The 72,089-nt window shown below is 40.7% G+C and overlaps 1 protein-coding gene across 2 annotated transcripts; it reads left to right on the forward strand.

Moving 5' to 3' along the window:
• Nucleotides 1–30,773: 30,773 nt before the first annotated feature.
• Nucleotides 30,774–36,678, forward strand: LOC117507564 (lymphoid enhancer-binding factor 1-like). Of its 2 annotated transcripts, none has more exons than XM_034167426.1 (6): nt 30,774–31,735; nt 32,179–32,977; nt 34,059–34,220; nt 34,305–34,397; nt 36,341–36,383; nt 36,578–36,678. In XM_034167426.1, the coding sequence occupies exons 2-6, from the start codon at nt 32,906–32,908 to the stop codon at nt 36,595–36,597; spliced, it is 390 nt and encodes a 129-aa protein (XP_034023317.1). In that variant the 5' UTR covers nt 30,774–31,735; nt 32,179–32,905; the 3' UTR covers nt 36,598–36,678. The 2 variants fall into 2 exon arrangements, with proteins under 2 accessions (XP_034023317.1, XP_034023318.1); XM_034167427.1 differs by having other exon boundaries at nt 30,774–31,416; nt 31,551–32,977.
• Nucleotides 36,679–72,089: the final 35,411 nt, after the last annotated feature.

The following is a 72,089-nucleotide window of genomic DNA, read 5'->3' on the forward strand; positions in this document are numbered from 1 at the left end:
CCAAAAGATGTGTAGCAGCGGGTTGTTCTAACTATCCCAGTGACACATTGAGTCTGCACATTTTTCCAAAAGATGAGAAACTGCGAAAGGAGTGGAGGAAACAGGTCCAAAGGACCAGAGCGGAATGGCATCCAACCCCAAGTTTGCATGTTTGTAGCCAGCATTTCACCAACGACTGCTTCGAGGCAAGGCCATCCCTGAAAGAATCCTTTGGCTTTAAAGTGCACTCGAAATACATTCTGAAACCAAATGCGGTTGTACCATATTCAAAAGGAAAGCAGAGGCTCCAGCAGGCCAACATGAGACCGAGGTCCCCAAGCAAAAAGAGTGCAAGTCATCAGCTGTTGTGAACTTGACCCATCATAGGGTGAGTGTGTGACTTATAAACTGATTAAAAAAAAAAAAAAAAAAAAACCTTGAGCAGTATGTGAATTTTATGGTTTCTGAAGAACCACCAGATGTGATTTATTCTGGATGTATATTAACTATATGAAAGCCCAATTATTATGTACATCAATAACATATGTAGCATTTATCAGGTTTATCCTGAAAGGACTATTTTTATAATTATTATGTGCCAGGGTTCTGTTGGTTTTACTTGTGTATATAGCATAGTTATGTAGCTTTATTAGGCTTACATTTGTTAGTTATTTTTTTTATATAATAAAAGCAATATATGGATGAAAAAAGTAATTATCCATAGTCACATTCCTTTTTAAATTGCACGAGATTGCAGATATTCTATCACAAGGTGTTACAACATCAGGTACAAGTGAGATGGAAACAGAGCAACCTGCTGAAGCCTCTAGCCTGGCACCTGATGACACCCCTGTGGTAAGTGAATCTAAGACACATGTACCTGGCCTGTAACTTCTCTGCTTTAAATATGGCTCACTGATGGTAACAGAATAACAACAGAAATTTGGATAAACAAGCCATAATTCCTAATAATTGTTCCAAATAGTTTTTTTTTTTTACTGAATGTTTAGTGTACCTATGTAGAACAAAATTCCTCAAGTGTTGACATAATTTTAATACAGATTCTATTGTCACTGTTGTTTTGGTTTTTTTTGTTTTTTTTTTTCCCTAGATGACAACTATTTGATTTGATTTGATCATTTATTTAGTCCCCATGGGGGCAATTCAGGTGCAGTCAGCAGTAAAAATTACATTCATAAAACCACATCATACAAATTCATAAAAAACATAAAAACACAGCAGAATAAATATATAAAACAAGAGCCCAGAAATAAGGTGCGAGTCAGTATAGACTTAAGTGCAACAGTGAGTCCTTAGGTGTTATTTAGGAGAGCAGTGGCTGTGGGAATAAAAGAGTTTTTTAGTCTGTTGATTTTGCATCTGGGCATTACCAGGCGTCTGCCCGAGGGCACTACGACCTGACTACTACGACCTGTCGTACACAGACACAGCCAGAACTTAGATGCTCAGGTCGTGTTCAGGTTAATTTATGAGCAAAGACGAGCAGAAGAACAAAAGGTAAATTAATTGTTGTATGCACTGGTATTCTACTTCAACATATTGTAATTTTTAAAGTTTATGATGCCTAACAGATTTCACAATAAGTATAATTATTGAACTTGTTTCCCTGTAGGTATTCAGACAACAACTCAATGTCATGACAGCGCTACACAAACTGACCCTGAACTGTTCAGCCAAGCAGTCACGTAACCTGATAAAGCACAGCATGATGACTCCACCAGCAGCAGTCCTGCAGCTCCAGAAGAAGACAGTGACCACATTCCCTCGTCAACTCCAGCTGACCACATTCCCTCGTCAACTCCAGCTGACAGCTCATCAGAGAGAGACAGAGAGAGAGCAGCCACGAAGATCACACGCTAGACATGGACATGTACGTTATTGTGTCCTAGGCCAGTTTATTCATGCTGCTAAGGCTGATGTCATGTACAACGTGCAATGACCAGAACCTGGAATACATCAGGCACATCCAAGGTACATACCTTCAAGTAACCACCAAGTGCCCCTCCAGTAATGAAGAAAGAAGGTGGAACAGCCAATGCTCTAGCTACACAGGTGCTTCAGGTGTTTGAGCACATGAAGCTGACGATATCCATCAGAACGTTTTTTTTTTTTGTTTTTTTTTTTTAACTTTTTATTTATGATTTTTTTTTTTTTTTCAAACCAGAACATTCCCTGAGACAAGTACTAAGACTATACAATAATAATTAAATAACATCAAATAAAAATTGAAATAAAAGTACACTGTATATAATCATTGCTACATATGGTACAAAGGCACATACGTGCATCAATAGATACATATTATATAGTGCAATAATAAAGATAACACCCCCCCCCCCCACACACACACACACACACACACACTTACAAAAAAAGAAAAAAAATACCAAGGAGACAGGAGAGAACAGATTAACTTCATGTCAGAATCAGTTCCCAAAACTTTTTCCACCTCTATACTTTAATGACGAAAATACTCTTTGACCATATACCATCTCCGGTTAAAAAGATCCATTTTCATTTGTAGTGATGCAGTCATTTTTTTCCATCATATATACTTGTTTTAACCTGTATTTCCGTTCAGTTACCATTGGTGACTTCACATTTTTCCAATTAACAGTAATGATTTTCTTGGCAATCAACAGCAAAATGCGTAAAATATATCTTTGGTCAGCAGTGAAAGTGTCAACCGATGTAACACAGAATTAAAAAAAAAAAAAAAACAGTATCAGAGGGAACTTCTCTTTGAACAATTTTCGCAATCTCTTCTTTAATATTTTTCCAGTACTCAAAGATCAAGTCAGTCAAACTCCAGCCACTGCTGACCATTGATTCCCTTATGACAGCTGTCACAAATTTTATCCAACATTACGTCTTCTGTTATCATATTAGATTCTAATTCCCATTTTCCCTTGACATTGTACGTGTTTTGAAATAAATCTGTTGAAAGTCTTTTATAAAGATGGGAAATATATTTGTTTACCGGAAGATTTTTTTCTAGAATTGTTATAAAATATTGCTCTATACCATTTGGGATTTTGCCAATTCTCTTTCTTTATGATTTGTAACGTAGTGCCTAATTTGCAAATATCTATAGAAATCCTTTGAGGGGAGGTTGAACTGTTCTTGAAGTTGTGTGAAATACTTTAAATGTGCTTCTTCAAATAATTGATTAAAGATAATTAGACCTTTAGCTGCCCATCTCTGAAAACCATAATCCCACATTGAAGGTGGAAAATCTACTTTGCCCACTCTGGGCATAGCTCGAGAAATTGATCCATTGTCCTTTAACATTCTTTTCACTTCCGTCCAAACCTTTATAGTGTTTTTTATCCATTCATTTCCAATTTTCATTTTGTTGATATGTTTTATATCCATAAAGGGTAGGGTGGATAACTGTACGTACACCTTTAACTTCACCCTGTTGTATTTGAACCCATTTTGCCTCCTCATTTCCGCTAATCCAAGTCACAATTGCTGCTAACTGAGCTGCCCAATAATACAATTTGACATTGGGTAGGGCCAAACCTTTATTTTTAGTCAAATGAAGTGTTTTAGCTTTAATTCTGGGTCTCTTGTGTTGCCATATAAATTGAGAGATTAATTTATTTAGCATGTTAAAAATGGAAATTGGAACTCTTACGGGAAGCGACTGGAATAAAAACAGGAGATGAGGAAGCAAATTCATCCTTATTGTTTCAACTTTGCCCAACACAGATAAGGGGAGAACTTCCCAGCAAGTTAAATCACTCCTTATTTGTTTAATTAACGTATAGTTTGCCTCAAAACGTTTTGTAGTTTCAGGTGTTATAATAATTCCTAAATACCTAAATACCCATTTAGCCCAGTGAAATGACACCATCTTGTTAAGTTCATCTGGCCACCTTCCTGATATCATCATAGCCTCTGATTTATTTTGATTAATTTTATATCCAGAGATGTCTCCATAAATTTCTAAGCACTGCATGAGTCGAGGTATTGAAGTAAGAGGATGTTTTATGAAAAGCAAGATGTCATCAGCAAAAAGGGAAATTTTATGAAATCTCCTCCCACCATCCTCAGTCCCCTCAATTTGAATGTTTTGTCGTATTGCCTCCGCCAGGGGCTCAATGCTGAGGGCAAAGAGGATGGGTGAGAGAGAGTCACCTTGTCTCACTCCTCTCTCGATTTCAAAAAAGTCAGAGAAATGTCCATTTACTCTAATTTTTGAATTGGGGTTCTTGTACAACAGTCTAAACTAACCATCAATTTGACCAGTTAACGCTTAGCCTAGGCTTGTGTGTCATACATCACACGGACAAAGTGAGGAACCTTGGGGTAATTTTTGATGCTACGTTGTCCTTTGGCCTCCACATTAGAAATATTACGAGGACTGATTTCTTCCACTTGCAAAATATAGCGAAGATTCGTCCCATCCTGTGTATGGCTGATGCTGAGACCCTGATCCATGTGTTTATCTCTTCTGGATTGGACTACTGCAATGTTCTATTTTCTGGTTTACCACAGTCCAGCATTAGGGGTCTCTAATTGGTTCAAAATGCTGCTGCCAGACTTTTGACATGAAGCAGAAAGTTTGACCACATTACACCATTTTGGCATCTCTTCATTGGCTCCTTGTCCTAGTGAGATCAGATTTTAAGGTTCTGCTACTAGTCTATAAAATTGTTCATGGACTGGCACCTCCCTACCTAGATGACCTAATTAAACCTTACGTACCGGCCCGGGCTTTGCGTTCTCAGGGTGCAGGACTACTTTGTGTCCCTAGGGTGAATAAGAAGTCTGCGGGTCACAGAGCTTTCTCTTATCATGCCCCTGATCTGTGGAATGATCTCCCTGCGTCAATAAAACAGTCAGATTCTGTGGAGGCTTTCAAGTCCAGACTTAAGATGCTTATTTTCCCTTTCGTATGGCTAGCATACTGGCATAGCATAGTTCTACACTTTTCACTCTTTTAATTCATTTTAATAGGAAACGGAGTGGGCTGTGGCCTCAACTTTATCTTAAGTCTGGGTCTTTTAGTGAAGCTAAGGGCTAGTTGCTGGCGATCACCTTTGTATTTCCTGTTTTTCTTGTTGCTTAATGCTGCCAAATTATACTGTATTTGATGTATGTATTCTGATGCTTGATTCTGTTTTTTCTCTCTGTTTAAGGTGCGGCTCCACCCAGAGATGGGTGTGGTAATTGTGCTGAAGACCCTCCTGTCCTGTGCATCAACAGCTTTTCCTGTATATTCGTTTTGTGAATTGTTCTGTAATTTATGTCAAGCATGGCCCAAGCAGAGGGTCACCCCTTTGAGTCTGGTCTGCTTGAGGTTTCTTCCTCAGAGGGAGTTTTTCCTTACCACTGCTGCTCTGGGGGATAGTAAGGTTAGACCTTACTTGTGTGAAGCGCCTTGAGGCAACTCTGTTGTGATTTGGCGCTATATAAATGAAAATAAATTGAACTTGAAATTGAATCACAGCTGCTGAAAGCATGGATGAAGAGCAGCCCCCTCCTCATTGTGGTGTAGAGGTCATCTGCTGGAATCCATTTCGGTCTCTGTCCAGTGGTGACCCACAATTTCTCTGTGCCAAGTTCTTGAAGCACTTGCAAAGTACTGAGTGCAGTGACGAGGACATCTGTGTCACTGGCTGTGATCAGGAGAAGTTTTCTGCCCTCTGCTGCTGCTTGCCTGGCATGGACACAGATTCTCGTATCTGCCTTTTCATGGTTACATGGAGCCAGTTTATCCAGACTGATCAGATGGCTGCGAACACTTTTTCCTTCGTCACAACGACAGTGTTTGGTGTCTTAATCTACACTGTCTTAATATTAATCTAATCTCTTCATGACAGCCAAGAAATGGAAGAGTTCCAGTTTGTTTGTGTCATTTCCCAAGAAACTGGCAGTTTTGAGGCAGTTTTCCTTTACCTGTCACTCTCTGTCTCATGCTCTGTCCTCACTTGGATCTTGTTTCTGCCTTCAAGCTGTCTGGATGGATTATGTCAAAGACAATATCTGTTTTCTTGTACGTTGAGGACTGAGTCTCAACTGTGGGAAGGAGATCCAGCAAAGCTCAGTACTCAAATATCTTTGATTTTCTTAGTGGCAAATCATTTACCAAAGCAGATCATCCATGATGATGATGTCTGGCTCTGGCTCAGTATCTGGTAACGATGATAATTCAGCCTCTAGAATGGCAGCAAGCTGGACTTCTGGCAGCAGTGCAGCCTTCCACTATTAATCAGTGCACCAGGAAAAGACTGGTTCTTATGGAGAAAGAACTCCTGAAAGTCACACTCTCTGCTCTGGGATGAGATAAAGAACTAATAAAACAGACGGCAGTCCTTTTCGTACCTTTGCTTGTGTCACTGTGTAGTGACTCTTGCAGGAAGATTGTCTTGTTCTTCTTGGTTGGTTCATAGATCTTGCATGCATCCTTGGTTTCTAACTCCTTCATTAATTCCTGGAATTGAGTTCTGCCTCTCTCAAGGTGTGTGCCAATCATTTCAGCAGCACCAGGATGGGCAGTGTTCTTTGGGACTTGTCTGAACAGATTCCTGGTCTCTTATCGAAAAGAGTTGCCCATTTCCTTCATAGATGCGGATTGCTTGCTGTTGTAGCAGACCCAACAGTCCCCCCTAAAAATCGGTCCACCTTGCTTCACTGTGCATGCGTCAATTCGGACCACAGCAGCACGTCTGAGACAGAGTCTCTTCACCCAAAGCAATCAAATGGATTAATGGGATTATTAACCATCAGATGATGAAGGTAAAAACTCTTAATCATCACTAAAGTCAGTTTTAAGCAGAAACTGTGAAATTCCATGACGCCTTGAAATGACAGCTGCACAATGAAGGTATCAACTAGCGCTCATTGTGCCATGGCGCTCAGATTGCTTTTCCGTCTTTTATGATGAAATAATGCTGAATTCATGTGGAGATGATTGTTGTTGCTTCAGATATCTGTCGCTGAGATAGATAATGACTGGAGTGCAGTTTTAAGCAAAAAACACGGTGCTCATCTATGAGCCGCGGCTAATGACTCATGCGCAGTGAAGCAAGGCGGACCACGTTTTAGGGGGGGACCGTTCGGTCTGCAACACCGGCTTTTTCCAAGAATACAGTGGTATGTAGAAGTCTGCACATCCCTGATGATTTCCATGATTTTCCTTTATAAATCATTGTTTTTTGGATCAGCAATTTCAGTAAAATCTGTCTCATAATAGATGAAGACACTGATATTTGAAAAGCGAAATTAAGTTTCTAGTATTTACAGAAAGTCTGCAATAATTATTTAAACAAAATTAGGCAAGTGCATAATTTCTCAATTATCAGTGTGTTTGTCTGCTATATGATACACTCAACAAAAATATAAATGCAACACTTTTGGTTTTGCTCCCATTTTGTATGAGATGAACTCAAAGATCTAAAACTTTTTCCACATACACAATATCACCATTTCCCTCAAATATTGTTCACAAACCAGTCTAAATCTGTGATAGTGAGCACTTCTCCTTTGCTGAGATAATCCATCCCACCTCACAGGTGTGCCATATCAAGATGCTGATTAGACACCATGATTAGTGCACAGGTGTGCCTTAGACTGCCCACAATAAAAGGCCACTCTGAAAGGTGCAGTTTTATCACACAGCACAATGCCACAGATGTCGCAAGATTTGAGGGAGCGTGCAATTGGCATGCTGACAGCAGGAATGTCAACCAGAGCTGTTGCTTGTGTATTGAATGTTCATTTCTCTACCATAAGCCATCTCCAAAGGCGTTTCAGAGAATTTGGCAGTACATCCAACCAGCCTCACAACCGCAGACCACGTGTAACCTCACCAGCCCAGGACCTCCACATCCAGCATGTTCACCTCCAAGATCATCTGAGACCAGCCACTTGGACAGCTGCTGAAACAATCGGTTTGCATAACCAAAGAATTTCTGCACAAACTGTCAGAAACCGTCTCAGGGAAGCTCATCTGCATGGTCGTCGTCCTCATCGGGGTCTCGACCTGACTCCAGTTCATCATCGTAACCGACTTGAATGGGCAAATGCTCACATTCGCTGGTGTTTGGCACGTTGGAGAGGTGTTCTCTTCATGGATGAATCCCGGTTCACACTGTTCAGGGCAGATGGCAGACAGCGTGTGTGGCGTCATGTGGGTGAGCGGTTTTCTGATGTCAATGTTGTGGATCGAGTGGCCCATGTTGGCGGTGGGGTTATGGTATGGGCAGGCGTCTGTTATGGACGAAGAACACAGGTGCATTTTATTGATGGCATTTTGAATGCACAGAGATACCGTGACGAGATCCTGAGGCCCATTGTTGTGCCATACATCCAAGAACATCACCTCATGTTGCAGCAGGATAATGCACAGCCCCATGTTGCAAGGATCTGTACACAATTCTTGGAAGCTGAAAATGTCCCAGTTCTTGCGTGGCCGGCATACTCACCGGACATGTCACCCATTGAGCATGTTTGGGATGCTCTGGACCGGCGTATACGACAGCGTGTACCAGTTCCTGCCAATATCCAGCAACTTCGCACAGCCATTGAAGAGGAGTGGACCAACATTCCACAGGCCACAATTGACAACCTGATCAACTCTATGCGAAAGAGATGTGTTGCACTGCATGAGGCAAATGGTGGTCACACCAGATACTGAATGGTATCCCCCCCCCCCCAATGAAAAAAAACTGCACCTTTCAGAGTGGCCTTTTATTGTGGGCAGTCTAAGGCACACCTGTGCACTAATCATGGTGTCTAATCAGCGTCTTGATATGGCACACCTGTGAGGTGGGATGGATTATCTCAGCAAAGGAGAAGTGCTCACTATCACATATTTAGACTGGTTTATGAACAATATTTGAGGGAAATGGTGATATTGTGTATGTGGAAAAAGTTTTAGATCTTTGAGTTCATCTCATACAAAATGGGAGCAAAACCAAAAGTGTTGCGTTTATATTTTTGTTGAGTGTATATTTAACTGAAAACAGCTTAGTTGCAAAGATTACACAAGTGTGATTTTGAGTCATGGTAACTTGTTTTTCATGTGATTCTGTCACTTATGATGCAGTCACAGTGATAGTGCATGTCGCGCACTCGCAAGTGTTGCCTGTACTCTTGCCGTATACTCACTGCACTTCTGAATCTAAAAGGAGTTTAGTGTCATTTGTCACTTTCCTTTGCAGTATTGAGCCCTTTGAACTGTAGCGCCACCAAGTGTTTCAAGCGTACATGCTCAGCGTGTGTGACCAATCCTGAATCCACTTGTCCAGCAGGGATGTTATTACAGCCTGACTATACGTGTGTTTGAAAATAAAGGGAGGCGGAGGAAGGAGTAACCACAAGGGGAACACTAAACAGTGTTAACATAAAGGAACAACAGATTAATCTTCTCCTTGGGATCGGTTCGACCGTTGTTAATGAAGCTGCAAAAGAGGTTCAGCTATGAAGCATTCTCCTGTAAAGCTTAAATCAGTAATAACAGGGATACACTGCGATGATCATAAAACAGGTGCAAAGTACAAGAGAACAATAACCAACATTTAGAAACAGAAAATTAACAGCAATTTGTGGGGGTGTCACTTCTTTGATGACTCTCCAGTAATCAGCAAAACAGCTCATTGTGGTGCAGGAAAATACCGCTGTTCATACTCCATCCGTAAGCTGCTGCAAATGTATAGGAGTTCGTAATGAGTTGCAGTTATATTTCCCTGTCAGAGGGCCCTGAGTTAAGCATCAGCCCCCACCCCCTTTTTTGAAGGAAGTTGGTTAAACACGCACCTGAAATTAAATTAAATGAGTAATACATTTTATGAATGAGAAAAGGATTAAAAAAAATGGACGCAGTCGGATGAGGTATTTGTGATGAAATTAGATATTTTATTGAAATTAACATTCAGATGTACATGATATTGGCCGTGCTCGTGCATCAGCCCACCCCCCCTTCAGGCAGAATTTTGTGTGTGGAGCCTTGGGCTCTCTGATGGGAGAACAGGGCGGCTGTGAGATGAGTGGGGAGGTTGTCAGGATTCAGGGGTCTGTCATTTGGGGCGGGGGTGGGGGAGTGTCCAGTTTGTTAAACGGTAATGGAACAGGCTTGCAGTGCGATGTGTGAATCCACGTAGCTCTTCCCTGAGTTTAACTGCAGCGTGGGTGACCAGCAGGATTTGAAACAGGCTGTTCCACCTCTTAGAACACCAGTGTTTTCCTGCAGAGTTCGTTGACCAACACCTGGTCACCAGGTTGGAATGGGTTTAGCGGAGAGGTCGCTGGAGCAGGAAGTGCTTAAGAAACCTGAGAGGAGGCTTAAAAAAGAAGAGCAGACATGGTTTGGCAGACACTGGTTATAAATGGTTGGACTCTCACCATATCCTTGGCACAGGCAGGTGAAAGTTCATCCTTTTCTCCTGAAATTGAAGACAAACCAACACTGCAAAATGTGTGAGCCAAGTCAGTAACAGAGAACCAGACCAAGTCAGATGGTACCTGTGAGAGAATGGTAGAATGAGTCGGAGCATTTGGTGCTCGTGCATGTACGAGGTCTGTTAGAAAAGTATCTGACCTTTTTTTTTTTTTTTTTTTTTTTTTTTTTTTGCAAACACCTGATGGATTTGAATCAAGTGTGCTTGCATGAGCCAACCTTGAACCTTAGTGCACATGCATGAATTTTTTCACGCCTGTCGATTGCATCATTTGCTGGCAAGCAGCATTTGTGTGAGGACGTGTGTAGTGTTCTTGGTGGTTTTTCATTGCAAGGAAAATGACGGAACGACTGGAGCAGTGCTGCTGCATCAAATTTTGCCAGAAACTGGGCTACAGCCAGGCGGAAACCATTCGGAAGATTCAGACGGCTTTCTGTGACGATGCTATGGGCATCACACAGATTAAGGAGCGGTACAACCGGTTTAAAGACAGCCGCACAACAGTGGAGAGCGAGCTACAGTCTGGTCGGCCATCAACATGCTGAAATGACCAGGTCATTTCCAAAGTGAACGCTGTGGTGATGCAGGACCGTCGTGTGACTATCCGAGAAATTGCGCAAGAGGTGGACATCAGCACTTTATCGGCACATTCCACTGTGACAGAAGATTTGGCCATGAAAAGAGTAGTGGTGAAATTTGTGCCGAAGCTGCTGACGGTGGAGCAAAAGCACCTTCGTGTTGAAGTCTCACAGGACATGCTGGACTCCGAAAAATGATGCCCACCTCTTCCACAATTTCTCGGATAGTCGCATGACTGAAAAGCCACCGAAAGCCGTCTGAATCTACCGAATGGTTTCCACCTGGCTGTCGCCCAGTTTCTGGCAAAATTTGATGCAGTGCTGCTCCAGTCGTTCCGTCATTTTCCTTGCAATGAAAATCCGCCGAGTGCACTACACACGTCCTCACACAAATGCTGCTTGCCAGCAACTGACGCAATCGACACGCGTGAAAAAATTCACGCAAAGGTTCAAGGTTGGCTCATGCAAGCACACCTGATTCAAATCCATCAGGTTTTTGCAAAAAAAAGGTCAGATACTTTTCTAACAGACCTCGCACTCTGTTTACTGCCTGTAAATCCTGGACAGATGTCCATGTGGTCGATGGTCCTGGTTGTGCTGCTTTCTCTTAATGTGCAATAACAGAAAAAAAAGAACGTCCTGTCTGCAGACTGAAGATTTCACAGACCGCCTGGGCTTATGGTTTGGCAAAGATCCAAAACTCTTAACAGCGTGAAAAAAATAAATAATTACCCAGAAAAACAGTGAGAGAGAGAACACCCTAAACTTAAAAATCTACATGATGGCACAGCGACATTGTGCCATTGCTTAGGGAGAACCCTGCCACGACTGATATTGTGTAAAAACACATAAGTACTTTTTATCCAATTAATCGCTAAAATAATCAATAGAATACTCAATTCCAAAAATATACGATAGCTGCAGCCCCACTGTGCTCAGTATTTGTCAGTAAACGCATGTGTAACTTTGTGAATGTCACACACTGTCAGCAATGCACCTCTCACTGTTTTAATGTCAGTGTGTGTGTACGCTGCACTGAGCCCACAGCATTTCAGCCTCACACACAAGCTCTCACTAACTCTTTTACCATTTCAAATAAGCTATCCGTGTGTGTCTCCACTTCATTTCCATCATCTGTAGCTCACACTCAGTTTAATTTCTTTTCTGTGTTCATGTGGTCTGATGTGACAGTGTGGGGAATCCCCGCTCCAGTGCCTATTTACATGGATTTGCATATTCAAATAGGGGCATTGAAAGGGAGGAACTTGGATATTTTTGTGCTTACGCCAGTTTATGGGTTTTGGCGTTTGCCTTGTTGGAGTAGGAAATTGATGCAAGTCTTTGAACATGAGGCCCCAGGATACTGGATAAGAAAAATAACCATCGTAGTAAGTTCTTTCAGCTTCTCCCTTTTTGCTCAGGGTCACCACAGTAGATCTGATTTGTATGTTGAATTGGGACAAGTTTTACACTGGATGCCCAAAAACATGAATATCACACACCAACACGCGCTATTAAGAAACCTATTCAGATGTGTTAAGTCATGTTAAGAATGTCAGGAATGTGCCAAGAATGACGCAAATATGACATTCGTAATGCGTCTTGCCTATGTGTAAACGCACCTTAAGCACATGAAATAGTTATAAAGTTTCATTTACATGGTTTATACAACAAAGTAATGTCATGGTTTGGCAGGGACCCTTTAATGAGTGTCAGAGGGAGGAGTTATAGAGTCTAATGGCTAACTTTGAGGCTACATTGCCCATTGCTAAGCTACATGACATCATCAGTTGTCTTTGTCGTTGCTCGGTGTGAGCAGTAGATGTGATTGGCTGCTGCATTTATTGCTGTCGGATTTTTATGTGTGCATTGACAGTTTTTCACGTCAGGTGATCTCTGGGATCAGGGTTGGTATCTCCTCCTTTAGGATGTTTGTCCCAGAACAGGGACATTTCGGTGTTGTCTAACACTTGTGATTGGTCAGCCTGGGCAGCAAAGCAACAGCAGATGATTAAATTGACCTGTTTTTAGTCTTTCCTTCACTTGGTCATTGACCCTCTCTTTCTTTTGTGTGTTTCAAAGCCTTTCCACAAACGTGTGAAGTCCAGCAGCAGCGGGACATGTTGAAACTACAGCTAACACCTGCTGATGAAAGAATGATCACAGACCAGGACAAAGAAATGTGTCATTTAAAAGAAGGGAACAAAAGAGGTAAGGGGCTGGATGCTGTTTTTAATCCTCCACATCTCTTCTACAGAACAGGTTTGTTAACACAGCTTTGTTTCTGTCACTGATACTTTGTAACATCTTGTTGTGACCATGAAATATTTTCCTCATCGGGTATTCCTCCAGTGATTCTGTCAATACTTACACAACAGGATGAGGAGGATTTTGATGAAAGATGCTTGTTAAATTTCTCCATATTCTGTAAAATCTTTGGATAATTTATTCCTGAAGGCAAGTGACGTCACCACCCTCAACGTTTCAACTCCCTTTGTCCAAGATCAGCAGGGACTTTGAATTTAGAAATGAACAAAAGTAACTTGAAAGGATTCTGGTGGCAGTGATTTGTGTATTCTGGCACATCGAGGTTTTGTTTATTTTGATCCAACACTTGGCACTAAAAGGTCAACATCAGTAACCTGTTGTACACGGGTAAGAGCAGCTCTGGTTATGAGCAGAGGAAGAATAATTATCTTTGCTCCCAGAATTTATTCATAACTGCAATATTAATTCAAATCAACATGACTTAAATGAATAAAATCCATTATTCTCTACAGCTCCCATCAACAACTCAAATTACAGAACTTTCCTTGCTAACTCGGTAGCGTTAATAGCCAGCTTTGCTACCAGGCGTGACTTGTCGACCCGAGTAGTGTAAATGTGGAAGTGTGCAGAAATGTGGGTTTGAAAAGGAGAAAGAGAGGCTGTGATGGAAGTCTGGTCCCAGAAACAGTCTTTGTGAGTCCAGATTTCACACATTCTCAAGAGAAATGTTGGTTTCTCAGAACGCAAAAGATGGAGAACCACACCCTACTTTGCAACTTTTCTCATTTCTGGGAATCGGCTTTAATCCAGCTGCAGGCAAAAGTTGACCAGAGAAACCTGCTGGTTGTTCCACTTGTCACGCTGCAGCTCAATGAGCTCCAGGTGCAGCTAAAGTGGAGCAACATCAGAGTCAGAAGAGAAGAGCATTGTGTCTAGGGCTGGGTACCGAAGTTCGGTTCTTTTGTGGCACTGACTGAAATGCTTCGGTAGTATTGAGTCTCGAAACATGCCTCGTCTTTCGGTGCCAAGTTTCGGTACCCGGAGGTTAATCACGTGCAAGAAGAGCGGCCCGTAGCTGTCCTCCTCTCAGCATTCAAGTCCTCCTGTGGACGTTACAGAGCACGAGCAGCCTGATTCGAAATCTCCACCACCGGACTCTGCTTCAACTGCAACTTAATACGTGCATCATTTTGAAGCTTGAAGCAATGAAGCACTGTTCCGACCCGCTGCTTTGGTTCTTTGCTTTGCTGCCTTTCAGAAGCGGCAACTCCGCTTCTTAACCCCTCTCAGAGCTATTAACATATGTCAATCGTGAGTCACTTTTGTGCGGATTAAAGTCACTAACTGGGACTCCTGTCTTGTTGCGAGAAAGAAACGTTCCGTTCAAACAGCTCCAAATGCTGTGTGGCTCTCTGCTGAGCGAGTCACGTGAGAAAGCTAGAGCCTGGTCGGAATTAATAACTTCAAAGCAAATCGCGGTTTAAATCAAATGACACTTCTTTCCAAATGTTGTAATACAAAGAATAAACTGCAATTGATCAAAAGTTGTTTGTTTTTTTTTTTTCCTCCCAAAATGAGACATTCTGCGCTGACGTGCAGCAGCTGGCTGAGCTCAGCTCAGATTCTATGGAGTGACATTCATGCCAAAATGTCTGAAAGGAAATGACAAAAACTGCAAGGTGTTTTCAAGTGTTCTTTTGCACTGGAAATTATTTGTTGCTTATTTTTTCCTGTAAAAATAAAAACTAACTGTAAAAACTGCCTGGAGTGGAAAATGACCAAAGCTGAAAAATAAAACTCAAGATTTAAACTATGTATAATGTCATTTTCTTTTTGTTAGAATTGATCTTATAAAATTGGCATCGAAAAAGTATCGTTCAGGAACCGGTATTGAAATTGGTACTAGTATCGAAAATTTTTGATTGATACCCAGCCCTAATCATGTCCTTTTCTGCAGCTGCAAAATTCTAAAAGTGTTTGTTAAACTCGGCTGTCAGAGATGCAGCAGCTGTTGTAAACCTCTTGGTTTGTGCATTGATGGTGTTCTGTGGAAAACTGTCCATGACCTCATGCAAAGATGGAAAACGTGTCGTGCTGGACTCCATCTGTGATAAGTGTCTTTGGAAGAGTTGCAACTTCTTTCAAAACGTCTTGATGTGGACATGGAACGACTCACCGTGGGGTCTTTACTGTGGAAACTAGCGTTCAGCACATTTGGACACTTCCTGTCTGTGTGTCCCACAGTATCTGCAAGTTCTAATTTGGTTTCTCTCTTTAGAGCCAAAAATTGTTAAATTTTCCCCTGAGAGAGAGATAATTTGTTACAGTGTGCCGACTGAGCCACCTTATATCGTTGTGATGTAATAAATCTCTTTATTATATGGCTACTACGCTACACATGCTCTGATTGGCTGATTTCCAGTCTGATATTTTCCCATATCAAACAGTTACCATGACAGTCGGTCCGGATCATGTATCAGATTTGCGACTTTTACAATTTTCACTGCACAAAATAAAATGGAACAAAAAGCAAGCAAAGAAATTGTGAGCGACTAAGAGGACCATTCTCCAAGCGAATTTTATTACACTGACAAGTTTGAATTGGAGCAATTTACAGCAAATGAACTCAAAGAAGACAAGTAAAATGAAGACCAACAAGATGAAAACACAGCTCCGAACAGTCATATAATAAACGTATTATTACCCTCGCTTACTCGGTCTGATATTTTCCAGTACAGACGTCATACTCGATAATAATCCTTTAGTATTCAGCCTGGATCTCAAGCAGGAACTGCTGAACCCGGCGGCAATATTGAGTTTTAGAGTATATGAAGTTATTTGTTTTTTCCACTGGTTTAATAACATGATCCAAACTGAGATGTTTGTCACAGTGACATTTAAGTACATTTGCTCCTGTTTCTCTGACTTTATTACAGATCAGTGTGGACGATGGTTAAAGTGAGATTTGTCTTTGTCACAGTGCAGTGGGGAAAATTCTCACCTCAAAATTAGTATTCCAAACAAGAGTACTCAGATTTCTAATGTCTGTCAATCTGGATCCTGATCACCTCCAAAATTGAGTGGAGTCTTCCATGGCTTAGACGTAATTCTTCAAAACCTGTGTAAAGAGAAATCTTGATCCAGAATCCAGATCGCCTCCAATATTCAGTGCAGTCTTCCATGCCCTAAAATCTATCAGTTGTGAAAATTCCATCAAAATGTGTGCAGTAGTTTTGACAAAATCCTGCTCACAGACAGACATAAATAAACAGATGATTTCTTGGCGGACGTAATAACTGATTTCTCTTGCTTCACATTGCTTCTGAACACTACAACATAGAAAAACCCTTGTTTTCATTGTATTAGATGATAAATTTAAATATTACAAGAAATATTACTTTAATTTATTTTACATCTGAGATGCAGTATTTGTTGTTTTGGTGTAAGAAATTCCTCCTCTGTACCCACTTATCATGAGGCTGTAAAACTGGGTGTACAAAAGACAAAACATGCACTATGCACAATTTCCCCAGTCACAGCCACAGAAGCCTATAACGTTTTCTGGATGTCTTGATGGCTTTCCTCACTCTTCTCCTTCTTTCACAGTCAGTTTTTGAGGACTGTGTACTCTACACAGATTTGCTACAGAGTGTCAGACTGTTTGTATTTATTCATAATTGATGTAAATAAAGTCCAAGACATATTCAGTGGCTTGGAAATGTTCATGTATCCATCCACTGACTTGTCTGAAGAAAACTGGCAATATAGCTGATTATTTACAGGTGTTATACAGTAAGTGTTCCATTATTTACGTAACTCATCATCTTGGCTGATTAACATCACTTTGAGCAGATGGGATCAGTTAATCAGAGAAATCACCTGCTGGAGTCAGTAGCTGCAAAGAAAACCTGCACCCTGTTGGACCTTTCTGGATTGTCTTTGGACAACACTGGCATAAACAAATAAAATATGTGAAATACCAAGTGTTCCAATACTTTTAGAGGGCGCGATATATATAATCGCCTCTGGAGTGTATGTCATCTCCTGTAGCGCAGTATTTTAGATGTTCCTCGGACTGCACTCATCTGGACAGAGACCTGTGATGTTTTGCCTGGAATCTGCTGGAGCCACGCTTCCATTTTGGAGGTTACAGCTCCTTGTGCTCCTATTACCACCGGGACCAATTTGGACTTTACCTTCCACATCTGCTCCAGTTGCTCCTTCAGCCCTTGGTACTTCGCTATTTTTTCATGCTCCTTCTTTCTGATGTTGCTGTCAGCTGGGATTGCTATATCGATCACAACTGCGATCTTCCTTTCCTTGTCATCCACCACCATGTCTGGTTGGATGGCCAGCAGCTGCTTGCTTGTCTGGAACCTGAAGTCTCACAGGACCTTATCCCTGTCATTCTCAACCACCTTTGGTGGCGTCTCCCATCAGGACCTGGGGACTTCTAATCTCTATACAGCACAGATGTTCCTCTACACCCAACCAGTCAGTTGCGGGCTGAGATCCAGTAGATCGCATGACACTGGTGCTGTAACGGAGAGTGCTGCTATAATGGACTGATGCAGAAGGTGGCAGTAATGCACCAATAAGGATGCCCTCTTCTGTGGCGGAGGATGCAGTGGAGAAAAAAAACAAACATCGTTTTCATTCGTAGTGGGAGGAGGATTGTTTTTGTTGTTGTTTATTTGAATGACAAATCCATCTGTCTTATCTGCAATTCAAATGTGGCTTTACCAAAGAAAGGGAATTTGGAGCAGCATTTCAAGACTATTCACAAGAGCTACGATGCAAACTTCCCAGCTAAATTACTTCTACACGCCTGAAAAGTCATGGAATTGAAAAGTCGACTAGCTGCACAATAGTCCGTAAATATGGATGACGTGATGGATGTCGTTAGCAAGATTGCTTTTTCTGTTTGGGCCAGGACAGAGGCGATTATTCTGTGTGCAACTGGAGGAGACAGGGGAACAACACACAGATCTGCTGCACAAGATGTTAGGTGGCTCAGCAGTGGTAAATTTCTGGAACAGTTTTCTGAATTGTTGCCCGAAATTAAAGAATTTATGAAATGTTCAAACCATGCTGAATATCCACAGCTTTTGGTCTTAGCTTTTCTCACTGATCTGACTGACAAGCTCAAGGACAAACATCATCATCAACATGATCAGCTCCATGAATACTTTTAAAAGCAAGTTACACCTGCTGTCAAACAGGTTGCAACAGCGTGACCTGTGGAACTTTCCACACATGGGCATAGAACTTAAGCATCAGGGCAGTGACTGTGAGAGTGCACGTTATGATGATCAAGTGCAGAGCATCTTGTCAGAATTTGACAGGCGCTTTACTGACTTTGCTTCCATTGAGGCTGTTGTGAGTTTTCTCTGTTTTCCACTTGGCGAAAATATGTGGCGTGTATGTCATCCAAGTAGTTTCTTTTGTTGTTGATCCACTAACTCTTCTCTCTTGTGATGCAGATCCAGGTTGCAGGTCAGGGCCAGCCCTTCCTGTTAGAAGTTATCTGTTAGCTTTAAATAAAATGTTATAGGCTGATCAGGAAGGCCAGATGAAAGTCACACACGCACACGACGTTCACTCATGCACTACATACTATCTGTCTTGCAAGAACCACTTGCATATATGTGTATATATGTTTTTAAATGGTTCTGCCAGTTTGGCATTTACCTTCACTATGTATCAGAGGCTTTCTCTCTAAGACTGCAAGGGAAGCTCATCTTCCCCTATAATGTCAAAAAATAAAATGGTCAAATATATAGTTTTTATCCTTTTATTGACTATAATTGCATTGCAACACATTCATCTTGAAGACGAGTTTGTTCAGAATCAGCTACTTATCATAAATCGATTGACTCTATTTCGTTAACTTCTCATAAATCTTTTTTCTCATGTGGTGTGGTTTAGTTTAGTTTATTAGTTTATTTAAGGGGCAAGCATCCTTAAACTCAGAGACAGAGATGAGCTGCACCAGATTATAGCTAATTTCCAGCTGCAGTCCCTGGGCACATCAAATAAATTAACAATGAAATAGCGCAATATTCAAAAGCTCCTATCCCATATCAAATCACTTTGACAGACAAACAAAGTCAGACCATATCACAGTCAGTCCCAATCAGATCATATCACTTGCATTCATCTACCACAGAACACTTCACCATTCTCTACACACAGTACTAATCATTTTCATTTCTACTGGTATTTACAACACAGCTTAAGTCACTTTAAAAATCCATGTCCCCTAGAGGCTGTACTATTACACATCAGAATCACTAAACAGAGTAGATTGTATGTAAGAAAACACTGAAATAACATTGAACAATTTCTTACACAGGTGGGAACAAAAAAAGCCTCAGAGTCAGTGCTGACAGGTCTGACCATTCAACAGCCACTTTTTTAATTCACTCTTAATAAAGGGAATTAAAACCTTTCCAGGTCTGTGGTCAGTGCATTTTCCTGTAGAAGCAGAGCATCCATTCATTTCACTGGAACTGCAGTGAACAGAAAACAGAGACAGTCCTGATGAGTGTGAGCTCGCACACTCAGTACTCCCACAGTCAGTGTTTAGTAAAGGAGGGAGAACCTCCACCTCCAATCACACACTAGTGCAGCTCCTGGTTAACCACTTATCTGGGTTGGGATGTGAGGCGAAGCCGTCGCTGTCGCACCAAACGCCAATTCCCCAGACAAGGCAACACTCCAGGAAAACGGCTGCAACAGAAGTTCAGGTTATTACACACAAAGTGTCAGTCAGCAGAGAAATTACCTGAATGGTAGCTGATTTCTCGGCGGGGAGGTGGAGTTGCAGTCCGGCCTTTATGGTGGTGGTGATGAGTAGTGGATGAGTGACAGCTGGTACGGATGATGAGTGACAGCTGTCACTCCTGGTTGCTCCGACGCCCTCTCGTGCTTGAAGCCCGCACTTCAAGCAGGGCGCCATCTTGTGGTGGTGGGCCAGCAGTACCTCCTCTTCAGCGGCCCACACAACAGATGACGCTTTAAAAGTTTAAAGAGTCACAACGCTTCGTTATTCAGGTCTGATCAAGTCTGTGATGACCTGATGAGCTCTGATCAGTGGACCTCATCAGAAAGCAACCGGCACTTTAAAAGTTGATAGAGTCACAACACTTCATTCATTCACAGCAGAGTTTACCACAGCCATCAGTCGACTCATCAGCATTCTGTACGTAATGAATTACTGTGTTTCTGACTCACCCCACACCGTGCAGTCCCGACCTGAACCACTTGGTGGAAACAGGGCACATGCAGGATAAAACGTCAAGGTGTAACAGGGCCTTTAAGCTTTTTGAGCATGTTTATCAGATGGTAAAAAGTGTTGTAGAAATGAAGTCCATTAGCATTGTGTTTGAGATCAGCAACATTATAAAATACTTGCTGAGTACACGCGGGTAATGAGTGACATTTATTGTGAATTTAATTGTTTCTTTGCAGACATACAGCCACTGTTGATGATTAAAGAAGAAAGTTTCCCTGAACACATTAATTGGAATCTGAGCATTGACCAGGAGGACATTAAAGAAGAAAAGAAGCTGTGGATAAGTCACCAGGGAGAGCAGCTGGAGGAGGCAGATCTCAGTAAATTTGGTTTCTCTGCTGTCCCTGTGAAGAGTGAAAATGATGATGAAAAACCAGAGACATCACAACTTCATCAAAGCCAAGGTGATGAGAGTACAGAGGCTGAGCCTGTATCCAGCAGCTCATCTGTCCACAGAACACTGACAGCAGAAGCTGGTGGAGAGGACGATGTAGGACCACAACCAGCCAGCAACTCTGGTCCAAACAGTCATTTGCTACCAGATACCAGTGGTAGGAGTTCAGACAGTTCTGGAACTGAGACTGATGACAGTTATGACTGGAAACAGACCAGAGAACTTAGATCACATTTTAACTGTCAAAAAAATATCAATGTTGTTAGTTCAAGCAATTGCAACATTGCTGAGGAACAATTTAATTGCTCTAAACATGTAAAAGCATCTGGTCACATGAACAGGTCAGAGCAACACAACAGGAGGAAAGCAAATGTTAAACCATTTAGCTGTTCTGATTGGCATAAAAGACAAAAACAGAAGGGCACTCTGAACAAAAACATTATAATTCATACAGGACAAACACAGTTTGGCTGTTGTGAATGTGGTCGAAGATTTGAACGAAAGAGCGACCTGAAAAAACACACGATAATTCATACAGGGCAAAAACAATTTGGCTGCTCTGAATGTGGTCAAAGATTTGGACAAAAGGGCAACCTGAATAAACACATGATAATTCATACTTCTCTTCGCTCTTCTACTGACTACAAGACATGCAGACGTTGTTGGTGATTAAAGAAGAAACTCTTCCTGAACACCAGGAATGGAATCTGAGTGTTGACCAGGAGGATATTAAAGAAGAAGAGAAGCTGTGGATATGTCAGCAGGGAGAGCAGCTTCAGCAGCTGGAGGAGGCAGATCTCACCAAGTTTGGTTTCACTGCCGTCCCTGTGAAGAGTGAAAATGATGATGAAAAACCAGAGTCAACACAGCTTCATCAAAGCCGAAGTGATGAGAGCACAGAGGCTGAGCCTGTAGCCAGCAGCTCATCTGTACACAGAACACTGACAGCAGAAACTGATGGAGAGGACGATGGAGGACCACAACCAGCCAACAACTCAGGTCCAAACAGTCATTTACAACCAGATACCAGTGGCAGGAGTTCAGACAGTTCTGGAACTAAACAGAAGAACACTCAGCTGGATAATCCACCAGATCAGCATAGTTCTGATCCTGGACTCCAGCAACAACAGCATCAGTGGGCCAAAAGAAACAAGCGAAACTACACCACAGTTAATTGGACCATTGAAGAGAAAAAAAAGATCTTTCACTGCTTCACTTACTCAAGGCATGAGAAGTGGGGCAGAAAGAAAAAAACAGTATTTGAGGAATGCATAAAAGAAGCGGATTTACCTACACAAAAGAAAGAAGCCACAACTACCGCAAAACTGGAATCGATTGCCTCACAGATCGCAAAATATCTGACGACTGAGGAAATAAAAAAAATAAAGGAAGAAGCCCAAAAGGAAGCGATAAAAGACTATCAGTTGCTGGATAAAGGGAAGCAACTACAGTTTAAAAGGAGTCAGTGGAAGAGGGAGGAAGAATGGATACTGTTGTGGGCAAAAGAATATGCCAAAATAAAATACCCCAAAAATCAGACAAAGACATCCAAAGAATGGCAAAAAATATTCCACCACCACTGCCCAAGTAAGAAAGACATCACTTGTAAGAATCTCACAACCCAAAAATCAAACTTTATCAAACAAAAACATTTCTCAGATAATGAAATAAAAACAATGCAACAGGAGGTTGAGAAAATGATAAGAGAAGGCATCTGCCCTCTGACGCAACCCATTACACCACCAAAAAATGATTGCCCTAAAAAAAAGTTTATCTCCGAAAAAACAAACCATCCACTGCCTCCCGAAAAACCGAACCATTTATTGCCTCCCGAAAAAATGAACAAGTCATTGCCCCCCCAAAAAACGAGCAACTCACTACCCCCCGAAAAAACGAACCATTTACCGCCTCCCGAAAAACCAAACCATTTACTGCCTCCCAAAAAACCGAACAACTCAATGCCTCCCGAAAAACCGAACAACTCAATGCCTCCCGAAAAAACCGAACAACTCAATGCCTCCCGAAAAACCGAACAACTCAATGCCTCCCGAAAAACCGAACAACTCAATGCCTCCCGAAAAACCGAACAACTCAATGCCTCCCGAAAAACCGAACCATTCACCGCCTCCCGAAAAACCAAACCATTTACTGCCTCCCAAAAAACCGAACAACTCAATGCCTCCCGAAAAACCGAACAACTCAATGCCTCCCGAAAAACCGAACAACTCACTGCCTCCCGAAAAACCGAACCACTCACTGCCTCCCGAAAAACCGAACCACTCACTGCCTCACGAAAAACCAAACCATTTACTGCCTCCCGAAAAAATGAACAACTCACTGCCCCCTGAAAAAATGAGCAACTCATTGCCCACCGAAAAAGCGAACAACTCACCAGCTCATCTACAAAATAATTCACAGGTGCACACAGACCCAGAACAGCAGGTACTAGAAGAGGAATTGGCAAATAAGATTGAAGAAACAAGAAAAATGGACATGAAAGAGCGCCCAAAGCTGACTAAACTAAAAGAGAATAAAAAATTCAAAAATATCCTTCAAAAAGTTAACATAGGACTGACCAAACTGGTCCCAAGAGGAGCCACATTGACAGAGTTAAACTCTGTAAATTATGGAGCGGCATGGTACATACAAAGTAAATTAGCCCCACAAGATTTGGAGAGAAACAGTACCACAAATAAGAAAAAGAATACCATGCCACGATGGAAAAAGAAATTACAACAAAAAATCAGCTGCCTAAGAGCAGAGATCTCCCAAATGGCCACATTTTTGGGAAACAAGAACCACAAAAAGAATCTTCTAAAAAAAATAAATCGCATTAAAAGAAAATACAATGTTGAAGACAAACTTCTAGGTGGAAGGCTGGCTGAACATCAAGCCTTAGTAAAAGCTTTTGCAGCACAAATTAGGAATAAAGACAAGAAAATACAAGCAAAACAGATAAACAAACTATTTGCAACAAACCCCAGACTAGTGTACAGAAAGCTAGCAAATGACACAATAGAAGTACAACAACCACCTGAGAGAAAGGAAATTGAAAAATTTTGGAGACCACTCTTTGAAGACCCAAAACAACACCAAGAGGCTGAGTGGATTGAAAAAATACAACAGAAAAACAAAGACAAACAACAAATGCCAGCAATTGTAATCAATGAAGAAGAGATCAGAAAGAAAATGAGTGAATACAGTAACTTCAAGGCACCTGGCATCGACAAAATCCCAAATTTTTGGCTGAAAAGACTGACAGCATTACACCAACATTATGCTGTGGCTTTCACAAAAATATTGAACGGAGAAGAGGACACACCAGACTGGCTAACGACAGGGAACACAAGCCTAATTCCAAAGACCAAGGAAACACAGCTTCCCAACAAGTACAGACCCATCTGCTGCCTAACAACAACATACAAATGGCTGACAGGAATCATAGCTGATGCCATTTATGAACATCTTGACAATGGTGGCTACCTGGAAAATGAACAGAAAGGATGTTCCAAAAGAAGATTAGGAGCTAAAGACCAGTTACTGACAGACAAAGCTATCCTGGAGGACTGCAAAACAAGGCAGAGGAACCTCAGCATGGCTTGGATTGATTACAAAAAGGCATTTGACAGTGTACCACACTCCTGGATCTTGAGGTGCTTAGAACTATACAACATCAATGAGAAAATAAGAACCTTCCTGAAAGCACAAATGAACAATTGGAACACCACCATCACCCTCAATCACACAGAGGGACAAATAACAATCCCAGACGTACGAGTTCAGAGAGGGATACTTCAAGGAGACAGCCTTTCACCTCTCTTATTCTGCTTAATCATGGACCCGCTCAGCAAGATCCTGAAGGAGCAAGACATTGGATATGACTTAAGTAAAGACAAGGGAAAGGAAAACCAAAAACTTGTGAACCATCTGTTGTTCATGGATGATTTGAAAATCTATGCCAACACAAAAAACGGACTCACTCAACTTGTGGAAACTGCCCATAAGTTCTCAAAAGACATTGGCATGGAATTTGGACTGGATAAATGCTCAAAATGCACAATGACAAAAGGAAAAAAGACAAAAACCGAAAACATACAATTGGATGAAGGGAGCTACATTGCAGACCTGGCTGCAGACTCCACATACAAATACTTGGGAATTGAACAAAGTAATTCAATTGAACACAAGAAAATGAGAACAAAAACAACAAAAGAATACCTAAACCGCTTAAAAAAGATCTGCAAAACACAACTGACACCAAAAAATAAAATCACAGCCATAAACCAGTTTGCAATACCAGTGGTGACCTATGGATTTGGCATAGTGAACTGGCCACAATACGAACTTAACAAATTGGACACAAAAACCAGAAAAATGCTCACCCTCCACAAAATCACATACAGAAATCAGTGCATGGACAGAATATACCTACCTCGCAGAGAAGGAGGTATGGGTCTTACTGAAATCAACCAGGCCTTCAGAGCATCGATAATAAGTATTGGCCAGTACTTAAAGAGCTCTGAAGAAGAAATCATAAAAACGGTCACACAACACCACGAGGCCATAAGTGAACGGACCTCAATCACTAAACTGGCAAAAAACTTTGGCGGAGAACTTCTACAAGAGAGAAAAAGCAACAGTCTCACGCCTGCAACAAAACTTGCAAGACAGACCAGAGAACAATACTGCAAAAAAGAAGGAAAACATCGAGTGGAAAGATGGAAACAACACAAAAGAGCCGGACGTTTCCAAGAAGAACTCGAAAAGGAATACATCGACAAAGTTGGATCAATGCAGTGGCTAAAAAATGGAAAACTTGGTTTTGATGGAGAAAGAATTCTGATTGGAGCACAAGATCAGGGACTTCTAACTAATGGCTTCAAAAAAATGGCAGGGATCTCACAAAATGATAAATGCCGATTCTGTCATACAGCTGTTGAGAGTGTAAACCATCTAACATCAGCATGCCAGATCCTCATGGCAGATGGGCATTATACATCCAGACATAACAAGATCTGTCAATATCTCCACTGGAAGATCTGCAAGGAACTGGAGTTGGAAGTCAAAGAACATGTCTGGGAACACGAGCCAACACCAGTCTCATCCAATGGAAAAATAACGATCTTCTACGACAAAGAGATCCCAGCAGGAAGACACATAGAAGGAGGTGCAATCAAACCTGATATTGTCATCTGGAACAAGCAAGAGAAAACAGCCAAAATCATTGATGTGACAGTCCCCAATGACTACGGCCTGAATCGAGCTGAAAGGGGAAAGATCTCAAAATACCAAGACCTAAAAAATGACCTAAGAACAACATGGTCATTGAAAGACATCGATATCATTCCAGTTGTGGTAGGAGCAACAGGCCTGATGAAGAAGAACCTGAAGAAATACCTTGAGGCAATCCCCGGTCACCCAAGTGCACATGAGGTGCAGTTGTCTGCGATTAAGGGAACGATCACCATCTTGAAGAGAGCCCTTGGATACAATGCCAGATCTGGTTAAGATAACTATAGAACCTAGGATGCAACTTTAGACCCCAGGTTTGGGACCCATTGCATTCTACTAAAAAAACATCAAAGATAAATGAAAAAACAAAAGACAAAAGCATTTTGTCTGTTCTGAATGTGGTCAAAGATTTGGACAAAAGAGCGACCTGAAGAGACACATGATAACTCATTCAGGACAAAAACAATTTGGCTGCTCTGAATGTGGTCAAAGATTTGGACTAAAGGGCAGCCTGAAAAGACACATGATAAATCATAGAGGACAAAAGCAATTTGTCTGTTCTGAATGTGGTCAAAGATTTGGACGAAAGAGTAACGTGAAAACACACATGATAATTCATACAGGACAAAAGCAGTTTGTCTGTTCTGAATGTGGTCAAAGATTTGGGCGAAAGAGCAACCTGAAAACACACATGATAAATCATGCAGGACAAAAGCTATTTGTCTGCTCTGAATGTGGTCAAAGATTTGGGAGAAAGAGCAACCTGAAAAGACACATGATAATTCATACAGGACAAAAACAATTTGGCTGTTCTGAATGTGGTCGAAGATTTGGACGAAAGAGCACTCTGAACAGACACATAAGAATTCATTCAACTTCTGCCAGTGTTGCAGTGAGACGTCTCTCCTGTGGCAGCATTCAGCTGAATATCCCACCAGATCCCCCAAGTACTGATCCTGGAGCACAGCAACAACAGCCTCATAGGGCCAAAAGAGACGCCTAACTACAACACTGTAAATTGGTCCATTGAGGAGGAGAAAAGTTTTTTTTTTTTTTTCTCTGCTTTGCTTCCTCAATATAAGAGAAGCGGGGCAGGGAAAAAAGGCAAAAAGTGGATCCCCCAGCAGAGAAGAAAGAAGACACCACAAATGCAAAACTACAACTGATTGGCTCTCAAATCCCCAAATATTTAACAGCAGAACAAATAGAAAGTATAAAGGAAGAAGCCCAAGAAAAACCAGTCAACAGTCACTAGAGGAGGAGAAACAGGTAGAGTATGAAAGGAGTCAGTGGAAGAGGGAGGAAGAGTGGGTACTGCTGTGGGCAGTGGAATATACCAAAGTGAAATACACCAACCAGAGCAAGATGCAGAGAATGGCAGATGATGTTCCAACACTGCTGTCCAAGTAAGAAAGACTTACCAAGAGGGCGACAGTTTGTTGCACAAAAACACTTCATGGTTGAGGAAATACAAGCGATGCAAAATGAAGTTAACCAAATGGTCAAGGACAACATACAGTATTTGTCCTCTCCCACAGACCATTGCATCACCAAAAATAACCCTCATCGGCAAACACAAATTTGGCAAAGAACACCAGAACCAGTCAGTCTCTCACACAAAAGGAGAAGTAGGAGTTCTTCACCACCCCAACAAATCAGGAGTCATTCATCATCCCAACCACAAAACAATACACATATGTGCTTACACCCAGAGCAGTGGGAATCAGAAGAAGAATTAGCCAACAAGACTGAGGAAACAAGAAGAATGGACCTACAGGAGCATCCTAAACTGATCAAACTGAAGGAGGATAAAATGTTCAAAAGTATTCTGCAGAAAGTTAGCCTAGGATTGGTTAGACTGGTCCCAGAAGGAACCACATTGACCACATTAAACCATGTCAGTTATGGTGTAAATTAGTCTGAGAATTTTTGGAGAAAAGAGGAACAAGACTTAGGAAAAGGAATGCTGTGCCACGATGGAAAAAACACATTACAGCAGCAAATCAGCCGTCTCTGAAATGGCAACATTTATGTGAGGCCAAAATCATAAAAGGAACCTCCTTAAAAAAAAGTCAGTTACATTAAAAGAAAATACAATGTTGGAGATAAACAACCGGATGGGAGGCTGACAGAACATCAAGCTTTAGTGAAAGTCTTGGCTGCACAAATCAGGAACAAAGAAAATAAATGCATAACAGATAAACAAGCAGTTTGCAGAAAACCCAAGGCCAGTCTACAGGAACACAACAAAGGAAACAATACAAGTGCACCAGTTATACTGAAGGAGGTACAAAAAAAAAATATTCTTTGAAATTAACAAGAAAACAGCCAAAATTTTTGGTCATTGGAAAAAATAGATATAAGTTGTGGTGGGGCGAGAGGGCTTATGAAGAAAAACATGAAGAAATACCTTGAGGTAATCTCTGGTCACCCAAGTGTCCACGAGGTGCAGACATCACCAATTAAGGAAATGTCAATTCACAACAAACAGTTGCCCCAAGGCGCTCCACATTGCAAGGCAAGGCCATACAATAATCATGAAAAACCCCAACGGTCAAAACGACCCCCTATGAGCAAGCACTTGGCTACAGTGGGAAGGAAAAACTCCCTTTTAACAGGAAGAAACCTCCAGCAGAACCAGGCTCAGGGAGGGGCAGTCTTCTGCTGAGACTGGTTGGGGCTGAGGGAAAAGAGAGCCCTCAGATACAATGCCAGCAATGTTTAGGGAGCAGCTATAGACCCCGAGTCTGGGGCCCATTGGATTCTATTAAAAAGAAATCCAAGAGAAATTAAAAAGAAAAAACAAAAACAGTGTCCATCAATGTGTCAGAAGATTTGGACTAAAAGTTGGTGTGAAGGTGTGATGTGTTTGAATGTTCGGTGTTGCAGTAGTCGAGGTGTGAGATGGCGTCTGTGTCAGGAGTCCTGCTGCATGCTGGGATACTTTGATTCTTTGAATGTTGAAATTTTTAATCTTGGGGAAAATATGGAGTTTTTGGGAGGCAGGGGAAGTATAAACTGAAATTCAACCAATTTTTCTTCTGTCTTCACTTTTTGATTGACTTTGAGGATATGGTTGTTTTTTTGTTGTTGTTTATTCTTCTTCTAAACATTGTTCACAATTTGTCGTTGTGGAAATATGAAATTATTAGGGAAAAAATACGGACTTCTTGAAGGGGAAATTCACCCAAAATGTTTCTTCTTTTATTTTTGATGGCTTTTGATTCAGATCAGTTTGTTTGATTCATTTAAAAAGTGTTCACAATTCTTCCTCAAAATATTTAATTTTCTCATTAAATACTGTTGGTAAAACAATAAAAATCACCCAAAATTCTTATTTTCTTCCTATTTCTGCTAAATTCTAATTCTGATGGTTTTGCTTGATTCTGTTCTAAATTGCAGAATTTTGAAATTTGAATTTGGGCAAAATATGAAGTTTTAGTCATGAAAACTGCTCACAAGGCTTTTCCACTCCGACTAGAAAAAGTGACAAATGTTGCCTTCCTGATGTCATCTGACATCTGTTTGTCTCTGTGAGATCACACTGAGCTGGCTGGTCCATGCAGACGTTCAGCTCCACAAGAGATACAGCTCTGCATGCTCATGAAGCAGCAGGACCTTCGTGGCCGGGACGACGGTGGGGGATCGAACCCACGCGGCTCGCACCAAAAGACCGTTCCTCTACCAGGTCAGCCAAAGGGGAACTCCCCGTTAGCCAAGCTAGCGGGAACGTCTTTTCAATTGGGACCCGGGACTTTCATCCTGCTACACTCACATCAGCGGCGACATCGACAGCGGCCGACGTTCTTCCGCGACGCCTTGCTCTCACTGCCTCCGATGCGCTTACCGAGTCTGCGGGCTCGGTAAACACCGCAGCGGGCCACTCACACCGCCCCCGTGTCTACTGAATGGAGCTGCGGCCAACTCCGGCACCACCACCCTGTCTACTGAACGGAGCTGCGGCCAACTTGCCAACAAGTCCAGAGACTATGCTCGCTGTTTTGATGCGGAGCGCTCTGGCCACCCACAAGGACAGACTTCTTGCGGAAAAATCTGCAGCGCCACACGGTCTCTGTAATCAAATCAAATCAATTTTATTTATATAGCGACAAATCACAAGGTGCAGTTGTCCCAGCTGCAGAGCTCCGTGGCCACTAAGCGAGGTTTGTATCTTTTTAATGACTTGGATTCTTTGCGGGTCCCGCATCCGTACCCCACAACGGTAACACCGGAGGCTAAAGACATTAGATTTTCAATGCGACACCACTCAATCAAATGGGCGTATGAAAATGTCCCCAAAAATTATTTTCAAGCAAAAATAAAAGAAATGTGTACTCACCAAACGTGGCGCAAGACAATATGAACTTTTAAAAAAAGTCAATCCTTCCATATAAAACAATAAAAATGTGCTTTTGTAAGAGATGCAAACTGACGTAAATCCACAAATTACAGTTGGCGCGCGCAATGCATGCTGGGATAGGGTCTTCTCTCCTGCGTCTCGGCAACGTCCCGGATGTGCTGACAGTTTTGCGGAGGGCCAAATTTTAGCTGCAAATTTGTCATTTTTCAATGAAGATTTCTCCATTGAATGACAGATCTGGGCTTGCAAATTTACTTTACTCATTCAGAAGGATCTTATGTGTAAATATAAGTCATTTTTTGGTCCAAAGATCTGACTGCATTAATTTCAATCCAGGTCTACTTTAAACTGTCCATGCCTGAAACTGTCCAGATTGAAGAACTCTGAGAAGCACGAGCTTCTTGCAGTCTGACAATGGACGTTTTTTTTACAAAGAGTCTGTTTCTTTTTTCTTTTCCATGTTTGATGATCTCTGGATTCATATCTTGTCAGATTTAAGTCCTTCTTGTCTGCTGTTTGTCTCTGTCCATCTCTCTGTGTGCTGTTGTGTGTTCTAGGAACTCTGCAGTTTGTTCCTCCAGACTTCATCCTCTGGAAATATGAAGCAGCTCTGACCACCATCTGGCAGTTTGTGGTGCTGCTGTTCTACATCCAACTCCCCAGCACTGAGGAGGAGGACACAGTCGCCAAGATCAGCAGAGGCTGTACCACTGAGTGTCCATCATAAATACTGTCCTCATTCATTAGTTAGGACTTGGTGTTACAATCCCTGAAGTTTCAGTGCTCTTCTTACCACAGCACAGTTATTCTTTGCTTTGACCACCAGATTGGAGCCAACAGTTTGACACATTGTCAGTTGTGTCCTTCAACATCATCAGGTGTTTATGCCTTTTATCATAAGACCTCCTTTGTGGAGACAGATCCACCACAGACTGATCAGACTTGGGTGTGTGTCAGAAAGTTCACTCCTCCGTGATCACCTCGGGACTCAGACGGGATCTTTCTGCTTCAGCCACAGACAGACTGCTCCTCTCTGCTGTGTTGGTCAGAGCTTTGACCACATTCCTCTGGACCTACCCACTGATCCCAACTTCCCTCACGAGCCTTGTGATGGAGTTGTTGTTGTTGTTGAAGCCTCTGGAACCCACCTGGACACACTTCAGCTTTCCAGTCTCTTGCTGCAGCTTCATCTACCAGGTCAGCATCATGCAGCTTCTTATGTTCAAAGGTGTCCTCCTCTGTGTCCTCCTAAAGGACAGTCAGCTTGATGATGAATGTATGCTGACAGGACTTTGACCAGAGGACGAGGTCCAATTGTAAGTTAGTCGCTGTGATCTCAGGTGGAAATACTAGTTACTGCTCCAGGTCAGCACACATTTCCCAGACAGTCTCTGGCCCCATGGAGCAGACTTGGACCAGGAGATGAGAGCCTTGATGCTGGTTTCTCTCCCTCCTGGACTTCTATATCTGAGATTATACAAGTATAACATCATACGTGTCATGTAACAATTGGTGCAGTTACATCCCACTCACAGCACACCACATGTAATACGGCCATATTGTCAATGGTTTGTCTGTTGTTGTAAGTGTTGTAATACAAGCCACGCCCACACATAACCTCACGTTATGTCATCCCGCAGTGCTGTAACACCATCTCTGAAGGAGCTCTGTGGAATCCCTCAAACCTCTCTGTGCTGCAGTAGAGGGACACGTGGACCTGGTGGTGACATCATGACGTGATGGCCGACGTGACTGTTCCAAAATGGAAACAAGTCTGAGGACTTGTGGGACGTGTGGGGTTGGTCCAACAGCTGCTGATGAACTGTTGCAACATGTGAGTGGAACACATGTGGGCTGTGTGATCATCTCTTCCAGGATGCACAGAGGATGGAGGGGGTTGGTCCACAGTTTTAAAACCCTCAGTGAATTCGGGCTTGTCTACCCTTGCGTGCGAAGACTGGATCCGGTGGACTGCACAGAGGAAACCAGCAGATGGTTCAACGGGCAGGAAGGTGGACCCAGCAAAGCGCTGTGGAGCGCAAACAGGGCACAGTGAGACACGAAGGACACTGCTGGCCATCCAATGCATCCCGAGCCATCTCCAGCCATCTTGACTACGTCTTGCCACTGGACATAGATGGAACGGGAAGAGAGAGTGAGGCTGACGACTGTCACGCACTAGTCATGACTCCACACTATCACCGCACACTCCCAAGTCCTGTGGCGATGGGTGAGTGGCGAAGCAGTAGGTGCGGACACACTGGGAGCTGTAGTCACAAACCTGCACACAGGCGGCCCAGGGCATAGGGTCGCTCTCTACTGGACCAAAGCAGCAGTGGAGTTTGGCAGCCCCCTGGCCGACCGGTCATGATTGTACCAGTTAACCTTGAGCCAAGCCATGCCAGCTGTGTGGAATGCAATCATCTGAATGTCATCCAGGTACATCACATTCCGACATTACAGCGTGATTTGCAGCGAGAGCCAGTTTGTTTTGGCAATAGGGAACAAGTTTATTCCATCAATGTTCAAACCACATGAGATGTGCTAATATGAGGTCTGTTAGAAAAGTATCCGACCTTTTTATTTTTCTCAAAAACCTGATGGATTTGAATCACGTGTGCTTGAATGAGCCAACCTTGAACCTTCGTGCGCATGTTTGATTTTTTTTCACGCCTGTCGGTTGCGTCATTTGCTTGTAAGCAGCCTTTGTGTGAGGATGGGTGGAGTCTCCCATCATTTTTTCTTTGCAAGGAAATGGTGGAACGACTGGAGCAGCGCAACTGCATCAACTTTTGCCACAAACTGGGCAATAGCCAGGTGAAAACCATTCGGATTATTCAGACGGCTTTCAGTGACGATCCTCTGGGCATCACACAGATTAAGGAGCAGTACAACCGGTTTAGAGACGTCCGCACAACGGTGGAGGGCGCACCGCGCTCCGATTGGCATCAACACGCTGAAACGACCGGATTATTTCCAAAGTGAACGCTGTGGTGATGTGGGACCGTCGTGTAATTATCTGAGAAATTGCAGAAGAGGTGGACATCAGCACTTTTTCGGCACATTCCACTGTGAAAGAAGATTTTGCCATGAAAAGCGTGGCGGCGAAATTCATCGGCACGAAGCTGATGGCGCAGCAACAGTGCCTCCGTGTTGAAGTCATGTTGTAACATGCCCAGCTCGTCAACCATTCGGAAGATTCAGACGCCTTTTGGTGGCTTTTCAGTCGTGTGACTATCCGAGAAATTGTGGACAAGCTGGACATGTCAGGGCATGTCCTGTGAGACTGTGAGAAACTATATCGTAAAGCTTTTATCTGTTACATGAAGACAAATCCAGACTTGATTCTCCCATGTGCTTTCTGACAAACCTGGAGGTGAAATTTAAAATAATTATAATTTAATCCTTTTTTGTCTTTGTGTATCCACATAGTTTTAGGTTTGATTCCACACAGAGTTTTAGAAATGAGGTCCTGGAAGGACGTGACGTCCCACTTTTAACGTTCTGTCCCTCTTCACAGCACGTGGACAACCGACGTGTCTGCAGTGGGAAAGAGAAGTCCCAGAAGACCAAAAGACCTCATAACGCCTTTTATTTTTATGCACGAGAGCACTGGAGGACCGTGGAGAGGGGGTTCAGCACCACCAATGGTGCCTTCATCAACAAGGTGCTGGGACAGAGGGTAAGTGTCTGTGGGTGAGACATTCACTACGTCCTCACTGAGCAGCTGTGTGTCCACTGACACTGCGTTCTTGTCTGTTGACAGTGGCGCGCTTTACCCTCATTGGATCAGTTCCCATTTTATCAGATGTCTCGTGCTGAAGAACCCGCTGAGACGGATCTGTACTGTATCAGACATGTAAGTGTCCACATGACTGATGATTTTTCCTGACAGCGTCCTGTCTGTATGGACAGTCTCACTGTGTCTCTGTCTGTCTGTGTGAGTCTTCTGCTCACACTGAAGCAAAAGCCTCACAGTTTTCTAACAGACTGTAATAAAGTGCATCTGGAAAGTATTCAAAGTACTTCACTTTTTACACATTTTGTTATGTTACAGCTTTATTCCAAAATGGAGTAAATTCATTTTTCCCCTCAAAATTCTACTCACAACAACCCATAATGACAAGATGATTTTTTTTTTTTTTTTTTTTTTTTTTTGCAAATTAAGTACAAATAAAAACTAAGAAATCACACGTACATAAGTATTCACACTCTTTGTTCAGTACTTTGTTGATGCACATTTGGCAGCAATTTCAGCCTCAAGTCTTCTTGAATATGATGCCACAAGCTTGGTGCACCTACCTTTGGTTAGTTTTGTCCATTCCTCTTTGCAGCACCTCTCACACTCCATCAGGTTGGATGGGGAGCGTCGGTGCACAGCCATTTTCTCATCTCCCCAGAGATGTTCAATCAGATTCAGGTCTGGGCTCTGGCTGGGCCACTCAAGGTCATTCACAGAGTTGTCCTGAAGCCACTCCTTTGATATCTTGGCTGTATGCTTAGGGTCATTGTCCTGCTGAAACATGAACTGTCACCCCAGTCTGATGTCAAAAGTGCTCTGGAGCAGGTTTTGATCCAGGATGTCTCTGTACTTTAATGCATTCATCTTTTCCTCAATCCTGACTAGTCTCCCAGTTCCTACTGCTGAAAAACATCCCCACAGCATGATGCTGCCACCACCATGCTTCACTGTATGGATGGTGTCTGGTTTCCTCCAAACATGATGCCTGGCATTCATGCAAAACAGTTCAATCTTTGTTTCATCAGACAAGAGAATTTTTTTTTTTCTCATGGTCTGAGAGTCCTTCAGGTGTCTTTTGGCAAACTCCAGGTGTTCTGCCATGTACCTTTTTCTAAGGAGTGGCTTCCATCTGGCCACTCTACCATAAAGGTCTGATTGGTGGATCGCTGCAGAGATGGTTGTCCTTCTGGAAGGTTCTTCTTTCTCCACAGAGGAATGCTGGAGCTCTGACCATTAGGTTCTTGGTCACCTACTTGACTGAGGCCCTTCTCCCCTGATTGCTCAGTTTAGATGGGCGGCCAGCTCCAGGAAGAGTCCTGGTGAATCTAAACTTCTTCCATTTATGGATGATGGAGGCCAATGTGCTCACTGAGAACATCAAAGCAGCAAAAATGATTCTGTACCCTTCCCCAAATTTGTGCCTCAAGACAATCTTGCAAAAATAAATAAAAAACTAAATAAGAATAAAAAAAATGCATTGTCATTATGGGGTATTGTGTGTAGAATTTTGAGGGGAAAAAATAAATTTGATCCATTTTGAAATAAGGCTGTAACATAACAAAATGTAGAAAAAGTGAAGAACTGTGAATATTGTCTGGATGCACTGTAGATCAAGAAAAATAGAGACATTCTCCGAAACGCTCAGGGGTCCATGGACTCGGCGGCTCGTCCACATCATTTTATTATGTCTCTACACCCAGACAACACATTGGCTAAAAACATACAATATTACAAACATGTTGTGATCCAGAAATATTTAGACGGACTCATTCACTTTAGTAATTACAGCCTCTCACACACAGATGGCGTATTTGTGGCATTTAGAGGCTTGTGTGGCATTCATGACCCAAGTCACCACAGTCTGCCACAAACACACACATCTGAGTGGCTGGAAAACACCAGGATGTTCAGAAACTCCAAATCCATCATAAAAAAAAAAAAAAACAGGCAAAGTTGATATTGTTGTTTTTGTTGGACTCGTGTCCACTGTTGGACAGTGAGACATTTTTAACAAGTTTAAACACAGAAACTCAAATGTGTGTGTGCCCCCCCCTGTACAGGCTGAGATGATGGTGGACGCCCTGGCTTCCACTCGACATGAAGGTAAGACAACATTCTGATGAAGAACAAGTTCTCATGGCAAATGTAACGTCTTGAAAACAGAATAAATCATTTTAAAGGCTTCAATCAAACAATAAATGTACAACGCTGCATGTTTTATTTATGCAACCTGCTGTTTTGTTTCAAAAACAAGATTACAGTGGAAACACTGATGGATTTGTGTCTTTGTGTTGCAGCCACCCGTCCACCAAGATGAACCTCTGAGATGCCCCCCCCCCCCCCCCCCCTAAAAATTAATAAAAAATAAAATCTTAATAAAGTCTTGTGTCCAACATCATTTATGGTCTTTGTGGTCTCTGATGAGGACTTGAATTTCTTCTTAATGTCATCAAGATAAAATTAAATCTTTATTAAATCTTGAATATTTCAAAGTTTAAGCTCCAGTGTGAGCTGTGCTGCCACACTGAGGTTATAAAATCTAAAATAACTTCATGTCAGTAAATATGTTCCTGTGAGCTCAGCCAGCAGAGATTCTCCTTTTACTGATCTGATGGTGATCTGGTCTTCAGAATGAGAAGTCTGCTGTTCAAATCCTACAGAAAAATATGTCACTTGGTTACATGAAGTATTTTTATTATTCTTTATTTTGGTAAAGAGGAGTGGAAGCTCAGCTTATAAAATACCTGGAGATCTGTGGATTTGGTTTCATGCTGATAAAGAGCTCTACAGATGAGATGTTTGCTCTGAGAGTGCTGATGGAGAAGACCAGAAGGAGCTGCATCGTGTGTTTGTGGATTTTCAGAAAGCTGATGACAGGGTGAGAAGAGTTGAGGTTCAGTTCATTGTAAAAGTTTTCACCCTCTTGGTCTTTTACATATTTTAATTTGTTTATGTCATTTCAAACACACAAAGTAATTCAGGCTTTTGTATGTAATAATTTATTAAATGATCTTTAAACTCGAACTGAAAGCAAGTTTCTACAACTTGATAGAAATTAAATTAAAAAATATTAAAACCAAGATGATGGGCTGAATAAGTAATGGAATGCTTTGGTATCAAAACATGAAAATCATCCTTTTTATTTAAAGTTGTCTTCAGAGAAGTCTGGATGAACATGTACAAGTCACTGAATATGTCTTGGAATTGATTCACATCAATTATTAAGAAATACAAACAGTTTGTTACTTTGTGGTGAATCTGTGTGGAGTGATCGTGCAAACAGGAGATGACTGAGGGAAGACACATGACAAGACATATATTTTTATTTTTTCATTGTTACCTCCACCAAGGAGGTTATGTTTTCGGTCACGTTTGTTTGTTTGTCTGTCTGTTTGTCAGCAGGATAACTCAAAAAGGTTTGAACAGATTTTGATGAAATTTTGTGGAGTGGTTGGAAATGACAAGAGGAACGAGTGATTAAATTTTAGTGGTGATCCGGATCACGATCCGGATCCAGGAATTTTTTTAAAGGATTCTTCACCATTGTGGGATAGGGGGAATTTTGACATTGTACCTGTAGTTTCTAACTCCACAAAAACAAGGCAGAAAGGCTTGAAAAAAATTAGGGTGTAACATAGTCAAATGTTCTATCAAATAACAAAGTTTGGTGATGATCGGATCCGGATTCCGGATCTGGTGATCCAGAATATGCAAAAATATAGGGAAAATAGAAAATGTGTCAGTGTGAGGTGACACATGAAGCTAGAGATGCACAACTAACACCAAACTGTAGCTGAATCTGTACTGATTCAGTAAGGTGTCATCAGATTTGATGTAGCTTCAAATGTTATGGAGCTAGATCCAGAAGAAAACCGCCATTACCAAAAAATCGTTTTTATACAATAACCTTTGAACTAATAAAGACATAAAAGTGATTCCAAGTTCTAGTGGTATGTTTTCATGGTCAAGGATGTCAAATATAAAGGAAAGAAAAGTGTATGTATCATAGTTTTGGCTGTAACACTGAATTGTTGAATAGATCACTGTGCCAAGGAGGGAATCTCTTTAGGGTCAGTGACCCTATGGCCTTGTTTAGAGAAGTGTTTCATCAATGTTAAAAAATTCATATATTTGCAGTTTAGTTGAATAATAAATTGAATTTTGTCTCATTTGTTTTTGTCTATAAGCACATGCAATATCAATATCAGTGCTCAGATGACAGTAGCTTCTGGGAAAGGTGCAAGTTGCAATAAACTGTGATGCCAAGTGCTAAGGATACATGCTATCCAGTCACAGCAGATGAAACTTTTTTTTACTACTGAGTAAACATCATTGTTAGACTTTTTTGGGTTCAATCATTCCACGGCGTGTAGATGTTATGGCGTCAGTGACCCCATGGCCTTGGCGGAGGTTTGCACTCTCTGAGTGCTTCTAGTTTCATTGTTGAAGTTAAAGTGTTCACACTCAAGATGCAGCTCTTTGTGACGAGACAACAAAGAATTCCACAGACGACAACACACAGTCAGTTAACACAATCACTGACACGAGAAGGCAGTGCACGTGCAGGAGCGTGCACACGCACCATCTGTTTCAGAATCCTGTTGACGGCAGCGCAGTCGGACACGTTATGCTGCTCCACCACACGGGGGCGCTGATTCTTCAAAATGAATCATGAGTGCATTCAGTGTTTTTGTTTTTTGTTTTTTTCACACAAGGGACAGAGGTCACAGAACAGACGGGAAGTTGAGGTCCGACATAAACTGACCTCAAAGATGCTCTAATTAACCGCTAATTATTATTAACCCTCAATTTCCCTGAGGACGTCTTCCCAAAGGATTAATAAAATTCTATCAAATCCAATTAATCAAATTATGCAAATTAATGAATTGAAGGCTTTTAAAAGTCAGTCCGACTGATCAAAGACGACAAACTCACCAAGAAATAAAGAGCAGTGCACGGTACGAGCACGCCGCCGTGTGTTTCTGGGACTGACCCCAGTACAGCTGAAGTGGATTTGATCTTCCAGACACGCCGTCACTTTATTTAGTTTGATCTTTTACGACAATTACAGCTGCAACAAGTTATCAATAAAATGATTGAGGGAAATATTCACTCAGTCAGCATGAAGCTAAAGAGCAGCCAGTCTGCTCTGTGGGATCCTGATCCTGGAGATCTCAGACACTGAGACGCTTTGGACGTGTTCAGACCCAGAGTACACAGGGAGAAGGACAAACATATAAGACTGAATCAAATTAATGGACAGGGAGGACAGTATTTGTGTCTCCAGAGTCAAATAAAAGAGAACAAACACCGAAAGACGCCAAAATGGACAGAAATGGGAGAGCTGGTCTGTGATGATCAAACCTGATGATCTAAAATGACAAGCAAATGAGACATGTTAGGACATATGTCCCCACCTCTGAGATGCTTTAAATGTCAAAAATATGGACATGTTCCAGCAGCTGTCCTCTCTCTTGCCTGTTTTGTGTTTCTGTTGTCGATTCCTCCCACTCGCTCAACTCAGGACACAAACTCACGGTCTCCGGCACAGGAGGTGGACTCTCTAGAAGATTAAAAATGTGATGTCTGTCTGGGTGAGACCAAGGAGCAAGAAAGCTGTGCTATTTATCCATTAATTATACAGATAGTCTCACTGAGACACCAAGTCTCATTGTCTAGAGAGACCTGTTCAAGTTAAATATACAATATAACAAACAGTAACTATACAAACATACAGATAACAAACTGTATCAGTACAAAATAATACAAAACACTAAACACGTTCTGGCTCTTATGAGGACACACTGCATTCTGGACATATTGATTTTATGTCTGCAGCAGAAACCCACCTCAGCAAGTGAGATGTTGAACAGGTGCAGGAGCTCTGAATCTGCAGTGAAGCTTTTAAAACATCACCAGTTTCTGCAGCAAAAGTGGAAATAAGAGAAATGCTGCTGAGACTGAGGAGAGTTCAGCTCACGATCACATATTGGATCATCGTAGCACTAATCCTGGAAAGAGGATTTTACAGGACTGCTGGAAACATCACCAAACCAAATATTATAGTTTTGGGTGGATCAGAAATACAAGAGTGCAGACTGCAGGTTTGACACACTGAAGTATAAATCCAACTGTGTCACTGTTGGACGTTCGTCCCTGGACATTTGTTCTGCCATCTGTTGATACAAGTCAGCAGGAGAAGTTAAAAAAGGAAAATCAAAAGTAATATCAGGAGGGGCGATAGAACAGGACAAAATAGATCAACATCAGTGCAAACTGTTCATATTCACAGACGGGTCAAAAGACCCACAGAATGGACACACAGGTGCAGCTTTTTACATCCCTCAACATGAGGCAGAACACAAACGATGAGGGAGAGAGAAGAAAATTAGTGGATTTATTCAAGGACAACAATGGAAGTTTGTTTGGGACAGAAACACAGAATGTACACAATCTTTTACAGGTTTGATCAGTTACAGGTTTGATGTAGAGAATATAGCTCCCCAAATGCACACTTTTTTCCTGGTCTCTGCGAGTCTCCTGTTCATACTCCAGCGCAGTAGGTGGCGGTAATGAACTGATAAGTTGGTTGGTAACCGTCATTAAAATCAAACGAAAAACGTTTCCTGTTAGCTTCTGTGACTAAAGCTTGTTATCTGGACTCGCTGGAAATTCTTCTCTGAACACATCAAAATTCACTCTGTGATCCTCGAATTTGTTTTTAAGAGCTCCAGAAGCACAAAGGTCGACAATAAACCGAATGAAGAAGTAAAGACGAAGCTAGCGCGAAAAGGTGGAACAGTTGAGAATGTTGTTGAAACAGCGGCTAACTGCTGCTAAAGTCGAGATGTTTGAGTTGGTAGAAACAAACAGATCGCAGAGCAGCAAGAAGAAACGAGTGGATTTAAAGAAGAGAAGAAACTAGTCAACGTGCTGGATGCTGTTTTCAAGCCTGAAGTTCGCTGATTTGGTTTGGTTCGCAGGTTTGTCCACTAAACTTTATTTCAGACCAGCTCCACCACATCCAAATGATAGCTGTTAGTTTGTGTCGGAGTTCTTATTATAGACTGAATACCAAATGTCAGCAAAAATAAATAAGACAAACTGTGCTTTATGATGATAAATGAAGGACAGTTCAGCTTGGTGATGGACTGAAGTCAATCAATCGATGCTATCGATTACAATTTTTCATCATTTTATACACAAAAATGGAACTATGCACACAATTCATAAAATCTGAAGGTCATGTATCAACATCATGACTCCAAATTGCTGAACTCTGAGCACAACTTCATGGTTTCAGTCAAATCAGGATCCCGACGGAAACTGCTTATGTTCCAATTGCACAGATAAACAGAGATACAAGTTGATATGAAGAGCAGGACTGGATAAAAAAAAATAACCATCATAAGTTCTTTGAAGTGTATATTTTGCCTGATACGGCAAACAGGCACAAAGCGATATTTGACCGGATCTCCTCGCTGATTGGCTACTTCAAATGATGTCATCGTAGAGGGTATTTCAACATGGCGGCGCCCTTGGAATTGAGTGTTGGAGCTAATTTTTCATCTTTAAATGCCGTTTTGGGTGCCATAAAGTTGCTTGAATCACAACAGAAAATGACCTACTGGCAGAGGGATTCTATGCCGTTTTGGGTGCCATAAAGTCGTTTGAATCGGAACAGAAAATCACCTACTGTCGGAGGGATTCTCAGACGCTAAATGCAGCTCCAAAACGTGGCATAGCCGTGACCAAAATTATTTCCACCGTGTGGTGAAAAATATTTCCACCGTGCCCGAAATTATTTCCACTGCTGCGCCCAAAATTATGTCCAAGTGTGCTTTTCGCCACGTGGTGAAAATAATTTCGGGCACAGTGGAAATATTTTTTGCAGTCTTGGTAATTTTCTGTGTAGGGCGGGGATGATAAACAAAACCTGCAAACTCAAGACAGAATAGAAATGAAAATACAGAAGTCCACGATGGCACGTGTGTATCCTGTTTTTTCTCTGTCAGTGTCATGTCTGCAAAACCTTCGATCAGTCCACCCCTGAAAATAGTGAATGGTAAAATATGTCAATTTTCAATAAGGAAAATCACCAATATCGAGCTACTATCATGAATGTGAAATAAGGAGATCTTAAACTCAGATTGCCTTTGAGTTCCCACCTGACTGCGGCTGTTCCATTCCGTCGTGAATAAATTTAGACGGCCGGCAAAACAGTGCAACCCGCCATTTTGCCGGTGCCGCGTATGCCGAAATATCGTCCAATTCAACTTTGCCGAGGGCGCCACCATGTTGAAATAAACTCTACAATGATTTCATTTGAACTAGCCAATCAGCAAGGAGATCCAGTCAAATATCGCTAGGTGCGTGTTTGCCGTATCCGGCAAAATATAAACTGCCTAAGTTCTTTCAGCTTCTCTCTTTTTGCTCAGGGACACCACAGCAGATCTGATATGTATCTGCATGTTAATTTGGCACAAGTTTTACACCAGATGCCCTTCCTGACACAACTCCACATGACATGGAGAATGGCCACACATTGTCTTGAACCGGTGACCCTCTGGTTTGGAAGCAAGCACACTCACCCCCACGCTGCCCTATAACAAAAATCACCATATTAGAAGAAAATAAAATTTAAGATTGAATTAAGATGACTTTAAAAACATCTTTAACACTGAGGGGGAATTCTGGCTCCTGATCGTGTTGATAACATGTGATTTAAAGCCTGGGCATTTATTATTTGTTTTCAAACCGTGCTCAGACCCGGCGCCTAAACGAGGCAGGCCGTAATTCAAGGCCGGCAGTTATTAACAAAATTCTGCTTGCTGCCTGCATGCAGAATTTTAAGAATATCTGTGTTAAATTTTACACAGGTATTCTTGGGTGTGATGAACCAAACCACTTTAGATCAGAGCTTTCTGCATGGCTACAAACCCTCTCTCGAGCCTGATGTGCACCTGCTAAACAACGGAGACCGCAAGGGCTGTGATTTGTCACTTGATTTGTCACACTAATTCCTCTCCCGTTATATTTTAAAGGTCTTTGCAGTGCGCCTACCAATTACATTTTGATCATGGATCAAATACGTTTGGCAGAAAAATCTGCAAATATGACCAACTTTACAACACAGAGTCAGAAAAAGACGCTCAAATGGCCCACAGTTCATGGAGGGAAATTACATGCATCATTGGTTTGGAGTTTTGTTTCTGTGTAGGCTCTCAGTTGTCCAGGTGGTTTCCATAGTAGAGAAGCGAAGATTCAAGCTTCTCTACATTGGTTTGGAGGTTGATTATTGTATAAAGAAGTGGATCTCATTGACGGACAAATTAACCTAGAAAAAGCCGATGTTCCTATGGCAAATTGCATTAAGATGCGACGGAGAACTGTAAAAGGGTCACGCACACGTCAGTGTCATTGCATGGCGACAGAGTGATGGAGCTGGAGAAGCAGAAATCAGGCTTTAGGACTTTAGGTATCACTCCACAGCGGACTTAAAAAAAAAAGAGTGACTTGACCCAGTGTAATCTTTTTAATGCACATCATGCCCGGTGCTTATTTAAGGCAGGTTTTGATTTTTTTCAAACGGAGTTTTGACCCGGCCATGAACTGAGGCAGGTCCCGATTCAAGGTCATGCATTTAATCATGGATATATGGTACAAATGATTTATTGCACATTCTGAGAGTGGAAGAGTTCTTGGACATGTGAGCAGCTGCAGACATGTTATTATTGGACATTTGAGGAGCATAAAAAGGAGGACTGATGAGACACAGTGAGATAGGGAGGGGACAGCTGTTATGTTAATGAGTGTCAGAGGGAGGAGTTATAGAGTCTGATGGCTAATTTTAACATTACATCGCCCATCGCTAGGCTACATGACATCATCAGTTGTCTTTGTCGTTGCTTGGTGTGAGCAGCAGATGTGATTGGCTGCTGCATTTTCTTGCTGTAGGATGTTTCAGCTGTTTTCCTGCTTGTGCATGTTCTGCACTCTATGTACATCTATCTCTGCTAGATCTATATCAGGGGGAGTCCCCCTGATGTTTGGCACAAGATCAGAGCTTCAGAGTATTTTTTCCTCATCTCTGACACTGGCATCAAATCAGTGTTAAATTACAAATTTCTTTGAGAGTGTATTTACGACAACATGACAAATTATTTTAATCTGATTTTTCAATCTGATATGGTTTCTTCAGGCTCCAGTCAAATTATGTATCAATCAAATGATAAAGATCAAAATTGATCAACATGGGGGGTGTTATATTTTCTGCCATATGGCCCAAACTGACTCTTAGTTATTTTGCAACAAACCTTGAAAATTAAATTCACTCAACAAGGCTGCAAGTTTGACCATTGAGGCAACTAAACATATAAAAAATATCTAAATGAAAAATAAATACAAAGATTTGTGTTTATTAATGTTGTCAATTTGTTGCCACAATATTTGACAAATGTCCCATTGTAAATGAAATTATCCTGTTACTTTGCCACAAAATGGGGACAATGCCTCATTGTCTTCTTTTCTCTTCCTGATCACTGACTGTGTAACTTCAGAACACTTAATTTTATTTTAACACCATCTTAGTTTTAGTTAAACAAACATCTTATGGACATTAATTTCATCTCTCAGCAGTAGATGATTAAATTGGCCTGTTTTTTTGTCTTTCCTCCACTTGTTCGTTGACTCTCTGTTTCTTTTGTATGTTTTAAAGTCTTTCTTCAAAATTGTCTGAAATCCAGCAGCTGAGGGACATGTTGAAACTACAGCAAACACCTATGAATGAAGTAATGATCACAGACCAGGAAGAAGAAATGTCTCATTTAAAAGAAGAGAACAAAAAAGGTAAAGGGCTGGATGTTCTTTTTAATCCTCCAAATCTCTTCTACGGAACAGGTTTGTTCATTCAGCTTTGTTTGTGTTACTAATACTTTATAACATGTTGTAACTGTCAAATATTTTCCTCTATTTCTTTGGTAACTTGGTAGCATTAATAGCAGCCTTTGCTACCAGGCGTTACATGTCGACCTGAATATTGTAAATATGGAAATGTGGAGAAATATGAGGGAGAGGGAGAGAGAGAGAGAGAGAAAGAGAGAGAGGCTGTGATGGAAGTCTGGTCCCAAAAACAGTCTTTGTTAACAGAACTACAGTTGAGGCCAAAAGTAGAGAGAAAGAGAGGCTGTGATGGAAGTCTGGTCCCAAAAACAGTCTTTGTTAACAGAACTACAGTTGAGGCCAAAAGTTTACATACCCTGGCAGAATATTTGGTTTTTTTGGCCATTTTTCAGAGAATATGAATGACAACATAAAAACATTTTTCTCACTCATGGTTAGTGGTTGTGTGAAGTCATTTATCGTCAGACAACTGTGTTTACGCTTTTTAAATCATAATGACAACAGAAATTACCCAAATGACTCGGATCAAAAGTTGACATACGGTTGTTCTTAATACCATGTATTGCCCCCTTTAACATCAGTAACAGCTTGGAGGTTTTTTTGGTAGTTGTGGACGAGGCTCTCTGATGGAAAAGCTGCCACTGAATATGTGTTGGACTTTATTTATAACAATTACAAAGAAATACAAACAGTATGTCACTCTATGGGAAATCTGCATGGAGGAGAGTTCTCAAAAACTGAGTGACTGTGCAAGAAGGAGATGAGAGAGGAAAGCAACCAAGACATCCAGACAACCCAGAAGAAGTTACAGGCTTCTCTGCCTGTGATTGGAGAAATTGTGCATACTGCATATTTTGCATTTTTTATCCCCAGTTATGCAGCTTCATGATGAAGTGGTACAGAGGAGGTTTTTCTCTCACCAAAACATCAAATATAGGCTTACATCTCCGATGTACCTTCTGGAAAATTGTAGCTGAAGTTTCAGGGCTTCTTTTTAATAGTCCTTTAAATGTCCTCCTCTGTACCAGTGTATGTAAACTTTTGATCTGGGTCATTTGGGTAATTTCTGTTGTCATTATGATTTCAAAAAGTAAACACAGTTGTCTGACAAAAATGACTTCACTTTCTTCTTCAGGCATCTTACAAAAGTTAAAAAACAGTCAGAATAAGTAGAGAAGGCCTGCACAGCTGATTGGCAGTTAAGTAATCAGCTGATAGTCAGCTGTTCTAATTAGGCCTGACAAACAATTGTTAGCGATAACAAACAATCCTGATAAAAAAAAATTAAACACATACAGCAAAAGAAACAAAAACAAAAGCAAAAACAGCAACATTTTTTAAACAAGTATAAGCACAATATAATAATCATAGGTAGTCACAAAAAAGGTTTTAAATCAAAATCCAAATTAAGGCCTTTAGGTGACAAGGTATTGAGGTAAAATATATAAAATGCCTCTCTTCTTAGAAGAATACTGTTGATATCCCCTCCCCTTCTTGGGACTTTTACATGTTCAATCCCAATGTATGTAAAATAACATTTTTACTGTTACAGGAAATAGTGCCTTTGATATCAATGTTTTTTTTTCCAGAGTGTGGATGGGTGAAGTCAATCAATCAATCAATTTTTTTTTTATATAGCGCCAAATCACAACAAACAGTTGCCCCAAGGCGCTTTATATTGCAAGGCAAGGCCATACAATAATTATGTAAAACCCCAACGGTCAAAACGACCCCCTGTGAGCAAGCACTTGGCTACAGTGGGAAGGAAAAACTCCCTTTTAACAGGAAGAAACCTCCAGCAGAACCAGGCTCAGGGAGGGGCAGTCTTCTGCTGGGACTGGTTGGGGCTGAGGGAGAGAACCAGGAAAAAGACATGCTGTGGAGGGGAGCAGAGATCGATCACTAATGATTAAATGCAGAGTGGTGCATACAGAGCAAAAAGAGAAAGAAACAGTGCATCATGGGAGTAATAACAGTAATGACACTTAGAAGTAAAATTGCATTGTGCACAGTTGCCACACTTGTAGTTGCCAGATGGAATAACAGATAAAAAGTGTGAAGGTTGCTCAGGTGGCAGATCTGCGCTAACAATTTGATCTCTTATATTTGGAGCGCGTTTGTACGCAATGCGTAGAGGATCATTGAAAACCATTTATAAATTGGGGTCAGATTTCAAAATGTGCCAATGCTGTTGAACAATGTCTTTAAATGAGTTTCCCAAGGGTGGAGAATTGTATTACACAAATTGGCCTATGACTATCAGAATTGACTCTTCTCATTTTAAGGCAATCATTTTGGTTGACATTTTTAAACCGCTTTACAGCATTTTGCACCCAGTCTTCTTGATATTGTCTGTCTCTAAGTCTTTTCACCATATCATCACTATGTTTGGCATAGGATTCTTCTGAACTGCATATACGACGCACCCTGTTGAGTTGGCTAATTGGAAGGCTCTTTTTTAGGGTGGTTGGATGGAAGCTTTTGCCATGCAGGATGGTATTCCTGTCTGTAGGTTTTCTATACAAGTCTGTTGACAGTTTGTCTTGTTTTTTTGTAATTAAAATGTCCAAAAAATTGATTTGAAGGTCATCATAATTGACTGTGAATTTGAGGTGGCTACTACGAACATTGAGAAAATTCACAAAATCAAATAGTTAATTTGAAGTACCTGCCACAGCAGAAAAATATCAATATACTTTCGCCAGAGGCCAATATGATGGAAAAAAAAACATTATGTGACCTATTAAATACAAATTCATGTTCAAAGAAACCAACGTATAGCGAGGCATAGTTTGGGGCCATGGTGCTACCCATAGCTGTGCCCTTCACCTGTAAATAGTGAGCATCTTTGTACATAAAGGCATTTTTTGTAAGAACCAACTTAGTCAGTTCTTTAATGCAGGTGATGCTAGGTTTCATATCCAAATGTAAAGGTCGTAGATAGAAATCAACTGCTTCAAAACCTCCCTCATGTGGTATATTTGTGTAAAGTGATTCCACATCAAGTGTCACCAGTAACATATTTTTCACAGAGAAATCAATTGATTGTAAAACATTGATCATATCAGTTGTGTCTTTTACAAATGATGGTAACATATTTACATGTGGTTTTTGTGGAAATGTGGAAATTTTTTCAGTTAAAGACCCAATACCAGATATGATGGGTCTGCCTGGTGGTTGTTCAAGGTTTTATGGATTTTGGGTAATGTGTATATCACTGGTCTAATAGAATGGTCAATCTTCATGAAATCAAACTCTTTTTTTTGTGATATCACCACTTTCCAAGAAGACGGACAAGTGACTGTGAATAGTTTTTTCAATTCTTCAGTAGGGTCTGAGTCAAGTTTTTGATAAAACAGCTGGTTAGAAAGCTGTCGGTTGACTTCATGGTCATAATCACACAAATCCATTACAACTATAGATCCACCTTTGTCTGCTGGTTTAACAATGATTCCTGAATCTCTTTTAAGTTCCAATAAGGCCTCTTTCATCCCTTGGTAAATTATTATAAACTTTATATTCTCGTTTTTTAGTTAAGAGCTGTAAAACATCTCTTTCCACTAAGCGACAATAGGTGTCTAAAGAAGCATTTCTGTTTTTTGGAGGAACAAAAGTTGATTTTCCTTTAAATGGTCTTAGGCCTATTTGCTCTGTAGACTGCAGTGTAGAGGAAGACAACATGCAGCTACTCACTGAGTTTACAGATTCTGTTCTAGGCCTATTGGCAAAAAATTCTTTAACACGTAAAGACGAAAAGAATTTCTGAAAATCAACAAAAGCATTAAAATCATTGCAGTAAGTGGTGGGAACAAAAGACAAACCTTTACTTAAAGCTTTTAGACAACTAGAGGACAATTCCTTACTGGACAGATTAACAACATTCAGCGTCTCCTGGTTCTGGTCACATATCGCATCATGTCGTCTTGCTCTCTTAGATTTCCCCCTCCTGCATTTCTTCTTCCTCCTCGCTTCCCTCTGGTGTGTCCTCTCTGTCGTCCCCTTTGTCTGGGTCCATCTTCTAAAAAAGAGGAGGAGGCTGTGGAGGCTGTGCTGTAGGTGGCGTCTGAGTCAGTTTCCATGGTCAGGGTCCTGGGCTCTTGTTGGAAGTGAGCAAAGTTGTTTTGGCCTTCATGATCTCTGCCCTGGAATGCATTTCTCCAGAAAGAAACTCGACCCTTGTGATAGTCCATTGCGTCTCTTTCAAATTTTTTCTTTTTAATGAGCTTTATTTCAGATTCAATTTTTCTTTGAATTGGTCTCATTCTGTGAACAGTTCTTTAAGTTTGGCTTTGTTCAGGAGGTCCTTGCTGATCTTATCTTGTTCATCTTTTACGTATATAGCTGCGTACCTGTGTCAGCTGCTCTGAATGTTCTTGAATCACCAGCACCATAAGATCAAAAGAGCACTTGTTGGTTATTTCACACCACTTGTCACAAAATGCTGTATTGCTCAAGCCAACTGTGGAGGACTTCTGGATTCGGAGGCCACGAGGAATCTTTTTGACGCAGGTAGTCACTTAAAGTGACTGCATGGAGAAAAAGTCTTGTTTCACGGTTGTAAAGGTTTTTGAGGGTTTTCTTTGTGTCTTCTTAGTCCAGTTGTAAGATACTTTCATCTTCAAACAATGTATCCTTTAAGATAATCTTCTCATAGTCTTCTTTGGTAAATTCAAAAGTGTTGCTGCCTGATGCCATGTTTCAAACTTAGCAGTGAAGTCTGTATCTTGCTGTACCTCAAGTCTTATTTCAAGGAGTGCTGCACCTAAATATAGACAAAATGTAGTGGAGGGCGCGCACATCCAAGACAAAAACATCAGCAGGTGCCAAATCAAAAAAACGTACGTGGAAGATGGAAGGATCTGCACACTGCTTGTAAAAGACTTAATTTATTGGGAGTAGCAACGTTTTGATCATAGATCTTCTTCAGGCATCTTACAAAAATTAAAAACAGTCAGAATAAGTAGAGAAGGTCTGCACAGCTGATTGGCAGTTAAGTAATCAGTTGATAGTCAGCTGTTCCAATTAGGCCTGACAAGCAATTCTTAGAGATAACAAACAATCCTGATAAAACATTAAACGCATACAGCAAAGGAAACAAAAACAAAAGCAAAAACAGCAAAATTTTTTAAACAAGTACAACCCCTGGCAAAAATTATGGAATCACCGGCCTCGGAGGATGTTCATTCAGTTGTTTAATTTTGTAGAAAAAAAAGCAGATCACAGACATGACACTTCATCAATCTGGCTCCAACTTTCTCTGATTGCTGTTGCCAGATCAGCTTTGCAGGTTGGAGCCTTGTCATGGACCATTTTCTTCAACTTCCACCAAAGATTTTCAATTGGATTGAGATCCGGACTATTTGCAGGCCATGACATTGACCCTATGTGTCTTTTTGCAAGGAATGTTTTCACAGTTTTTGCTCTATGGCAAGATGCATTATCATCTTGAAAAATGATTTCATCATCCCCAAACATCCTTTTAATTGATGGGATAAGAAAAGTGTCCAAAATATCAATGTAAACTTGTGCATTTATTGATGATGTAATGACAGCCATCTCCCCAGTGCCTTTACCTGACATGCAGCCCCATATCATCAATGACTGTGGAAATTTACATGTTCTCTTCAGGCAGTCATCTTTATAAATCTCATTGGAACAGCACCAAACAAAAGTTCCAGCATCATCACCTTGCCCAATGCAGATTCGAGATTCATCACTGAATATGACTTTCATCCAGTCATCCACAGTCCACGATTGCTTTTCCTTAGCCCATTGTAACCTTGTTTTTTTCTGTTTAGGTGTTAATGATGGCTTTCGCTTAGCTTTTCTGTATGTAAATCCCATTTCCTTTAGGCGTTTTCTTACAGTTCGGTCACAGATGTTGACTCCAGTTTCCTCCCATTCGTTCCTCATTTGTTTTGTTGTGCATTTTCGATTTTTGAGACATATTGCTTTAAGTTTTCTGTGTTGACGCTTTGATGTCTTCCTTGGTCTACCAGTATGTTTGCCTTTAACAACCTTCCCATGTTGTTTGTATTTGGTCCAGAGTTTAGACACAGCTGACTGTGAACAACCAACATCTTTTGCAATATTGCGTGATGATTTACCCTCTTTTAAGAGTTTGATAATCCTCTCCTTTGTTTCAATTGACATCTCTCATGTTGGAGCCATGATTCATGTCAGTCCACTTGGTGCAACAGCTCTCCAAGCTGTGATCACTCCTTTTTAGATGCAGACTAATGAGCAGATCTGATTTGATGCAGGTGTTAGTTTTGGGGATGAAAATTTACAGGGTGATTCCTTAATTTTTTCCTCAGAATTGAGTGATTCCATATTTTTTTCCCTCTGCTTGGTCTAAAAAAGTAACCGTTATTGACTGCCACAATTTTTTTTCTTGATTTCTTATAGTGTTTCTTAAAGCCAGAAAGTTGTCATTTGAAATGACTTTAGTTTTGTGTCATGTCTGTGATCTGCTTTTTTTTTTTTCTACAAAATTAACAACTGAATGAACATCCTCCGAGGCCGGTGATTCCATAATTATTGTCAGGGGTTGTATAAGCACAATATAATAATCATAGGTAGTCACAAAAAAGGTTTTAAATCAAAATCCAAATTGAGGCCTTTAGGTGACAAGGTATTGAGGTAAAATATATAAAATGCCTCTCTTCTTAGAAGAATACTGTTGATATCCCCTCCCCTTCTTGGGACTTTTACATGTTCAATCCCAATGTATCTCAACGAGGAGAGATTGTGTTTCATGGAATTGAAGTGCACCGCGACAGGGTTTTTTCATCACAAGTTCTTATACTGCTCCTATGTTCTGAAATCCGAGTTTTTAGACACCGAGTGGTTTTTCCTATGTATGCCAAACCACAAGCATTTAATCATATAAATAACATTTTTACTGTTACAGGAAATAGTGCCTTTGATATCAATGTTTTTTCCAGAGTGTGGATGGGTGAAGTAATGACACTTAGAAGTAAAATTGCATTGTGCACAGTTGCCACACTTGTAGTTGCCAGATGGAATAACAGATAAAAAGTGTGAAGGTTGCTCAGGTGGCAAATCGGCTCTAACAATTTAAGCTCTTATATTTGGAGCGTGTTTGTACACAATGCGTGGAGGATCATTGAAAACCATTTTTAAATTGGGGTCAGATTTCAAAATGTGCCAGTGCTGTTGAACGATGTCTTTAAATGAGTTTCCCAAGGGGGAGAATTGTATTACACAAATTGGCCTATGACTATCAGAATTGACTCTTCTCATTTTAAGGCAATCATTTTGGTTGACATTTTTAAACCGCTCTACAGCATTTTGCACCCAGTCTTCTTGATATTGTCTGTCTCTAAATCTTTTCACCATGTCATGATTCTTCTGAACTGCATATACAATACACCCTGTTGAGTTGGCTAATTGGAAGGCTCTTTTTTAGGGTGTTTCTGTGTAGGCTCTCAGTTGTCCAGGTGGTTTCCATAGTAGAGAAGCTTGAATCTTCGACTGGACTGGGTTGCTTGACGCAAGGACGTTTTGCTTCAAATCGCAGAAGCTTCCTCAGCTAAAATTCTTGCTCTGGTGGTCTGACTTCTGTCTTGACTCTTGTAGAGAAGAATAATCAAGAAGTCACAAAAGCTGGAGTTTTAAACCTAACCAGACCCCTGCTACCGAGAGTGTAGTGTATTCTATCAAATGTCAGGAAAACTGTAACGAACACTACATAGGTGAGACTAAGCAACCTTTACACAAAAGGCTATACCAGCACCGCAGAGAGGGCGCCAGTGGACCTCAGTCTGCAGTTCATCTCCACCTTAAAGACACTAACCATATGTTTGAGGACAAGGAAATTAAAATATTAGCCAGAGAGAAGAAATGGTTTGAGAGAGGGGTCAAGGAGGCATTCTTTGTGAAACGTTTGAAACCCAGCCTTAACCGGGGAGGGGGTCTGAGACACGCTTTATCCCCTGTTTACAATGGGGTACTCAGGTCAAAGCAGTTTCAGTCTTTTGTTCATGGTAATGAGTCATTCACGTCATCAGCAGAGTCGTCAAGGGAGCCATCAGGAGAGGGACAGCTGCCCTGTCATTAGGAGGGTTCTGTTCTAATTAGGCCTGACAAACAATTGTTAGCGATAACAAACAATCCTGATAAAAAAAAATTAAACACATACAGCAAAAGAAACAAAAACAAAAGCAAAAACAGCAACATTTTTTAAACAAGTATAAGCACAATATAATAATCATAGGTAGTCACAAAAAAGGTTTTAAATCAAAATCCAAATTAAGGCCTTTAGGTGACAAGGTATTGAGGTAAAATATATAAAATGCCTCTCTTCTTAGAAGAATACTGTTGATATCCCCTCCCCTTCTTGGGACTTTTACATGTTCAATCCCAATGTATGTAAAATAACATTTTTACTGTTACAGGAAATAGTGCCTTTGATATCAATGTTTTTTTTCCAGAGTGTGGATGGGTGAAGTCAATCAATCAATCAATTTTTTTTTTATATAGCGCCAAATCACAACAAACAGTTGCCCCAAGGCGCTTTATATTGCAAGGCAAGGCCATACAATAATTATGTAAAACCCCAACGGTCAAAACGACCCCCTGTGAGCAAGCACTTGGCTACAGTGGGAAGGAAAAACTCCCTTTTAACAGGAAGAAACCTCCAGCAGAACCAGGCTCAGGGAGGGGCAGTCTTCTGCTGGGACTGGTTGGGGCTGAGGGAGAGAACCAGGAAAAAGACATGCTGTGGAGGGGAGCAGAGATCGATCACTAATGATTAAATGCAGAGTGGTGCATACAGAGCAAAAAGAGAAAGAAACAGTGCATCATGGGAGTAATAACAGTAATGACACTTAGAAGTAAAATTGCATTGTGCACAGTTGCCACACTTGTAGTTGCCAGATGGAATAACAGATAAAAAGTGTGAAGGTTGCTCAGGTGGCAGATCTGCGCTAACAATTTGATCTCTTATATTTGGAGCGCGTTTGTACGCAATGCGTAGAGGATCATTGAAAACCATTTATAAATTGGGGTCAGATTTCAAAATGTGCCAATGCTGTTGAACAATGTCTTTAAATGAGTTTCCCAAGGGTGGAGAATTGTATTACACAAATTGGCCTATGACTATCAGAATTGACTCTTCTCATTTTAAGGCAATCATTTTGGTTGACATTTTTAAACCGCTTTACAGCATTTTGCACCCAGTCTTCTTGATATTGTCTGTCTCTAAGTCTTTTCACCATATCATCACTATGTTTGGCATAGGATTCTTCTGAACTGCATATACGACGCACCCTGTTGAGTTGGCTAATTGGAAGGCTCTTTTTTAGGGTGGTTGGATGGAAGCTTTTGCCATGCAGGATGGTATTCCTGTCTGTAGGTTTTCTATACAAGTCTGTTGACAGTTTGTCTTGTTCTTTTGTAATTAAAATGTCCAAAAAATTGATTTGAAGGTCATCATAATTGACTGTGAATTTGAGGTGGCTACTACTAACATTGAGAAAATTCACAAAATCAAATAGTTAATTTGAAGTACCTGCCACAGCAGAAAAATATCAATATACTTTCGCCAGAGGCCAATATGATGGAAAAAAAAACATTATGTGACCTATTAAATACAAATTCATGTTCAAAGAAACCAACGTATAGCGAGGCATAGTTTGGGGCCATGGTGCTACCCATAGCTGTGCCCTTCACCTGTAAATAGTGAGCATCTTTGTACATAAAGGCATTTTTTGTAAGAACCAACTTAGTCAGTTCTTTAATGCAGGTGATGCTAGGTTTCATATCCAAATGTAAAGGTCGTAGATAGAAATCAACTGCTTCAAAACCTCCCTCATGTGGTATATTTGTGTAAAGTGATTCCACATCAAGTGTCACCAGTAACATATTTTTCACAGAGAAATCAATTGATTGTAAAACATTGATCATATCAGTTGTGTCTTTTACAAATGATGGTAACATATTTACATGTGGTTTTTGTGGAAATGTGGAAATTTTTTCAGTTAAAGACCCAATACCAGATATGATGGGTCTGCCTGGTGGTTGTTCAAGGTTTTTATGGATTTTGGGTAATGTGTATATCACTGGTCTAATAGAATGGTCAATCTTCATGAAATCAAACTCTTTTTTTGTGATATCACCACTTTCCAAGAAGTCGGACAAGTGACTGTGAATAGTTTTTTCAATTCTTCAGTAGGGTCTGAGTCAAGTTTTTGATAAAACAGCTGGTTAGAAAGCTGTCGGTTGACTTCATGGTCATAATCACACAAATCCATTACAACTATAGATCCACCTTTGTCTGCTGGTTTAACAATGATTCCTGAATCTCTTTTAAGTTCCAATAAGGCCTCTTTCATCCCTTGGTAAATTATTATAAACTTTATATTCTCGTTTTTTAGTTAAGAGCTGTAAAACATCTCTTTCCACTAAGCGACAATAGGTGTCTAAAGAAGCATTTCTGTTTTTTGGAGGAACAAAAGTTGATTTTCCTTTAAATGGTCTTAGGCCTATTTGCTCTGTAGACTGCAGTGTAGAGGAAGACAACATGCAGCTACTCACTGAGTTTACAGATTCTGTTCTAGGCCTATTGGCAAAAAATTCTTTAACACGTAAAGACGAAAAGAATTTCTGAAAATCAACAAAAGCATTAAAATCATTGCAGTAAGTGGTGGGAACAAAAGACAAACCTTTACTTAAAGCTTTTAGACAACTAGAGGACAATTCCTTACTGGACAGATTAACAACATTCAGCGTCTCCTGGTTCTGGTCACATATCGCATCATGTCGTCTTGCTCTCTTAGATTTCCCCCTCCTGCATTTCTTCTTCCTCCTCGCTTCCCTCTGGTGTGTCCTCTCTGTCGTCCCCTTTGTCTGGGTCCATCTTCTAAAAAAGAGGAGGAGGCTGTGGAGGCTGTGCTGTAGGTGGCGTCTGAGTCAGTTTCCATGGTCAGGGTCCTGGGCTCTTGTTGGAAGTGAGCAAAGTTGTTTTGGCCTTCATGATCTCTGCCCTGGAATGCATTTCTCCAGAAAGAAACTCGACCCTTGTGATAGTCCATTGCGTCTCTTTCAAATTTTTTCTTTTTAATGAGCTTTATTTCAGATTCAATTTTTCTTTGAATTGGTCTCATTCTGTGAACAGTTCTTTAAGTTTGGCTTTGTTCAGGAGGTCCTTGCTGATCTTATCTTGTTCATCTTTTACGTACGTATATAGCTGCGTACCTGTGTCAGCTGCTCTGAATGTTCTTGAATCACCAGCACCATAAGATCAAAAGAGCACTTGTTGGTTATTTCACACCACTTGTCACAAAATGCTGTATTGCTCAAGCCAACTGTGGAGGACTTCTGGATTCGGAGGCCACGAGGAATCTTTTTGACGCAGGTAGTCACTTAAAGTGACTGCATGGAGAAAAAGTCTTGTTTCACGGTTGTAAAGGTTTTTGAGGGTTTTCTTTGTGTCTTCTTAGTCCAGTTGTAAGATACTTTCATCTTCAAACAATGTATCCTTTAAGATAATCTTCTCATAGTCTTCTTTGGTAAATTCAAAAGTGTTGCTGCCTGATGCCATGTTTCAAACTTAGCAGTGAAGTCTGTATCTTGCTGTACCTCAAGTCTTATTTCAAGGAGTGCTGCACCTAAATATAGACAAAATGTAGTGGAGGGCGCGCACATCCAAGACAAAAACATCAGCAGGTGCCAAATCAAAAAAACGTACGTGGAAGATGGAAGGATCTGCACACTGCTTGTAAAAGACTTAATTTATTGGGAGTAGCAACGTTTTGATCATAGATCTTCTTCAGGCATCTTACAAAAATTAAAAACAGTCAGAATAAGTAGAGAAGGTCTGCACAGCTGATTGGCAGTTAAGTAATCAGTTGATAGTCAGCTGTTCCAATTAGGCCTGACAAGCAATTCTTAGAGATAACAAACAATCCTGATAAAACATTAAACGCATACAGCAAAGGAAACAAAAACAAAAGCAAAAACAGCAAAAATTTTTAAACAAGTACAACCCCTGGCAAAAATTATGGAATCACCGGCCTCGGAGGATGTTCATTCAGTTGTTTAATTTTGTAGAAAAAAAAGCAGATCACAGACATGACACTTCATCAATCTGGCTCCAACTTTCTCTGATTGCTGTTGCCAGATCAGCTTTGCAGGTTGGAGCCTTGTCATGGACCATTTTCTTCAACTTCCACCAAAGATTTTCAATTGGATTGAGATCCGGACTATTTGCAGGCCATGACATTGACCCTATGTGTCTTTTTGCAAGGAATGTTTTCACAGTTTTTGCTCTATGGCAAGATGCATTATCATCTTGAAAAATGATTTCATCATCCCCAAACATCCTTTTAATTGATGGGATAAGAAAAGTGTCCAAAATATCAATGTAAACTTGTGCATTTATTGATGATGTAATGACAGCCATCTCCCCAGTGCCTTTACCTGACATGCAGCCCCATATCATCAATGACTGTGGAAATTTACATGTTCTCTTCAGGCAGTCATCTTTATAAATCTCATTGGAACAGCACCAAACAAAAGTTCCAGCATCATCACCTTGCCCAATGCAGATTCGAGATTCATCACTGAATATGACTTTCATCCAGTCATCCACAGTCCACGATTGCTTTTCCTTAGCCCATTGTAACCTTGTTTTTTTCTGTTTAGGTGTTAATGATGGCTTTCGCTTAGCTTTTCTGTATGTAAATCCCATTTCCTTTAGGCGTTTTCTTACAGTTCGGTCACAGATGTTGACTCCAGTTTCCTCCCATTCGTTCCTCATTTGTTTTGTTGTGCATTTTCGATTTTTGAGACATATTGCTTTAAGTTTTCTGTGTTGACGCTTTGATGTCTTCCTTGGTCTACCAGTATGTTTGCCTTTAACAACCTTCCCATGTTGTTTGTATTTGGTCCAGAGTTTAGACACAGCTGACTGTGAACAACCAACATCTTTTGCAATATTGCGTGATGATTTACCCTCTTTTAAGAGTTTGATAATCCTCTCCTTTGTTTCAATTGACATCTCTCATGTTGGAGCCATGATTCATGTCAGTCCACTTGGTGCAACAGCTCTCCAAGGTGTGATCACTCCTTTTTAGATGCAGACTAATGAGCAGATCTGATTTGATGCAGGTGTTAGTTTTGGGGATGAAAATTTACAGGGTGATTCCTTAATTTTTTCCTCAGAATTGAGTGATTCCATATTTTTTTCCCTCTGCTTGGTCTAAAAAAGTAACCGTTATTGACTGCCACAATTTTTTTTCTTGATTTCTTATAGTGTTTCTTAAAGCCAGAAAGTTGTCATTTGAAATGACTTTAGTTTTGTGTCATGTCTGTGATCTGCTTTTTTTTTTTTCTACAAAATTAACAACTGAATGAACATCCTCCGAGGCCGGTGATTCCATAATTATTGTCAGGGGTTGTATAAGCACAATATAATAATCATAGGTAGTCACAAAAAAGGTTTTAAATCAAAATCCAAATTGAGGCCTTTAGGTGACAAGGTATTGAGGTAAAATATATAAAATGCCTCTCTTCTTAGAAGAATACTGTTGATATCCCCTCCCCTTCTTGGGACTTTTACATGTTCAATCCCAATGTATCTCAACGAGGAGAGATTGTGTTTCATGGAATTGAAGTGCACCGCGACAGGGTTTTTTCATCACAAGTTCTTATACTGCTCCTATGTTCTGAAATCCGAGTTTTTAGACACCGAGTGGTTTTTCCTATGTATGCCAAACCACAAGCATTTAATCATATAAATAACATTTTTACTGTTACAGGAAATAGTGCCTTTGATATCAATGTTTTTTCCAGAGTGTGGATGGGTGAAGTAATGACACTTAGAAGTAAAATTGCATTGTGCACAGTTGCCACACTTGTAGTTGCCAGATGGAATAACAGATAAAAAGTGTGAAGGTTGCTCAGGTGGCAAATCGGCTCTAACAATTTAAGCTCTTATATTTGGAGCGTGTTTGTACACAATGCGTGGAGGATCATTGAAAACCATTTTTAAATTGGGGTCACATTTCAAAATGTGCCAGTGCTGTTGAACGATGTCTTTAAATGAGTTTCCCAAGGGGGAGAATTGTATTACACAAATTGGCCTATGACTATCAGAATTGACTCTTCTCATTTTAAGGCAATCATTTTGGTTGACATTTTTAAACCGCTCTACAGCATTTTGCACCCAGTCTTCTTGATATTGTCTGTCTCTAAATCTTTTCACCATGTCATGATTCTTCTGAACTGCATATACAATACACCCTGTTGAGTTGGCTAATTGGAAGGCTCTTTTTTAGGGTGTTTCTGTGTAGGCTCTCAGTTGTCCAGGTGGTTTCCATAGTAGAGAAGCTTGAATCTTCGACTGGACTGGGTTGCTTGACGCAAGGACGTTTTGCTTCAAATCGCAGAAGCTTCCTCAGCTAAAATTCTTGCTCTGGTGGTCTGACTTCTGTCTTGACTCTTGTAGAGAAGAATAATCAAGAAGTCACAAAAGCTGGAGTTTTAAACCTAACCAGACCCCTGCTACCGAGAGTGTAGTGTATTCTATCAAATGTCAGGAAAACTGTAACGAACACTACATAGGTGAGACTAAGCAACCTTTACACAAAAGGCTATACCAGCACCGCAGAGAGGGCGCCAGTGGACCTCAGTCTGCAGTTCATCTCCACCTTAAAGACACTAACCATATGTTTGAGGACAAGGAAATTAAAATATTAGCCAGAGAGAAGAAATGGTTTGAGAGAGGGGTCAAGGAGGCATTCTTTGTGAAACGTTTGAAACCCAGCCTTAACCGGGGAGGGGGTCTGAGACACGCTTTATCCCCTGTTTACAATGGGGTACTCAGGTCAAAGCAGTTTCAGTCTTTTGTTCATGGTAATGAGTCATTCACGTCATCAGCAGAGTCGTCAAGTGAGCCATCAGGAGAGGGACAGCTGCCCTGTCATTAGGAGGGTGCTAACTAGAGCACAATAGGTGCTAATTAGAGCAATTGTTTAGTCACCAGCCTATAGCAGTCTGCCTCTCGGTAGGAGGGGTCTGGATAGGTTCAAAACTCCAGCTTTTGTGACTTCTTGATTATTCTTCTCTACAAGAGTCAAGACAGAAGTCAGACCACCAGAGCAAGAATTTTAGCTGAGGAAGCTTCTGCGATTTGAAGCGAAACCTCCTCGCGTCAAGCAACCCAGTCCAGTTGAAGATTCAAGCTTCTCTACTTTTTTAAGGTGGTTGGATGGAAGCTTTTGCCATGCAGGATGGTATTCCTGTCTGTAGGTTTTCTATACAAGTCTGTTGACAGTTTGTCTTGTTCTTTTATAATTAAAATGTCCAAAAAATTGATTTGAAGGTCATCATAATTGACTGTGAATTTGAGGTGGCTACTACTAACATTGAGAAAATTCACAAAATCAAATAGTTAATTTGAAGTACCTGACCACAGCAGAAAAATATCATCACTATACCTTTGCCAGAGGGCAATATGATGGAAAAAAACATTATGTGACCTATTAAATACAAATTCATGTTCAAAGAAACCAACATATAGCGAGGCATACTTTGGGGCCATGGTGCTACCCATAGCTGTGCCCTTCACCTTTAAATAGTGAGCATCTTTGTACATAAAGGCATTTTTTAAGAACCAAATTAGTCAATTCTTTAATGCAGGTGATGCTAGGTTTCATACCCAAATGTAAATGTCGTAGATGTATTTATGTAAAGTGATTCCACATCAAGTGTCACCAGTAACATATTTTTCACAGAGAAATCAATTGATTGTAAAACATTGATCATATCAGTTGTGTCTTTTACAAATGATGTGATTTTAAAAAGAAATCAACAAATGTGGAAATGTTTTTTTGATTTGGCACCTGCTGATGTTTTTGTTTTGGATGTGCGCGCCCTCCACTACATTTCACACAACCACTAACCATGAGTGAGAAAAATGTTTTTATGTTGTCATTCATATTCTCTGAAAAATGGCCAAAAATACAAATATTCTGCCAGGGTATGTAAACGTTTGGCCTCAACGGTATCTTTGGTTTTGTGATTGCAGTCAGTTTAGCCTGTTAGCATCAGTAGTGCTAGCAGCTGTCTTCAGGTCAGGCAGAGAAACATCACCAGTTTAGAACTGATGCATGTAACTATAGTTGCATGTACTCATCATTGTGTCTGTGTGTCCCACAGTATCTGCCAGTTCTTATATCGTTTGTTCCTTAAGAACCAAAAGTTGTTACATTTTCTCTCCTGAGAGAGATAATTTGTTAGTGTGGAGCGCTGACTGAGCCACCTTATGTCATTGTTAATATATGGCTACACAGGCTCTGATTGGCTGATTTCCAGTCTGATATTTTCCCATATCAGACAGTTACCATGACAATTGGTCCAGGTCGTGTATCAGATTTGCGAGTTTGTTTACAATTTCCACAGCACAAAATAAAACAACAAAAAGCGAACAAACAAATTATGAGCGACTAAGAGGACCATTCTCCGAGCGAATTTTATTACACTGACAAGTTTGAAATGGTGTAATTTATAGCAAACAAACTCGAAGAGGACAAGTAAAATGAAGACCAACAAGATGAAAACACAGCTCCGAACAGTCATATCGTATTATGAACCTCGCTTGCTTGTCTGATATTTTCCCGTACAGACGTCATGCTCGGTTAATCATTCTTTAGTATTCAGTTTGGATGTAGAGCAGGAACTGCTGAACCCGGCAGCGTTATTGAGTTTTAGAGTGTATAAAGTTATTTGTTTTTTTTTTCCACTGGTTTAATAACACAATCCAAACTGAGATGTTTGTCACAGTGAAGTTTCAGAACATTTGCTCCTGTTTCTGTGACTATAGATCAGTGTGGTTAACGGTGGTTAAAGTGAGATTTGCCTTTGTACCCTAAAATCTAGTGTCACAATGCAGCGGGGGAAATTCTCACCTCAAAATTTGTATTCCAAACAAGAGTACTCAGATTTCTAACGTGCACCAATCCAGATCCAGATCACCACCAAAATTCAGTGGCGTCTTCTGTGGCTTAATATCTATCTGTGGTGCAAATTTGGTGAGAATCTGTGAAGTGGTTTCGACCTAATTCTTCAAAGCCTGTATAAAGTGAAATCTTGATCCAGAATCTGGATCCAGATGGTCTCCAAAATTCCATGCAGTCTTCTATGCTCTAATATCTATCTGCTGTGAAAATTCCATCAAAATCTGTGCAGTAGTTTTGACATAATTCTGCTAACAGACAGACAAACGCTGATAATTTTATAACGTTCTTGGCGGACGTAATAACTGATTTCACTTTATTTTTGGCCAATTGGTATTTTGTCAACATTGCTTCTGAACACTACAACATAGAACAAAACCTTGTTTTCATTGTATTAGACAATAAATTTAAATATTAAAAAAAATATTACTTTAATTTATTTTACGTCCGAGATGCAGGATTTGTTGTTTTGGTTAAAGAAATTCTTCCTCTATTCCACTTCATCATGAGGCTGTAAAACGTAGTGTACAAAATGCAAAACATGCACTGTGCACAATTTCTTCAGTCACAGCCAGAGAAGCCTATAACATCTTCTGGGTGTCTTGGTGTCTTTCCTCACTCTTCTCCTTCTTGCACAGTCACTCAGTTTCTGAGAACTGTGTACCCCACACAGATTTACTACAGTGTCATACTGTTTGAATTAGTGGTGCAACGGATCAAAAAACTCACGGTTCGCATCGTATCACGGTTTTGAGTCACGGATCGGATCATTTTTCGGATCAGCAAAAAAAAAAAAGGACAAAAAATATAACTTTGCTTTCCATTTATTTAGTAGAACACTTATTGCAACCTTTTTGCTCACTAAATAAAACATGTAACACAAGATGTCAATTCAATGCTTAAATAAAATTAATAATATAAACACAAATTAAAGTGCAATATAAGACATGACACCTTCATCCTTTAAATGGTCAGTGTACAAAAAACAACTCAAAGGGCAATTTAAGGCATGACGCCTTCTTTTTTTTATGACTTAACCTTTATTGTTTTCAGACAATAATAATAAACAGACAACAATCCATATAATATCAGATTTGGTCCTTGACAAGTGACTTACTGTAACAACATTTAACCCACAAACAAAAATTAAATAATGAAGACAATACAAAACAGAAATGGTCTATAGATAAAATATACAAATATGCATATGTATACGTATCAGTATAAATAAAGTAGTAAAAAAAAAAAAGCTACCAAACAAAATCTGGACATACAGTTTCAGCTGTGTAAACCTATTCAGATGCCTAAAGTATTTGAGCTGGAAGACGTTGTTAATTGAATATAAGCCAGATAGGGGCCCCATTTGCGATTATAATCATCCAGTCTGTTCAACAGTCTAAAAGATAACCTCTCTAGAGAAGCTAGTTGGCCAAGAGAAGTCTTCCAGTGAGTAAAAGATGGGGCTGATGGAGACTTCCACTCCATTACTAATAATTTCCTTCCTAGCATAATCACTGTTTGGGCCCACTGTGAAAGAAATGAAGGCAGAGCACTCATAATTGAGGGGTCCCCAAGAACCTAAAGTCTATTACAAAAGGGAATATCTTTGCCAAAGATCTCCCCCACTACACTATGAACTGATGTCCAGAAGATCTGAACTTCTGGGCACTCCCACAGCATATGAAGCAATGTACCGTTATCCTCCTGGCACTTCCAACATTTATGATTATCTGCTAAACCCAATTTGTGTAGCTTAAGAGGAGTCCAGTACATCCTGTGTAATATTTTGAATTGGACTAATCGAGTCCTCAACTCACTTGATATTTTCTTCCCATTTCTAAGTATCCCCTCCCATTCAGCATCTAAAAAAGTACAATTTAAATCTTTCTCCCATGACTGCTTAGTGGGTGTCAAAAAGGTATCAGATTCCATTAGTAACATCTTATAAAAAGTGGAGGCTGCATGACCTTGCCTGAGTGCTTTCTTGAGATCTTCTAAGAGGCTACAAGCTGAAGGGGCTGACGCAGCTGACCCAAAAGTTTTAACTAATAAATGTCGCATCTGCAAATATTTCCAAAAATCCTGTCTAGGCAGATTGAATTCCCCAGCCAGGATTTCAAATGACTTTAATGTACCATTGTCATATAGATCTCCCAATATTGACACACCTTTCAAAAGCCAAGATTTCCAAAGAAAGAGTTTTGTTGATACAGAGTTTTGGATTGTGCCACAGACCTGAAGTTTGATTAAGGTGTGCATTAAATTTAAAAATCTGAGATATTCTTTTCCACACTATTTGAAGGTGTGACATGACAGGGTGCAGCCTATTTTGAGGGGCAAGGTTAGTGGACAAGCAGTAGAATGGAGTGAATGGAGCAGAGACTTCACTCTCAAGAGCAAGCCAAGGGGGTGCTCTCTCTGGGGGCATAAACCAGTGGGATAAATGCCTGAGAGAGAAGGCATAATAATAATACAGCAAGTTAGGGATTCCCAGTCCTCCACTATCCACCGGTCTCTGTAGTTTTTTCAAATTGAGCCTGGGTTTTTTATAGTTCCATATAAATTCTTTACACAACCTATCAAACTTTTTTAAAATATAATGGTTGAATATACACTGGTAGAGCCTGCACCATTTTAATAATGTTCACTTTACCCCACATTGAAAGATACAGTTGATTCCCGCGTTCTATGTCCACCTTCATGCTCTCAAGTAGAGGGTCAAAATTAATTTTTATAAGGTTAGATAATTGTGGAGGAAATGTGATACCTAGATATTTTAAACCTTTTATGGGCCAGGAGAACATACCGGAGGAAAAGAATGTTTTGGGGTAGTGAACAGTGAGTGGAAGGGCCTCCGACTTTGTCCAATTGACCTTATAACCTGAAATATCTGAAAATGTATTGATTAGAGAGAACAATGCAGGAAGGGAATTTTGAGGATCCGACACAAACAAAAGAATATCGTCTGCATATAGCATTAGTTTATGACAGCTTTGACCGATAGAGATGCCCGGGATTTTAGCTTCTCTTCGAATAGCCACCACCAGCGGTTCAAGGGCTATTGCGAAAAGAAGGGGGGACAGGGGGTCCCCTTGTCTTGTGCCCCTTCCTAATTCGAACGATGGACCAATTATACCATTTGTGAGGACCGAAGCTTTTGGACATATGTATATAAGCCGTATCCAATTAATAAAATTACTACTAAAACCAAAGTATTTGAGCGTTAAAAACAAGTATTGCCATTCAACCCTATGGAATGCTTTTTCAGCATCCAATGAAATGGCTGCAATAGGGTCCTGACAATCTTGAACTGCCCACATAATGTCCAGCAACCTTCTAACATTATCAGGTGAGCATCGGGAGCGTATAAAACCCACCTGATCAGGATGGATCAGGTGAGTCACAATACGATCTATACGATTGGCCAAAATTTTAGATAATATTTTGCTGTCGTAGGAAGTCAAACTAATAGGCTGATAATTGCGGCAATCTGAGGGGTCTTTGTCTTTCTTTAGAATAAGTGTTATAATGGCTTCAGATAGCGACGGTGGGAGCATTTGTTTTTGAAATGATTCATTATAAACCTCTAGGAGCATTGGGGCCAATTCTTCAGGAAAAGATTTATAAAATTCGGCCGTAAACCCATCTCGGCCCGGCGCTTTACTGGAGGGAAGGTGTTTAATTACTGCAATTATTTCTGCTACAGTGATTGGTGTGTCTAAACTCTCGATTTGGTCCTGGGTTACTTGGGGAAGGTTTAAGCTCTGCAAAAACTTGGTGATATCTTCCTCTGAAGCCTGTGACTCCGAACTATAGAGATGAGCATAAAAATCTGTAAAAGTAGCATTAATTTTTTGGGGTTCTGTGTGGAGTTGTCCGTTTGTGTCCTTAATAGCAGAGATAGCACTCATGGCCTCTCTTTGTTTAATATACCTCACCAGTAACCTTCCTGCCTTGTCTCCCTCCTCAAAGCACTTTTGTCTTGTCCGAAAAAGACTAAATTCAGCTTTATGTGGCATTATTGTATTATATTCATATTTTAATTTTGTTAATTTGACCAAGTTGATTGAAGAGGAATCATTTTTAAAAGTTTGCTCAGTGATCTCAATTTTTTTCTCCAAATCAGCAAGCTGTTTAATATTTTCTTTCTTTTTGAAGGAGGCCTGTTGAATAATATAGCCGCTCAAAAAAGCCTTCAGTGCCTCCCAAGCCACTCCAGCTGAGGGGGCAGAAGGAATATGTGTCTCCTTGTACAAATTAACTTGTGATTTAAGAGAATTTATGAAAGCGTCCTCCATTAACAGATTGGAATTTAATCTCCACCTAGGAGTTCTAGTGATAGCATTAAACGCGATCAAGGAGAGATTAATTGGACTATGATCTGATAATATTATATTACCAATACTGCTGTTAACAACAGCTGGCATTAAAGATTGGGAAATTAAAAAGAAATCTATTCGCGAAAAGGAAGCATGTGGGGCGGAATAGAAAGTATAGTCCCTGCCCATTGGATTTTGTAACCGCCAAACATCTACTAGGGCGCAGGCATCAGACATTGCTCTAAGTGAGTGATTTCTTCTTTTTGTGCAAGTAAGACTTTTGCTTCGGTCTAATGTCCCATCCATCACCTCATTATAATCACCTGCCAACAAAACAGGATAGCCCCCAGATCTGAAATCTTTTTTTCTAACTGGCCAAAAAAAGACGGATCATCAATGTTGGGAGCATAAATATTAGCTAAAATAATATTTGTGCCTTGAATTTCATGTAGCGTAATTAACATCCTGCACTCTGTTTCAGGCATTTAAATTGTAAATTCCTGTTAATTAACGTTGCTGCGCCTCTACTTTTGCTAGTTCCACTACTTGAGCCAACAAAACCCACCCAGCCAAAACAGAGCCTCTGAGATTCTTGTCGAGATAGATGTGTCTCTTGGACAAAGACAATATCACACTTTTTAGATTTAATGAAAAATAAAATTTTCCTTTTCTTTATGGCATTATTGAGACCCTTGACGTTCCAGCTCATCAAACTTAAATTATTAGGTGTCATTGATCAAATGGACAAGCAGCAAGTGGTGCTGTAAATAAAACTGTATTGATATCAAATGAAAAAATAAAAATAAAACAAAACTTAAGAGAAAAAAAACAACAAAGAACAACCCCCCCTCTCCCCCCAGAACCTCCCTTATCAAGGTCCGCGAACATACACTTAACTGTCGCTGCCCACGGCATCCCAGCCCCTCCTCCCACACATGTGCGGGTTGGCAACAGGTTATTATATAGTAAAATAATATTGTACATCCCAACCTATAATAACTTTAGCTGCAACAAAGAGCTTTGCATTTATCAAAATAACAATTGTAAAACAACCACCAAAAAAATGAAACATTTTCTCTCACCTCTAGAAGTCCTCATCCCATCACAGTAACAAACCTTATTGGCAGAAGTGTCCAACGAAAAGTCAGAATCTGCACAGTAGTGTGTCTTCATGGAGTCCGTGTGTCACCGCGAGCCGGGAGTACCTCAGTCGAGTGAATGGATAAACGACATGGCCTTCTTGTGATCTTCAAAGCCCTGGGTCCCTACGCTGTCTCCACAACGAGCACAGCTGGATAGATCAATGCAAAACGAATGTTCTTGTTGTGCAGGAGCTTCTTACAGTCCTTAAACTTAGCCCGTTTTTCGTTCAGCATCTTGGAATAATCCGGGAAGACCATAATGCGTCGTCCTCCCCAAATTACACTCCTCTTCTTCCGTGCAGCTTCGGCGATGCGCTCCCGATCCTGAAGTCTCAAAAATCTGGCTATTATAGCTCTGGGGCGAGTGGGCTGCTCACCATTCTGGCTTCTAGGCATGGCTCCAAGTCTATATGCTCTTTCAACTTCCAAACCTTTGGCGAAGCTGATGTCAAATAGCGTCGGAATGATCCCCTCCAGGAAAGAGACTGCATCATTATTCTCACAAGATTCCGGGAAGCCAACAAAACATAAGTTACATCTGCGTTCACGATTTTCAACATCATCCAGCTTCTCCCTGAGCACCTCAGCCTCCTTGCTGGTAGCCGGGGGATTAGCCTCCAGCCTTTCCTGTGCGTCCTCCAGAAATCCCAGGTGGCTCTCCACGTTGCTGATACGGTTAGCAATCAATCAATCAATCAATCAACTTTTTTTTATATAGCGCCAAATCACAACAAACAGTTGCCCCAAGGCGCTTTATATTGTAAGGCAAGGCCATACAACAATCATGAAAAACCCCAACGGTCAAAACGACCCCCTGTGAGCAAGCACTTGGCAACAGTGGGAAGGAAAAACTCCCTCTTAACAGGAAGAAACCTCCAGCAGAACCAGGCTCAGGGAGGGGCAGTCTTCTGCTGAGACTGGTTGGGGCTGAGGGAAAGAACCAGGAAAAAGACATGCTGTGGAGGGGGGCAGAGATCGATCACTAATGATTAAATGCGGAGTGATGCATACAGAGCAAAAAGAGAAAGAAACAGTGCATCATGGGAACCCCCCCACAGTCTACGTCTAAAGCAGCATAACCAAGGGATAGTCCAGGGTCACCCGATCCAGCCCTAACTATAAGCCTTAGCGAAAAGGAAAGTTTTAAGCCTAATCTTAAAAGTAGAGAGGGTATCTGTCTCCCTGATCTGAATTGGGAGCTGGTTCCACAGGAGAGGAGCCTGAAAGCTGAAGGCTCTGCCTCCCATTCTACTCTTACAAACCCTAGGAACTACAAGTAAGCCTGCAGTCTGAGAGCGAAGCGCTCTATTAGGGTGATATGGTACTACGAGGTCCCTGAGATAAGATGGGACCTGATTATTCAAAACCTTATAAGTAAGAAGAAGAATTTTAAATTCTATTCTAGAATTAACAGGAAGCCAATGAAGAGAGGCCAACACGGGTGAGATATGCTCTCTCCTGCTAGTCCCCGTCAGTACTCTAGCTGCAGCATTTTGAATTAACTGAAGGCTTTTTAGGGAACTTTTAGGACAACCTGATAATAAAGAATTACAATAGTCCAGCCTAGAGGAAATAAATGCATGAATTAGTTTTTCAGCATCACTCTGAGACAAGACCTTTCTGATTTTAGAGATATTGCGTAAATGCAAAAAGGCAGTCCTACATATTTGTTTAATATGCGCTTTGAATGACATATCCTGATCAAAAATGACTCCAAGATTTCTCACAGTATTACTAGAGGTCAGGGAAATGCCATCCAGAGTAAAGATCTGGTTAGACACCATGCTTCTAAGATTTGTGGGGCCAAGTACAATAACTTCAGTTTTATCTGAGTTTAAAAGCAGGAAATTAGAGGTCATCCATGTCTTTATGTCTGTAAGACAATCCTGCAGTTTAGCTAATTGGTGTGTGTCCTCTGGCTTCATGGATAGATAAAGCTGGGTATCATCTGCGTAACAATGAAAATTTAAGCAATACCGTCTAATAATACTGCCTAAGGGAAGCATGTATAAAGTGAATAAAATTGGTCCTAGCACAGAACCTTGTGGAACTCCATAATTAACTTTAGTCTGTGAAGAAGATTCCCCATTTACATGAACAAACTGTAATCTATTAGACAAATATGATTCAAACCACCGCAGCGCAGTGCCTTTAATACCTATGACATGCTCTAATCTCTGTAATAAAATTTTATGGTCAACAGTATCAAAAGCAGCACTGAGGTCCAACAGAACAAGCACAGAGATAAGTCCACTGTCCGAAGCCATAAGAAGATCATTTGTAACCTTCACTAATGCTGTTTCTGTACTATGATGAATTCTAAAACCTGACTGAACCTCTTCAAATAGACCATTCCTCTGCAGGTGATCAGTTAGCTGTTTTACAACTACCCTCTCAAGAATCTTTGAGAGAAAAGGAAGGTTGGAGATTGGCCTATAATTAGCTAAAATAGCTGGGTCAAGTGATGGCTTTTTAAGTAATGGTTTAATTACTGCCACCTTAAAAGCCTGTGGTACATAGCCAACTAACAAAGATAAGTTGATCATATTTAAGATTGAAGCATTAAATAATGGTAGGACTTCCTTGAGCAGCCTGGCAGGAATGGGGTCTAATAAACATGTTGATGGTTTGGATGAAGTAACTAATGAAAATAACTCAGACAGAACAATCGGAGAGAAACAGTCTAACCAAATACCGGCATCACTGAAAGCAGCCAAAGATAACGATACATCTTTGGGATGGTTATGAGTAATTTTTTCTCTAATAGTCAAAATTTTGTTAGCAAAGAAAGTCATGAAGTCATTACTAGTTAAAGTTAATGGAATACTCAGCTCAATAGAGCTCTGACTCTTTGTCAGCCTGGCTACAGTGCTGAAAAGAAACCTGGGGTTGTTCTTATTTTCTTCAATTAGTGATGAGTAGAAAGATGTCCTAGCTTTACGGAGGGCTTTTTTATAGAGCAACAAACTCTTTTTCCAGGCTAAGTGAAGATCTGCTAAATTAGTGAGACGCCATTTCCTCTCCAACTTACGGGTTATCTGCTTTAAGCTACGAGTTTGTGAGTTATACCACGGAGTCAGACACTTCTGATTTAAAGCTCTCTTTTTCAGAGGAGCTACAGCATCCAAAGTTGTCTTCAATGAGGATGTAAAACTATTGACGAGATACTCTAACTCCCTTACAGAGTTTAGGTAGCTACTCTGCTCTGTGTTGGTATATGACAATAGAGAACATAAAGAAGGAATCATATCCTTAAACCTAGTTACAGCGCTTTCTGAAAGACTTCTAGTGTAATGAAACTTATTCCCCACTGCAGGGTAGTCCATCAGGGTAAATGTAAATGTTATTAAAAAATGATCAGACAGAAGGGAGTTTTCAGGGAATACTGTTAAGTCTTCTATTTCCATACCATAAGTCAAAACAAGATCTAAGATATGATTAAAGTGGTGGGTGGACTCATTTACTTTTTGAGCAAAGCCAATAGAGTCTAATAATAGATTAAATGCAGTGTTGAGGCTGTCATTCTCAGCATCTGTGTGGATGTTAAAATCGCCCACTATAAGTATCTTATCTGAGCTAAGCACTAAGTCAGACAGAAGGTCTGAAAATTCACAGAGAAACTCACAGTAACGACCAGGTGGACGATAGATAATAACAAATAAAATTGGTTTTTGGGACTTCCAATTTGGATGGAAAAGACTAAGAGACAAGCTTTCAAATGAATTAAAGCTCTGTCTAGGTTTTTGATTAATTAATAAGCTGGAATGGAAGATTGCTGCTAATCCTCCGCCCCGGCCCGTACTACGAGCATTCTGACAGTTAGTGTGACTCGGGGGTGTTGACTCATTTAAACTAACATATTCATCCTGCTGTAACCAGGTTTCTGTTAGGCAGAATAAATCAATACGTTGATTAATTATTATATCATTTACCAACAGGGACTTAGAAGAGAGAGACCTAATGTTTAATAGACCACATTTAACTGTTTTAGTCTGTGGTGCAGTTGAAGGTGCTATATAATTTTTTCTTTTTGAATTTTTTTGCTTAAATAGATTTTTGCTGGTTATTGGTGGTCTGGAAGCAGGCACCGTCTCTACGGGGATGGGGTAATGAGGGGATGGCAGGGGGAGAGAAGCTGCAGAGAGGTGTATAAGACCACAGCTCTGCCTCCTGGTCCCAACGCTAGACAGTCACAGTTTGGAGGATCCAAGAAAATTGGCCAGATTTCTAGAAATGAGAGCTGCTCCATCTAAAGTGGGATGGATGCCGTCTCTCCTAACAAGACCAGGTTTTCCCCAGAAGCTTTGCCAATTATCAATGAAGCCCACCTCATTTTTTGGACACCACTCAGACAGCCAGCAATTCAAGGAGAACATGCGGCTAAACATGTCACTCCCGGTCCGATTGGGGAGGGGCCCAGAGAAAACAACAGAGTCCGACATTGTTTTTGCAAAGTTACACACC

The sequence above is a fragment of the Thalassophryne amazonica genome, chromosome 3 (assembly GCF_902500255.1).
Source record: "Thalassophryne amazonica chromosome 3, fThaAma1.1, whole genome shotgun sequence".
NCBI classification, from domain to species: domain Eukaryota; kingdom Metazoa; phylum Chordata; class Actinopteri; order Batrachoidiformes; family Batrachoididae; genus Thalassophryne; species Thalassophryne amazonica.

Coding starts and splice junctions, on each gene's coding strand:
- LOC117507564 (XM_034167426.1), top strand. CDS start 32,906: ATGATTGTACCAGTTAACCTTGAGCCAAGCCATGCCAGCTGTGTGGAA. Junction 34,221..34,304: donor ACAAGGTGCTGGGACAGAGG/GTAAGTGTCTGT, acceptor GTCTGTTGACAG/TGGCGCGCTTTACCCTCATT. Junction 36,384..36,577: donor GGCTTCCACTCGACATGAAG/GTAAGACAACAT, acceptor TTTGTGTTGCAG/CCACCCGTCCACCAAGATGA.